Source organism: Sphaerodactylus townsendi, linkage group LG01, assembly GCF_021028975.2.
Source record: "Sphaerodactylus townsendi isolate TG3544 linkage group LG01, MPM_Stown_v2.3, whole genome shotgun sequence".
NCBI lineage: Eukaryota > Metazoa > Chordata > Lepidosauria > Squamata > Sphaerodactylidae > Sphaerodactylus > Sphaerodactylus townsendi.
The window spans coordinates 52266544-52338632 of record NC_059425.1 but is presented as its reverse complement, the minus strand read 5'-3'; the positions used below and the strand labels follow the sequence as shown (position 1 = coordinate 52338632).

At 43.1% G+C, this 72089-nt stretch overlaps 1 protein-coding gene across 2 annotated transcripts; it reads right to left on the bottom strand.

The window, feature by feature from the left end:
• Window positions 1-17673: 17673 nt before the first annotated feature.
• HAAO (3-hydroxyanthranilate 3,4-dioxygenase) lies at window positions 17674-54919 on the bottom strand. Of its 2 annotated transcripts, XM_048508143.1 has the most exons (10): window positions 54771-54919; window positions 51547-51625; window positions 43943-44026; window positions 37534-37640; window positions 33505-33594; window positions 32553-32596; window positions 27376-27521; window positions 26473-26541; window positions 23838-23920; window positions 17674-17881 (listed from the first exon to the last, which is right to left on the bottom strand). In XM_048508143.1, the coding sequence occupies exons 1-10, from the start codon at window positions 54842-54844 to the stop codon at window positions 17803-17805; spliced, it is 855 nt and encodes a 284-aa protein (XP_048364100.1). In that variant the 5' UTR covers window positions 54845-54919; the 3' UTR covers window positions 17674-17802. The 2 variants fall into 2 exon arrangements, with proteins under 2 accessions (XP_048364100.1, XP_048364110.1); XM_048508153.1 differs by lacking the exon at window positions 43943-44026.
• Window positions 54920-72089: the final 17170 nt, after the last annotated feature.

Genomic DNA, 72089 nt, shown 5'->3' with positions numbered 1-72089 from the left:
GGCGCGTCGCAGAGGCCAGGGGACATGCCCCCCTGGCTTGCGACTCCAGAGCCGCCGCTCCAGTCTGTGTGGGGGGTGTCCCCTGGCCTCTGCTATGTGCTGGAAGCCAGGAGGAGAAGTATGGCGTTCCGTGCGAAGGCTGTGCTGCTGCCTGCTGCCCTGCCTGGACCGTCTGTGCGAACGGTCTCGGGGGAGTGCGTCGGCATTGTTTATACCGACACTCCCCCGCACAGTGCCCGTGCAAAAAGGGCCAGCGTGTCCAACCAATCAGGTGACTTCTCTGTTCCTAAGGCCTTTATGCCGTACTCTGAAATGTAAACAACTATGGCTATTGACAGATCTGCACTTTTTAAACACACTTTTCCTTGCTTGAAAGTAACTGCCCTTATAGATGTTATGTTTCAGGAACCTAATGAAGCAAGCTCTGACTTGTATAGCTGACTTACAGCCCAATCTAAGGGGGTGGGGGAATAGAACAGCATCTAGGGATGACACTACCACACTGCCTCCAAACAGAAAATCAGCAGTATAGACATCAAGGGTGAAGAGAAAAACCTATACTCCCCCAGGAAAGCCTATAGCATAGTGTGACTTTCACCACACTTTTCAGTGGCATAAATCTGAACCACCGGGAGAGGGTGTTTACAACCTGAAAGTACACCGGGAAAGTATACCACCACTGGGAAGGCTCCCATAACACCTCCTATGATGCCGACATGGGCTTTTGTGGCAGAGGCAGTGGTGGGATTCAGCAGGTTCGCACCACTTCGGCAGAACCGGTTGTTAAAATAGTGCTTGTAAACAACCAGTTGTTAAATTATTTGAATCTCATCACCAGAACCGGTTGTTAAATTATTTGAATCCCACCACTGGGCAGAGGCCTGCTACTGAAGGGGCCAGCTTCTGGATTTCGCTTCCATGCAGCCATGTGGTGGCCCAATGCTAAGGTAAGTGGCTCGATGCCGGTATTCGTGCCACTTTGTATGGTGAAGTGGGCACAGATATTGGTATAGCCTCCTGCCACTTCCAGTGCAGCTTCAGCCCATTCCCCTCGTTTGGATTACACAATTATGCTGGAATAAATTATGTTTGTTAAATTATGTGAGTTTCCTCTAATGGCTTTTAGCCTTTGGTTTTTCAGTTTCAGTTTATTGTGGTCATTTACCAGATTCTATCAAATACATACACATTTAAAACCTCCAAATTTTCAGAAAACTAGAACACCAGTTTTAATTAAGAAAAGATCTTTTAAAAAATTATGTTAGTCTCTAAAGTGTCATTGGACTTCTATTTCGTTTTGCTTTTACAGAATAACATTGCTCCCCCTCTTGAATAATAAAATGAAGTTTCCTAATAGAAAACTGCAGAAACAAGCTCTCTCTCTCTCTCTCTCTCTCTCTCTCTCTCTCGTAGATCTTTTACATTTAAGATAACATTATTGACTTATATTTTTGAAATACTAGCTGTAAAGATAGCAGGAATACTAGCTTAATTGTTCTGTTATGTTTCCTATTGTATTTAATTGATTTTAAGGTTACTTTTATTAGCTGATTGTGCAGTTCTATTCAATTATTTCTTATGTTATATGTTACTATTGAGTTTCTCCTGGACTCCATTTCGTGGAAAAATTGCAAAGTGGCAGGCTATAAAAACAATTAATCAGTTAAAAGATGGATACAAGTTATTTTGTTATATCTTTAGACTTGAACACATTTTTAGTAAAATTACACCACCAAAAAATAAATAAGAAGTATTAAGATATAAGTGAACTGATACAATGCTCATAAAATGAGAACAAGAAAAAGTAATTGGTGTTCCCAATTTTAAATTATACTATTAAGCTAATTGCTTATACCGGTTAACAGACTATATTTTTTGAAATGGAGAAAGTGGGAATTAAAATGGAACAGGACTCCTACTCATTCAATTTACAAGCAATGGATGGAAAAGAGTACATTAAATACTAGGATTATATATAATGAATAAGCTATAAAAATCAGTTTAGAGAAATAAGACTTACAGCCCAGTCAAGGGGGGGACCAAGGACATAGGTAAGGGTTTTTTCCCGGGGTTCAACCCCCTATCACATGTCTGAAGCTCCGCCCCATTTGTGTTTTTTGTATTTTAATGTTTTTTCAGTTTTTGGCCTGCAGGGGGCGCAGTTTTTAGGCTACCAGCACCTAAATTTCAGGGATTTGTTGGGAGACTCTCCTGATGATATGACCCATGTTAGGTGAGGTTTGGTTCAGGGGGTCCAAAGTTATGGACTCCCAAAGGGTGTCCCCCGTCCCCCATTGTTTCCAATGGGAGCTAATAGAAGGTGGGGGCTGCACCTTTGAGGGTCCATTACTTTGGACCCCCTGAACCAAACTTCACCGAACTTGGGTGGTATCATCAGGAGAGTCTCCTAAAGCTACCCTGATAGTTTGGTGCTGGTAGATTGACAATTGCACCCTTGACAGCAGGCACTCCCCAAATTTCCCCAGATTCTCCTTTTAAATCCACCCCCTTCGGCATGGAATTAAAGGGAGAATGTGAAGTCCCCAGTTTAAACATTGAAAGTGATGCTGTTTCAGGGTGTGGGCGAATCCACCCCAAAACAGTATCACTTTCAATGTTGTTTTAACTGGGGACCCTGGACTCTCCCTTCTGAATTCCGAATCGTCTTCAAGGTATTGGTGTTAACTTTTAAGGCCTTACGCGGTCTGGGACCCTCAGACGGTAGAAATCGCCTGGCCCTATATGTCCCACCGCCGTCTCAAGGCTCGGCAGGAGAGGCCAATTTACTGGAGATCCCTCGGCCCCTCTAAGATGCGATGGGTTACTTCACTTAGGGCCAGGGCTTCTACGGCCTCCTGGCCCCACCTGGTGGAATGCTCTTCCTCCAGTTGTCCACCCAAGTGGGACCTACATGAGTCTGGCAGAGGGCCTGTAAGACTGAGTCACTCCGCCGGGCTTTTGGGGGGGAGGCCGGCCGGCTGATAGGTGCCCATTAACAACTGGAGATCCCATGTTCCTCTCTCAGAGGAACTAGAGGAGTTATGGGTTGACCGGCATCTGTTTAAATGATTATGGTCTGGAGCGCTGCCTTTTAACTGTTATTAGGTTTTAGTATTTTTAAGTTATTTATCCACTTGTTGTATTTATGTTGTAAACCGCCCTGAGCCCTCCGGGGGAGGGCGGTATAAAAGTGGAACCAATAAATAAATAATAAATAAATAAATAAATAAATTAAGGTGGATTTAAAAGGAGAATCTGGGCTCCCTAGTTTAAACACCATTGAAAGTTTGGGAGTGGATTCCAGCATCACAGCAGCTGCCCATGCCCCCCCCACAAAACTCAGATTTTGCACTGGACTCCATTTTCCCTAGCTACACCTCTGCCCGGAGAGGAGGGCAGAAGGGATTGCTGGCTGCCAGCTGGGAGCCCAGCCAGTGAAGGTGGGGTGGGGTGGGGCAGGCAGGGCATGAGAACCTGCTGCCCCTGGCCTCAGAGAGCTGCTTTTATAAGCACTGAGACTGGGGGTGGGTATTGGGGAGGCGTGACCCCACCTCCAGGGGCGGGCAGGTGTGTGGCCCTGCCTCCTGAACCCACCCCATAAAAAATCTATACCTACATCACTGGGGGGCATCTCTGGAGCTGGCACAGCCCTGCACCTATGTAGATGTCCATCCTGCTGGCTCAAGGGGTGAATGCACTGGTGGAGGAGTGACTTACCCAAGTGGGTGCTGCACAGCTTTTCAGTACCTGGACCTGGAAGCCAACATCCTTCCCTAGGGGGCCACCGGTGCAGAAAGCTGCAACTAGCATAACTGGGGGTATCAATTTCTTAGGGGAGGTGGTGGAGTTCACCCTAGGCTTCCACTCCACTAACACCAAGCCCCTGCATGCCGACAGAGTTGGTTCTCAGAGATATGCCATTTTTATGGCATATCTCCATTATCGCATATGAGAGATTTTCGCCAGTGGTTTGGGGTTTTTTATGTTTTGTTTTTGGGCTTCCCAATGGCATGGAGCCCTTTGGCATGGGACTAATTGGAGCCCTTTGGAGAGAGGTGGAGCAGTGCCATCCCTACCCACATGCCCACCCAATCTGGATGTTATTCACCTAATTTCATTTATAGCACATCTTTTGCTGCATTGTCGAAGGCTTTCACAGCCAGATTCATGAGGGCTGTGTGGGTTTTCCAGGTTGTATGGTCGTGGTTCCAGTAGCATTTCCTCCTGATGTTTCGCTTGCATCTGTGGCTGGCATCTTCAGAGGACCTGATAGTAATAAAGCAAATGGAGTATACATATCTGTGGAATGTCCAGGTTGGGAGAAAGAACCATTTGCTTTGATTAAAAGTGTTAAGGGTGCAATTTGCAAGTGTAATTTGCATGTGTTAAGTGGAATCCACCCATTTTAGCATATGTATGTAATACTGAAGTTGGTAGCCAAATTTTGTTCATTTTCATATGGCTTCTCTGTGTAGTCTGACTTGTTCTCCTATTACTGATTTTTCTGGCTGAATAGCAGAACACGTGATAAACCAAGCTGGACACAGAATGTTATTTGAAAACACAGAAATTCTGGACCACTCTGATAGCCACTATGTCAGACTGCACAAAGAAGCCATTGAAATTCACAAGCATATGGACAATTTCAACAGAAAGGAAGAAACTATGAAAATGAACAAAATTTGGCTACCAGTACTGAAAAACACTAACATCAAGACAATGTGAAAACCACCCAGACACAGTGAAAACCGCCCAGACACAGGATGTCTCTCTGCAGGAAGCAATCAAATGGATTAAAATGCCAGGCAACTGCTTTGCAGATGCCCTCATTAATTAATTATGCAACTTCATAATTTTAACATACTAATTTATGTGGAATACAGCTTCCAGCAAGGGGGTGCAGTGAAAGCAATCTCAGCACTATAGTTGTTTGAGTTATTGTTGTTGTTGTTGCAGGTCACCATAGCTCGGTCCATGAATCTGCTCCATATTCTGCTCCTTGGTCAAAAATAATGTGCAGTGTCACAGTCTACCAGTGTGTTCCTCCATGTACCTCCATGTACCTCCTAAGGACAGAATGTTCTTCATGGTTTTGCTTTTGAATAATCAAAGTGATAAAAAGAAGCATTTTGTCTACCTCATTGAATGTGACAAAGGCAAATATTTTTCCCTCTGCCATTTGGGCTCTGCTGTGGCACACAGTCCTTCTCATTTCAAAATGCTTCCTGTAGTTCAGATCATTCTCCTTATCTTCTTCTGCTTGACACCAGAAGGTAAGTTCCTGGGAGCAACTTAGCTTGTGGTAATGCTGTCACTGGTTAAGATGCAGTAAAGACCAAGAGCTTGAAGATCAATATAGTATATGGTGGGTTTTTTTCTGCACTACCTTTATATACAATACAATCATGAAACATTGTGGCCAAAAGATTTAAAAGGACTGATGGTATGGAACTCTTTGGAATGAATAATTAACTTTTTCTTCATATGTAACAGTCATAAAAAGAAACATTCAATTAACTATTTACTTGCACAACTAATAATTTTTGACAAGTCAAAGGCAATGTACCATATCTATAATTGATGATTTAAAAAAAACTTTATCAGGTTTTGTTGATCAATGTAGAACCTCTGATGTCTACCTAGAAACTGAAGATCGTATACAATGCCATTCCAAGCTGAGTTACACTGTCAAAGTCCATGGAAGTCCATGGAAGTCATAGTGTCAGTAGTCAGACCCCTCCTCCAACAAGTGGTGCCATAAGGCATGCATGCCGAAAACTGGCATAAGAGCAGGACATTGTTCCATACAAAATGGATACCTCTCAGAAAGTTTGGGGATTCATCTTGTGTGCCAAGCCTGGGCAGGAAGGTGGTTGGCAGTTATGTTTTTCCCCTAGCCTAAAGGTGTGATTGGCTAGACAATGGGCTGGCTAATCTCCATCACTTCACCCTAAGCTAACTGAATCAATGCTCCAAGCAGATCACCTTATTCACCCTCATTTCCACCTATCCCAGTAAATAATCAGTATTTGGTAGAAGAGCACTGACATTCTCTTGCATCCTGATGACCCATCAATTCTTTGTCTCTGGCTGTCTTGCCCGCTAAGCCTCAAACTGTCTCAGGACCCATTTTGACCCCAAATATTGGTCCTATGGCCTTTCATAGTGTGAGTGTGTGTTTTGCATCGATGCACATGCACTGTCTTGCATGTGGCCACTTCCCTTTGCTCTGGGAAATGATGGCTGTCAGTTCTGCTTTTATTGGATGTTCCTTCAAGACTGGTATCTATCATTCATTTCTGAAACCCTATCCAACTTCCAATCTTTTCTTTCAGTCAGACTGTGGATGTTGTATGTGTGCATGTGTACGCTCATTGTCTAAAATGCATTCCTTGTTTTCAGTAATAATTATTAACAAAACACCACCTGTTAACTATGTAATTGCCCAGTCGTTTAAGAGTTTCTACCCGGATAATCCTGATACACGTAGGTTATTGATCCCAGTTTCCATACCCGCTCTGGATATCTACAACTAATTCCTCCAACTAAAAAGTGGAGAGTGCCTGCTTAAAGTAACAAAAGCATGTAATTATACATAGGATGGCACAGACAAAAATTATCAGGAGCTGATGGTAATTGCATTATGTTAGTGTCTAAAAAAGAAATGAGTCTGTTACCTAAGAAAGAAAAAGAAAATTAGAAGAATGGCATAGAACCGCTAGGTCTAGGGCAGAGGTGGGATCCAACCAGTTCTCACCAGAAGGGGTTACTAAAGCAACCTCCCTGCCCAATAGGGACTGGAGGTGCGTGTGTGCGGCAGCGCCACTGTTTGAATCCCACCACCATTGGAACCTGTTATTAAAATTTTTGGATCCCACCACTGGTCTAGGGTGGGGAGAACAAATGTGCAACTATTGAGAGTAGACTAGAAAACTATGAAAGGTAATGAAAGCCTTTTCACACCTCTGAGAAGGGGACTAAATATATGTTCAGTTAACTTTTTAATCAATTAAAAAATAGAAAGCAAAACAATAATAAACCAAATTTCATACTAGCATAGTAGATTGACCCATATTCAGATTTTTGGGAAAAGAACTCATAGAGCAAACAGACATCATCCTCAAACATATCCTTCCCGCACCAGATCTGAAAGAAACCTGTAGGGTTAAATTATTCCAGGCCATAACAGGCATCACATCATATCTGATGTTCCCTCTCTCTCTGTGGCAGTAGACAAAATAAGATCTGAGACAAAATTTTGAACTAGTAGAAACAATGATATAGGAAGGAGAAGGAGAAGAAGAGTTGGATTTATATCCCCCTTTCTCTCCTGTAAGGAGACTCAAAGAGGCTTACAAACGCCTTTCCCTTCCCCCCTCACAACAAACACCCTGTGAGGTAGGTGGGGCTGAGAGAGCTCAGAAGAACTGTGACTAGCCCAAGGTCACCCAGCTGGCATATGTTGGAGTGCACAAGATAATCTAGTTCACCAGATAAGCCTTCACAGCTCAAGTGGCAGAGTGGGGAGTCAAACCTGGTTCTCCAGATTAGAGTGCACTTCTTAACCACTACACCACACTGGCTCTCTAGCTTTAGAAGTAACAGCCAATGCTATGAATTTTGCCTACACCACCAGTCAGTGGAGTTCTTTTTAAAACCAACAAGATATACTCCATGAAATTCATGCTCATGAGCAGCCTTGCTACTGCATTCCAAACCCATTGAAGTATCTAAACAGGTTTCAGAGGCAACACAACATACAGTGTACTACAATATGTATAATTAGTGACTAGATAACTGTGGCCAGAATATGCTTTTGGTATTATTTCCAAAAAAAGAATTTATCTTTTGCAGCCAATTCTCTAAGATGTATCCGATGCATACCCAAGGACCAAACGGGATCATGTAAACTAGGAGTTTGTGAAATTGAGCCTGAAATAGGAACTTGTTATCTCCTAAAGATTAATACATGTAAGTAGCCTAAGGGGACCTTATACGCTCTTTAGCTTTCTAAACTCTTTGTTGTTTGTTTCTACTTCTTTGAATGTGACAATGGAATGATACAAAATGTACTGCAGAAAGGTCCTCTTGCATTATGCATCATTTTGGAGTTTATATGCTTTCTACAACAGATTTGATAAGCACAAAAGTAATGTTGGCAATGCAAATTTCACACTGAGAAATTGCCATGCTGATATGTTCCTCTCTTTTCATGATTTTTGTTTTATGGTAAAGAAAGGAAATTGTTTCAGCTGCACCAGTGAATTCAAATTCTTTCCCTCTGGAGATGACTCAATGAAGTGAATTTTGTTTATTTTCATTGTTTATATTCTGTCTTTCTCACTGAGACTCGGCAGATTATACGAAGTAAATCAGTGTAGAAAATAGGATGGGCTATCTAATCAGCAGTGCAATAGCATTGGGATACAGAAATGAATAACATGCAAACCTGGAACTATGCTGAACAAAGATAAATATTAGCTTGGTATATTGAAAGATGCGGCAATTAAATATTAGGAGAGTGTAAGGAATTCCATAGAAGCAGAAATAAAAGGCTTTTGGGTGTAAAAGACCGTTTATTCAGACATCCTAGAAAGCTCACGTACACGCCGTGGCAGGAATAACATTTCCCGCCAGAAGCACAGGTTATAACTCTGTCCATCCCATCCCCCTCCCGGCTTCCCATGGGAACGTAGGTTTCATCTCCTCAAGAGAGTTTATAAGGTCTCCGCCGCAGAAGCTGGCCCATCGCCCGGGTTGTGGAATGTAGTCAAGGCCAGGCAGCTGACCCGCTCATCAACACCACTGAATCCTTTACACTCTGCCTCCCTTAAAAAGACTTCTCCCCCAGGTTTCAGCGGAAAGCGGTGCGATATAAGCAGAAAATGAGGCGGGGGCGTCAATATTTTCTCGAATAAAACTCCATTGATTATACTCCAGAGGAATACTCCCACCCAAGAGACTCAAATATTGTAAGCCGCTATGTATTAAAGCGAGAGTCCAGGATGGCATGCCCAATTTCAGAATGTTTGTGGCCATCAATAATAGTCGGTGGGGGTCTCTCCGGCTGGTCGTGCCAGGCATCGGAAACGGGAGCCTCCTTTGAGTAAACTGGAATGGAAGACAGGATGGATATTACTTCAAGAGAATTAGGCAAGTCCAACGGGCAGTGACATCATCATTAATCACTCTTTAGTAATCTGAAAAGGTCCCACTTAATCTTTTGCCTAGTTTAGAAAATTTATGCACGCCTCTCTGAGATTTTTTTTGGTAGACAAATACACCCAGGCACCCGTACACGCAAAGGGAAATCTGAGCGGTGCTTGTATCCGCTTGAAGTTTTTTGGGAGTCTTTAGCCTGCTGTAAAGGCTGTCTGGACCATTTTCCACCCTCGGCACAGAGATGAAATCCACTGCTGAAACTCCGGTGGATCCAATGCTTCCGCATGAGGTAGTTGCGCAAACGGAGGGAAGGGGAGCGACTCATTCAGACACAATTCTGAAGGGGTCTTTTGTACCAAGCTATAGAACCGCATTATTATAAGTTTATTCTGCAAACGGAATTAGCCTCGCACCATACCAATTATCTTGGTGGTAATTGGTGTAACAACGTAAATACTGCTCCAGGGTTCTGTTCGCTTTCTTCTCTGACTCACCGCCACTTTGAACGTGGTACGGGGGGGCAACCGCCGGGGCGGCCCCCAACAAACCTATAGAAAGGCTTTCCAGAATCCTTTGAAAATGAATTGGGGCCCAAGCGGTCGGAGACCACCTTTAACGGGCGGAGTGTAGAGCGATAAATATGCTGAATGAACAGACGACAGCTTAATCCTTAGGAGCCGAGGGGATGGAAGCACGGACGAGAGAGAAATGGGCTTTGTTTAGAAAATAAGTCCACCACCACCCACAAGACCGTGTTGCCTTGACTTTCTGGCAAATCTGTAATAAAATCCATGGTGATGACTTCCCAGGGGCGGGAGGCCACCGGGAGAGGCTTCAACAGACCATGGGGTTTTCCCGAACGGGTCTTGGCTTCCGTGACAAACAGAGCAACCTTTAATATACGCCTCAATGTTCTATGCGCATCGCTGCCACCAAAATGTGACGGCAAGGGCCAAATGCAAGAGTTTTTAGGAAGCCAAAATGTCCAGCTGAGCGGGCATCGCCTGACAGGCCTCGAGAACCTGCTTTCTACGGAGGGGAGGCAATGACGTACCAACAATCCCCCCGCCGCCAAACGCCACCATCTCCTCCAAAGCGCCAATTGGGAGTCACCTTCCCTCCGCACCCGGTGGCTCGTGGCAGCCCCCCGCCTCCTCGAGGAATTCCCCCCGTGAGGAAAGCGAGAGACCAGGCTGGGAATGGGCGGATGAAGGAGGAGTGGACGCCTGAGATCGGGTGACAGCCAGCCCCAATTGGGAGGGGAGAGAACAGTGCGCAGAATGTCCCGCTGTAAGGCAGCTCCACCTCTCCCCCCCGGTAGGCTGCCAGAGAGCATCATCAGCCAGTTTATTGTGTTTTTTCCGGGGAAATGTACCGCGGAAAGAGAAACGAAAAGAAATCGCCCAACTTGAAGTTGCTTCAGCGGACATCTTGAGGGGTGGACAGGGCGGCCAAGTTCTTGTGATCCGACCAAATCTCTGAAAGGGGTGTTTAGCCCCTTCCCAGCCGAGTGGCGCCAAGTGGAGAGTGCTACTTTGATGGCTTCGTCAGTCTCTTTATCCCCTACAGTCCAGTTGAGCTCAGCACCGAGAATTTCTTTGATAAATAAGCACCATCGGAACCAGCCTCTATTATCTTTATTTCTCTGCAACAGGAAGCCGCCTTTGTCCGGGAGGCACATCCAATCCGTGGAACCACAAACGGGAGATCTGGGTCAGGGATTGCTTCAGGATAGGTTCGGTGGCGTAAAAGCAGATTTTAAAAGCTTCGAAAGGCTGTCTGACATTCTTGAATAGACCAGGAAAGGGGGGCCCCGGGCTTGGCAGTCAGTGGATCTTTACCCTTGAGTGCAGAATGGAAGGTCTGTGAGTGGGAGAGTCAGTTCAGCGAATTGGGGTATAAAGTCACACGATAGAAGTTAGCAAAAAACCTAGAAAAGATTGGAGCTCCTTTCGGTTGGTAGGGGGCAGGCCATTTGGAGGGGCCGGGCATCAATTTTAGCAGGATCCATTTTTAGGCCCTCGGGCGCAGATCCGTAACCCAAATAGTCAATAGAGGTTTGGTGGAAACAGCATTTCGAAAGTTTGGCAAAGAGGGAGTTGTGCTGAGCAAAGCGTTTCCAATACTTCCCAAACCAACGCTTCATGCTCCTCCATGGGTTTGGTTAATAAATTAAAAACGTCATCTAAGTACACCACTACTCCCTTGTACAATAAATCATGGAGAACTCGTTGATAAGGGCCATAAAAGCTCCGGGGGCCCCACTTAACCCGAATGGCATTATTAAGTATTCAAACTTCGTCCAAACTTCGTGTTAAATGCAGTCAAGTGTTCATAGCCTTCCGCAATTCTGTGTGACCCCTTGTAGTATAGCTTCTCTCTCAAGTCCAACTTAGTAAAGATGCGCCCCTTGCCCAATGCGTCTGGGTAAAGGTCCTTTGATTAATGGCAAAGGGTATTTATTGGACAGGAGACTGCATTGAGTCCCTCGGTAATCTGTGCAGAGCCGTAGTAAAGACCCATCTTTCTTTACAAACAATACAGGAGCAGCATGTGTGTGCTTATTGTAGCTTCAGCCGTGATGAACCCGCGAGCGAAATGGTGTTCTTGTCTAAGAAAGCACGAAGTTCCTTCTCCTCATTGGGACTCATGCGGTAGAATTCTACCTTTGGGCAGTTAAGCCATGCCCTGGCTGTATTACGATTTTGCAGTCAGTGTCTCTATGGGGTGGCAACCTTGAAATTCAGCATTCTTGCTCCTGAAATACTCTATGGCTAAATCTTGGTAAGCCGGATTGGAATGCCGGTAGAATGTGGCAGAAGGAGCAATTAAAAGCGTGCATCGCTGGGAAGTGGAAGCCAGGGGTGTGTCAGGAGGAGCCGGAAGTTTCCCCCAATTCATGTATGGTCACCGCAGAGGAGGAGGTCAGTGAATTTTAAGATCCTTTCTTTCCAAATCTTTAATTTTGGTTCATTGCAACAACAACCATGGCATGCCCAGAACTATGGAGTGTTTGGCCACTGGCGCCAGAATAAAACTAATTTTCTCCCAATGGTCGGCGCAGCGGAGAGAGAACCGGTATGCGTTTTGAACTGGGCCGGTCCATTACGCTCCCGAGAGGACTGCCGTCCATTTGGGTGAATGGTATGGAGCTTAGCTTTCAGTGGGGGGACTTGGTCTAGACTCCAGTTCCTCCTCGCCTACCTGGGGCCATTAAGCAATGGGAGCACCCAGAATCTACAAGGGCTGAGGCTATAATACGAAAGTATGCTGTAGCGGGGTTGGCCAGAAACAGCTTGGATTGTAATGGGAGTAGCTTGCCTTCACTCACCGATGCCTGGAGTCGAGACTCCATGTCCATGGGGGCTGAAGAAAGGCAAACAGCTGCTTCCCCTCCTCTGGGTCACTGCCGGTAACTGCCTTTAGACGAGCCTGTTGGGAAGTCTGACGGATTTAGCGTGGTGGCTTGGCAGATGGGGTGCTGGCGTGGCCGGAGCGGTTGGCTTCTGTTTTTTCGGGCAGTTGGTGACCGCGCCATATGACCTCGGTCCTCCGCGAGTAAAGACCACAATCCCAGTCGGCGACGGGCGCTCGGAGGTGGTCTCGGTAGGGGCGGCTGGAGAGCTTGGCTTGGTGGTCGCGAGCGGTGGTGCGTAAAGTGGCGGGTTTGGGCCATAGGCGGCCCCCGGCACGCAGCTGCACTCCAAGCGACGACGCCACTTGCAGGATCCCAATTCGATCCAATCAGCAATAGTGCGCGGGGATCCGAATTAAAACACCGTTTCACGCAGCTTGCCAGCTTCATTAGCATCCGAGAAGTGATTCGCGATTTCAATGCGCTCAGGCCACTCAGGAGGGAGTTCGCAGCAGCCGCGCGACGAAATGCACGGGCAAATTCTGCAAACGAAGCGAGTTGCCTTGCTGGATAGGTGATGTGATGGTGCGGATAGCTTCATTTTCAGCACCCGGATCTTTGGAAGCGAAGCCCTTAAGGCTTGGAGGAACGCGGGCACCGCGGCTGAAAGTATCTTCATCTTGCAGGTTCAAAAGAGTCACAAACCAGTCGGCTTGCCGCCCCATCCAGGACTGGAGCCGATGTCCCGTGATTTTTTCCGCTACCAGACCCAAATAATTCGCCATAGTCCTCCATGTGGGCATCGAGTTGCAGGATAGAAGTAGGGAAGTTTGGAAGCGGTCCCCATCCCGAAACGGGCAGGTATTGGAGGTTCTGTAATAATATCCCCTCTCCACGGCCCTTATAGCCCGCAGAGGGCGGCGGCAAGGCGCAGGGCGGGCCGGAATCAGTGGAAGTGGAGGTACTAACGCCCGGTGCACGCTGGCGTTCCGGGTGGGAGCCGGTCCTTGGAAGGTGGCAGGGACCTAGCAGCGTGTTCAGCCCCTCTGGCGCCCGGCTGTACCAGTGACAGCCGTGAGACTCCAACTTGGCTTGTCCTGTTCCTGCTGCTTCTTCAGTTCCCTCTCCAAGGCAGCCAGCTCTCTCTCCTTCGCGAGTCAATGCATCCTGGTGCGCGATTAGCGAAGCTGCTTTCTCTCGTTCCAATTTAGCCAGTTCGTCTGGTTGGAACAGCTGCAGTTAGTTCACTTCTAGGCGTACGCCAAGGCCTGAACGCAATCGCGTTGACGCTGTAAGTCCAGTTTGGAGTGTTCCAGGACTTTATCATGGACTGTTAGATTCTGCGCGATATTGCCGTTGCAGAAGCGTCTTTGGCACGGTCCAATTCGAAGTTGGATTTCTTTTGGCGCTTGCTTTTTCCGGGTCTCTTTGCAGGTTTTCACGCTCTTGCTGCAGCTGCTCTCGTTCCTCTTCCATAGCTGGCTGGTTCTCGGGCCCATAGCTTCTTGGGCATCTCGCGAAGTCGGCCCACTTCCTCATCCCAGCTCTCTTCGATGATGGGAGAGGGAATAGATCCGGATGGGAGTGCAGGCTTTCTCCGGACTCCTCTCTTCATCTGAACGAGCAGGACTTACGTTGCCCACCGGTGGCTCCACGGGGGCATCTCAGAGGTGCAGCCGCTGGTCAGGGATCTGGGGGTTCCGATCCGGAAGACGGCACGGATACCTCCCAACTCCCCGGTATAGTCCCAGTTTCAACGGGTGGTCTTGGCGGATGGGCCCCAGTGCTTTATGCGCCACGGCCCGGATCCTGGGAGCATCACCAAAATACGAGTCCAGGAATGTCGTTCAATGGAACTCCCTGTGTAGCCGCGATGAAAGGTGGTGCAGGCCCGCTCTCCCTCCCGTGACAGGTTCGCATCCTGAGGTTTGTAATCCATACTCTAAAAACGTGGTAGATATCCGGATCCACAGGCTTCGATCCATAGACAGCTTCCCCAAACTGACTCCTTCCCATGTAAGTCCCTCATGGTCATCTTCACCGTCCCTCGTTCCAACGGAGTAAAGGAAGGAACTTCGCGTTGATAATGTAGGACGGAAAGGAAGTCACCAGCGAGACCCGCTTACTCCCGCCCGGTTCCTCCAAATCCAGAAGGGAGAGTTCGGAGCCCTCTTTGGGGGCTACCGAACCTTCCACAGGAATATTCAACCTCTCCATGCCGAGACACCAGAGGTCCACTGCACTAGGAAGATAGATGAACGATTGATTCCTGCCACAATGTAAGGAATTCCATAGAAGCAGAAATAAAAGGCTTTTGGGTGTAAAAGACCGTTTATTCAGACATCCTAGAAAGCTCACGTACACGCCGTGGCAGGAATAACATTTCCCGCCAGAAGCACAGGTTATAACTCTGTCCATCCCATCCCCCTCCCGGCTTCCCATGGGAACGTAGGTTTCATCTCCCTCGCAGCGATAAGGTCTCCGCCGCAGAAGCTGGCCCATCGCCCGGGTTGTGGAATGTAGTCAAGGCCAGGCAGCTGACCCGCTCATCAACACCACTGAATCCTTTACAGAGAGCACATAAACAGATTTTGTGTGTGTGCGTGCGTGCGTGCGTGCGTGTATGTGTGTGCCATCAAGTCATAGCTAACTTACGGCAACTCCATAGGGTTTTCAAGGCAAGAAATGTTGGGAGGTGGCTTGCCATTGCATACCTCCATGTTATGACCCTGGTGTTCCTTGGAGGTTGCCCATCCAAATACTAACCAAGCTGATCCTGCGTAGATTCTGAATTCTGTTCTAGGTCACTTGAACATCAGTAGTAGGTAAAATTATTCTTTAGATGTAGAGTGTTCTTTCCTTGCCTTGTCTCTAGCACAAGAATCAAAGAAACCTCTTGCAAGAACAAGTGTTGCAAAGAAACAAAGTACATTGTAAAGCTGATTGGAATTTACTGCAGAGTCTTATACATAGCTGCAGGTTGGGAAATTCCTGGAGATTTTGGGAGGCTGGTGGCTTTGGAGGGCAGGGTTTGGGGGAGGTGAGGAACATCAGTTGTTTTCTGTAGGAGAACTGATCTCTGTTGTCTGAAGATCAGTTACAGTTCCTGGAGATTGCCAGGCCTCACCTGGGGGTTGGCAACCTTCCTTACAAACTATTGCTAAAATGTTTTTCCTCTCTTCCTCATTCCTCTCCTCCACTTCTAATTTCAGATGGAATGTCTAATGAGTTGCTACTTGAACAGGCAATTCTAGACTGCAAACATAAGAAAGATGTGAAGTGTGGTGTAAAAGGCAACGTGCCAGGCAAAAGTATGTATGTTGAGCATGCCTGTTGTGCAGAGCGTGACCTCTGCAACGGAAATTTGTAGACCAGACTGAAAACTGCCTGGACATCCTACAACCACACCCACATATGTATGTACTACCCTATTAGCTTGTCTATCATACTATCATAGAACTCTGACCTTAATGGTGTAGCTTCTTGAACAGAGTAAGCCTGAAAATTTGCTTTTAGTGTTCAAATTTGCAAACCTGTATACGTTCCTCACTGTTTCAGCATTTTTGTTACTGTTCCATCCTTGATAAACTGATAGATTATGAATAAATGGCTGCAAACTCAGACTAAATCTTACATTATGCAGAACACAACTTGAAACAAGTATTCCTGGGAAAATAACATTTAGTGCTCAGAGGAATCTTACATCAAAGGAAATGAATTACATGGTTCACATAGCTAAGCACATAAAAGCTAGCCATACCTATGTGTACTTCTTATTTCTGATCTAATTGACAGATGTTAGGGTCTTTTCTATCACTGTGATTCTTTTAAATTCAATCATATAAAGAGTGAATCAGATCACATTTAAATAAAAATCTTAAAAGATAACATGGAGTGGTCTTTGGCTGAGATGCAAGGTTTTCACTTGACAGTTGCAATAAATAAACATCTGACCTCTCTTCAGTCAGTGGGCTCATTGCCACCTGAGGGCGGGACTGACACTGCTCAGAGTTCCTACTCAAAATAATGACACTCTCTGGAAGCAGCGGAAGGAGTAGCAGCAGAAAAGAGGAGTACTAGGCCATGTGCTTGCTGAGAGGTGGGGCTTTGTTTTGGCCATGTGCTTGCTGAGAGGTGAGGTTTGCTATTAGCTCTATTGCTCACTCTCTGGAAGCAGCGGAAGAAGTAGCAGCAGAAAAGAGGAATACTAGGCCATGTGCTTGCTGAGAGGTGGGACTTTGTTTAGGCCGTGTGCTTGTTGACAGGTGGGGCTTTGTTTAGGGCATGTGCTTGTTGAGAGGTGAGGCTAATTGAGAGGTTTGGTAACACATCCAGCTCCCAGTCACAAGGGCCGGTGGTGATTGTAGTCAGCCTGGGAAAGTAATGGCCAATCAGAACGTGGGAAATGGAGGTTGTCCACGCATGCACAGATGGGATCATGGTACAAATGAAAAAGCCCTGGGCTCGTGCGGAAACAACCAGAGCAGCACAGGGGCAGAAGCGGGGAGCCATGCAGAGGCACAAACTGGAGCAAAATTGCCCTGGTACGTAAAATCCTGGTTCCACCTCAGTACAATTTTGCCATGCAAAAAAGGCCTTGATTTATAAAGATTGCTGGGAGGAAGGGCAATAAAAGAAACAACAAGGTTAAGGTAAAACCAAAGGCACATCCAGATTGGAAGACTTTCTCAAACCTAGGCACCCTGTGATGCCTAGCAGCCTGCTCCACTCTCCAGCACCAGTTGTCTCCAGCACTCAGGCAGGTTGGCTTCTTTCTCCCTGGCAGGATAAGCAGCACTCTGCAGAATGGCAAAGACACCCAGGGAAAGGGGATGCTGGCCAGAGCACCCCCACTCACCAATCAGAGCTTCTGCAAACTGCAAAAATAAAAAGAAGGGGCAATATCCAACCCCACATGCAAGTGGACAAGTGTTTATTTTAAAACAAGACAGAGTGTTAGGGGGGAAGGAGGGGAGGGGGAGAGAATATCAACTCTAAGAGAACTGGGAGGAGATGCAGTGTGATGCAGACTGTGATGCAGACTGTGGGCTGCCTCTTCACAGGTAAACATAAAAACTCGAGGAGAGCCCAGTGCAAGCCCACTATGCAAGGAATACTCCCAAGGTAAGCGTCCCATGCATAATCAGTCTATAACATTTTTTTCTTGGTGAACATCCCAGGTTTTTATTGATCACTGTGTTAACTGTCACTTTTGTAAAATGACAAAGTTGACATTTTTTTTATTAAGAAGCTGGTTTATCTATCTGGTCAGCAATGTATAGAATTCAGGCATAGGGTCTTTTCTGTTGTGGATCCTGAACAACATGAAGAGCAATGGAACCTTCTGCTCTTTTCCAATGAAACCTTAAAAATACATAACAGCACCACAAATTGTTAGAATATTCATAACTGAATCAAATACATAGCACAATACATTAAAATACAATATCAAATAAGACAAGATTGGTAAGACTATTTTAAAAACCTGCTCTGTTAATCATTTTAGTTTGTATGTCAATGATACTCATTCAGCTGCTCAGGAGCTGTGACTAATGTGACCACCATTTTCCAATGTAGCACTAACTTCATGTTCCGAGAATATCGGTAAGTTAACAGAGCTGGTCCACTAGGGGATTGTGGTTGTTAATGCGGGGACAAGAGAACAAGTAAGCTATAAGTCCCCCTGAGCTGTGCGCTAGTGATGATTATAAAGGTGCATCCTCTCCAACACATACCCCACCCCTTCCCCACAGTCTTTATACTCCTATCCTCACACATTGGAAGCTGTATGGAGGAAAGAAAACCAGGAGTAGAGACCAAAATCATCACTCAGGAACCACCTAGGAAAAGGTCAGGGTGGTAGTAATTTTACTCCCCTTTTCTCATAGGTATTCTTTGTTGATGAGAGAGCAGGGAGGTAATGAGGAAATCCACTTCCCCTCACTCTAGGTACACAAGGGGAGATTAAGGTGGAGAATAATGGTAAGGAAGCAAAACATGCTTAGAAGTGCTCGGTAGTTTAAAAGGTTATCATTATATATTTAATATTATTTGTTATATTAGACATAGGGGAAACTTGTGAGTATGGCCATGTCATCCCCACCTTAGATTCATCTTTTTCCCCATCTTGTCTCAGTCTTTCTCTCTTTCATTCTCCCACCCCAGAGGTGTAGCGGGTCAAAATGATGCCCGGGGTAAAATGGCGCCCCCCATGTGCCCCACATGCCATGGTACTAACACACTCCCATGCCCCTGTGCCCTATGGTAGCTACGCCCCCTGCCCCCCACACCACCAGCGTCCCATGGTAGCTACACCCCCTGTATCCACTTACCTGAGCTGACGCTGCGCAGCCCAGGCTGCAGCCAACGTACAGGTCAGGCTCCAGCTGGGGTGGGGGTGGGTGGGGCCTCACTGGTTGGCTGGCTGCTCCACGCAGTTGGGGCTCCAGCTGGGGGGCAGAGCCTGGCTGGGGCGGAGCCTGGCTGGCTCCCCAGGTGGCCTGGCCCCTGTCTCTCGGCCCCAAGAGAATGGAGCCCATTCAAATTAATTGGTATTTATTGCTCCCATTAATTTTACTGGGCCTTTAGGGAGTTCCCATGGTTTCCAATAGGCCTTCTTATTATAGTACATACCTTATTGTACATTACAGCTGAGACTACTTAAGGAGATTGAAATAAAGCATCACCATTAAATTACACCCAATTCCCTTTCTCCATTTCTAAGTCAGTGGATGCTTGGAGGTGCTAAAGAGTCTGGTAACAGTCAAGAAATTGGTGCTCAGTCCAGAGGAGGCTTGGAGATTTGGGTGCAACAAATACCAGATTCGGCCTGAATCTGGGCAAATTCAGGCAAAAAATTGTCTGAATATGCGCTGCCCGAATATGAACGAATCTGAATGCATGGTATTTGGGCTTTTTTGTTGTTGTTGTTTTTGGTGTTTTTTCACGTTTCAGCCTGTAGGGGGCACATTTTTAAAGCTAATGGCACCACAATTTCAGGGTATCATCTGGAGACTGTCCTGATGATACCACCCAAGTTTGGTGAAGTTTGATTTGGGGGGGCAAAGTTATGGACCCCCCCAAAGGGGGTGTTCCCATCCCCCATTGTTTCCAATGGGAGCTAACAGATGTTAGTAGTGAGCGTCATTGTTCTGTTCCCCAAGCAAAATTGTTTCAGGTCCCCTGTGCCTGGCCAGAACAGAGTGGGAGAGTCACAAGCAAGGTTTAACAGTTCATACAAAGATTTAATATTTAGAAGAATGGAGACCCTAACTCCTCCCGGAGTCTGTCTAAAATAAAGTACTTGCTTGACTGGACAGTAGAAGCTGTAGACTGTTGTTCTTTCTTTGACTGCTTCCAGGAAAGTCCACTTTTTAAGTTCCTTGAGTCTTCATATGGCTACTATTCCCTGTAAACCTCAACTTTATGCTGTCTTTACACCTTTTACGTGACAAAATACTACTGCCTCCTGACTCCCTGGGCACTTGTACGGAACTGAACTAACTGAACAGGGGGATTACTAGGTAATAAAAAAAGACTGCTTCTTGGGAAACTTCTTAAAAGGACAGGGGCTAACTAAAATTCCCTCCCTTTAGAGATTATAGAGGACTATACCCATGCTATCTATGGGAAACTGATAATTAATGAAAATAATAAAGGCTTCTGTGGGGGCAGGACAGTTATTAAGAAGCAGTCTTCTCACTCTGAGTGGATGATGCACTTGGTCAGGCAGTTTGTAACCTTTTGTCTGATAAATAGCATATATTTTTCTGCTCAGCATGTTCCAGGTCTGAACAATGAAATAGTGGACGCTGTGTCTCACTCCCAGGTGGAGAGGTTTCTAGCCTTGGCTCCCGAGGCCAAGGTCCACCCGGAGCCATTTCCATGCAAACTCTGGAACCTTGGCAGCTTCGGGTAGCTCTGGGGGTTTTAGAATCCCTAGCTTTTTCTACTCAGCATGCACACCACAGAGTGCTGCAGAGTTTCCTGGACTTGTAGAAGGTTTGCCTGAGCCAGTTCTTCACAGCTTTCCACGAGACAGCTATCCTGCATTACTTGGACCATCTTTAATGCACCGGCCATTCAGCTAAGACATCTCATTTGTTTCCAGCAGCTGTGTCATTCTTCTGCAAGGCTTCTGGCCGCCCAGACCCTTCCCACTCCTTTTTGGGCTGCCAAGCCATCAAGAGGTGGACATGGGCTGCAGCTAAAAAGCAGTATGGCCATCACCCTATCACATAGGACCTCTTAAAGCAATTGTTAGCTGTATTGTCGAAGGCTTTCACGGCCAGAATCACTTGGGTGCTGTGTGGTTTCCGGGCTGTATGGCCGTGTTCTAGCAGCATTCTCTCCTGACGTTTCGCCTGCATCTGTGGCTGGCATCTTCAGAGGATCTGATGTTGGGAAAGCAAGTGGAGTATATATCTGTTGGAGTGTCCAGGGTGGGTGGGGAAACCTTGTCTGTGAGTAACAAAGGTGGCAACCAGGTCAATAGTTTGAATATCGGATGGAGTTTGAATATCGTGGGCGGGCATCAGAGGGATGCTGCCACTTTTGAGGAGAAGACTGAGACAGCGGAGTCCTCCCCATGTCCTAGTCATCCACCTTGGGGAAAATGACTTGCCTAATACCAGACATATTGCCCTTCTGCAAGCAATGTTGGAGGACTTAGGGAGCATTAGGGACCTTTTGCCCAGAATGACCATCTTCTGGTCTATACTCCTGGAGGGGTGCTCATGGCATGGGGTCATTGCCCCTGAACTGGTGGACTTGGCCAGGCAGAAGACGGTATCTCACTGGATTCTAGTGCACAGGGGCAAATGCATATGACACAGGGACATTTCACACAGACTTGTGGCGTTATACCATGGGGATGGGGCACACTGTTGGACTGGGGCATGGCTCTTTGGCTACATAGCCTGTGGGCTGAGTTGTACTGTTGGCTTAGGGGTTGAAGTATTTGACGGGAGAATGGCTTCACCCAGTTCCTTTGGCAGGTTGCGCATGGGGAACAGATCCTTTGTGCGGGGTAAGTTGCATGCTAACCCATTTTGTGGAACCTCCTTACAAGGTTTGGGGTGGAGCAAGCCATGGGTCAAGACTTCCAGGTGTGGGCTGAGCTGGCTTGCACCCCCAGCAACGGGGAATCTTCAGGCAGTGACCCACCGCCCATCTGGAATTTCCCCTCTTTGCTGCAATGGTTTTTTTCCCGCAATGGTTTTTTTTCCGCAAACAGGCGGATTTGAGGAAAGCGGGTGCTGGGGGGACAGCTTTCGAGCTGTCCAGCACATGGATCAGACCCCCATGCTGTGCCTTATGCTTTTGTTCCTTATGCCAACAAAATTTTAATGGCTATGGCTAATTAATTTACCACAATAAAGTTGTACTGTGTTCTTTCAAGTTGTTTAAGCTTCCTTTCTGCAGATGCCGCAGTCTCTTCCCTCTGATAGCAATATTTGCATCTTCCTGGCTAGCATTTGTTCTAAGACTTCCCCATCCTTGCTAGGGGGAGGGGTTTAAAAATAGTTGCTCATTTAGCCTTTTCAGAAACTCTCTGGTCACTCACCTGGCTGCCTACCCTGTTCCCTGGTGGCAATTAATCTGCTCCTCTCCACCTGCTTTGCTTCTTTGGCAGCTCTGCTAGCTGTTTCCCCCACTACCAAGCTTTTTCACTCCCTTTTTGGCCCATCCAGTTGTATGTCTGGCTTCTTCAATGGCTATGGCTACTCCTTCCCCACCCATCTACAGATTTGTCATCTCAGCTGTACAGACATATATGAGCTGTGCATGCTCAAACAGTCCTATTGGTTTTGGGGGGAATGAAATTCTCCAATGTATTTCTTGTCAGATTTGGAGGGTGCCCGCCCCCGGCTTCACTTTGGAAAAAAATCTCAGTTCTATGTATGTGGGCTAAACTGGCAGATATAAGTATCCATGGGTAAACCTCCACATAGATATATAGATTGCATATGTGTGTTTGGTGGGGGTGATGCCCAGGAGAAACTGTGGTTCTTTTGATTGATGGTAATTGCAAATATGGCTCTTCATTTGCTGAGGATTGACTCACTGCATTCATTGCCAGATAATATTGTGTTTCCCCCTTCTTCATTCACTGATTGTTAATAATGTTACATGACATTTTAAGTATGCTGAATGCTTCTGTGCTGTTACCAAATACATCTCCCTCTCTCCTCTCCTGCTGCTTTCCTCCTGCTCAGAATATAATTACTAATAAATGTTACACTGGATACAATAAAACAGATTTACAGTGGACATTCTTGTTTAATTGAAGTATCAGTTATATAGAAATTTCCCAAAATCTGAGGAAGTGTTATGTTGCAGTCATTAGACCAGATTGCTATGACTGTGGATGAACATCCTGTCTGGGGTTTGAGTGGACCAATATATTGCAGGATTCAACACATCTTACACTAATCAAATTTTGAGGCATCAGTCCCTCTTTACTGAATTAGACTCAGCCAACCTCCAAATATACTGACAGATTAAATCTGAAACACAGGTGGTCAGTCTGCCAAAGGGAATTACATAAATGGGAAAAACCAAATAATTTTTTGTGGCATCTGGACAGGATGTGGAGAATCTGTGCATTTAGCTACTATGACATATAGTTAAGACCACACTGTTGCCTTCTTTCCTTGTGGTGTCGTTTCGTGCTTCCCTGCCCAGAAGACTAGAGGTGCAACTATTCCAAGGCAGCAGTGGTGGTTTTCCCATGGCATTATCCGTAGTGAATTGTAATAGTACAAATGCATGACATCATCTCATACCTGGGATTTAACTTGTACCATAAGTTAAAGATGTGGATTACTATAGATTTACAGAACATATCATTTAACCATTTAGTACTACCAGTACTAAATTGGCATTCCTCAAATGACCCTGTGAAATAAGTTAAAGCTGAAGACTCCAAAAGAAATATAAATCTCTTACCAGCCTCAACTCCTAGAACTGCCACTCACTATTCAAAACTGATCCCACAGTTTTGTTTTCCCATTTTGAAGCAGAAAATATGCATTTAAAAACACACAAACACACACACAAACACACACACACATTTCCTTTCCCTTTTGAAAGGCTGTTAACAAAACAGTGAGTCTGGTCTCCTCTGCTTGGGCCATGGGAGGTAATGACTGGCCTAAGGTGAGCATCATAACTGAACAGAGGGACCACTAGTTGCTATTTCTAATTATTATATCATCAAATAGCTGCTAGGACTATAATTCATCGGTACCTATGAGAGAAGAGAAGGACATATCAGCCTGTAGCCAACCACAAATAGATTATATGGTTTTATACTTACTTAGTTTTTACAGGGATGAGAAGACTGTCTCCAGTTGCTAAGGTCAAGGACTTTCTGTCTATAGTAACCACTGATGTGCCTTCCTGAAAGGCAGGAACAAATTATACACTTTTATTCTCCTCAGGGCATACTTCAATACTACAAAAAGGAGTATTCACAAAGGAGTAACTAGATTGTATATTATTTCACCTATCAATCTGATCATAGCATTCTAATGAAACTGCAACACAATTTGCAGAAAATGTTATGGAATAATACATGTTATAGTCCTGGATCCACCAATGCCTTCAAAGTTACTCTACCATTGTACAGCAACCACCCAAATGGGACTTAAGAAAAGGATAGTTGTCAAACATTTGGCCACATGTCTGGTGGACTGCATTTATCTCAGTTGACTACAAAATATGCAAGCCTCCCATTCAGTAAACACTGAATTCTATTTGGTAGATATGTTACAGGTTTTGGCACATTAAGGTACAGGCCTAGATTTGTATTCTATTAAAATCTGAAAATGTCTTTCAAGTTGATGGACGAGGTAGCATTGCATGATGTGTAAGCTCAGGGAATCTGGGCTAATGCTCCTTATTATGTCTCAGGTAATAAACTGCACACGGCTGGACAAAGACAAGGGAGCATCAGCCTGGTTACAATGATTCCCCCCAATATTTTTTATTTATTTACATATTTAAAACATTTTATTGCCACCTTTCCACCTGATCAGGGTCCTCATGGCAGTGAACACACACACACAAAATTAAAATTAAATAATTGAAATACTGTTAAAATATAAAATTCAATTAACAACACATAAACAGTAGAAAAAGTGCCAAAAACCATTGGGGGGGGGGGGTATGTCAGACAAAGCAAAAAAAGTCTTCACTAGTACAGAAAGACATCAATATAAAGAGACAGATGAATCTGCATGGGGAGGGAGTTCCAAAGTCTTGATGTCATGCTGGATGACACTATTTCTCAGCTTGCCACAAGTATGGCCTTAGATGGTAGGAGCAACCGAAGCAGGGCCTCTCAGGAAGACTGCAGTGATCGAACAGGTTTGTATGGAAGAAAGTAGGTATGTTAGTCCCAAGCTGTACAGGGTTTACATTGAAGCTAGTAGAGGGAACAAGATTTGGAGTTATATGGTCCCTAAAATCCATTCCAATCAATATTTCAGCCACTGCATTATGTACCAACTGTAGCTTATGGATAGTTTTCAAGGGCAGGCACAAATAGAATGCTCTGCAGTATTCCAATCTAGATGTTATTATGGCATGCAGTGCAGTGGAAAGACATTTTCTGTCCAAAAAGGGCAGCAGCTGGCTCGCAACCCAAAGGTGCTGAAAGACACCTTGATCACTGCTACAGCCTGCTTGCCAACAAGATCCAGAATCACCTCATAGTTACAAACATCTCCTTCGAGGGGAGTGCAGTCTCATCTGGAACAGGATATAACCCATTTCCTGGGTTAAACCTTTCCTCCATCTGTTGTACTTCAGTTTTGTCAGCATTAAGTTTCAGCTTGTTAGCCCTCATCTATTCTAAAATAACCTCCAGGCACCTGTTGACAGCTTCAACAGCCTTGCTAGGAACTGCTGGTAGCCGGAGTTCAACAGCTGTACATTGTGCAGATGCAAGGGTGACAAAAAAGTATTTCTTCCTTGCCATCATCATGTAGCCTTTCAAATGAGCTCTAGCTCATCCCGAATCTTTCTCCACCATCATCTCCCCTGTCTTTTCATCATCTACAGCCCCTCAGTGAACTCAGTGGCTTCCTGGGTTTGTTAACCCAGGATGCATAAGTACAACTGTCTAGGTCATTTCCCCATTCCAGTGGGCAACCAGAGCATTGACTAGAGAGCTGACCTTGTCAGCAGGAAAATTTGCCAATGAGGGTGGATTATGGTAATAGATTACCCCATTCCTGTGGAGTCTTGGTATCCCTGTAAGTCAAAACCACCAGAAAATATGTATTCCTGTCTTGCCCCCATTTGGGCACACTGTGATATTGTGTTTAGTTATTAAGTACCTCAAGCAAAGAGAGGTGGCATATAAATCTCTTAAATAAATAAAAAGAATTATTTTTAGGATTGCACTGTTGAACTTCCATGATCAAGAATGATGTATATGTTCAGTCATCACTCTCTGATAATGTTGTCTTCATGCCTACATTTTAAAATAATTTATTCTGCAACCATTAACTCAAAATGTCTTTGGAACTTTTGAAAATCACATTTTGTAATAAAATCTGAACTGGGCATGATATTGGGAGTTCCATGAATGAGTTCCCAAGTTTCGTTTTTGGTTGTTTTTTTAAATCATGCATTCAGATTGATACTGTGATGCAGAGAAGCAGAGGTTAAACCATTTTCCTATCATATATATTCCTGATACTATTTTCCTGACTTGCAACACAGCTGCTATATATGTCATTGGGACAGACATAAAGTCCTGTATCAGTACTGCAGTCATTTCCTTTGAGTTGGTTGCCCCCTTAAAACATTCTCTGACTTTGCTCCCTCTGAATGAATGAATCATAGCAGAAGGATTCTCTTTGTTGATATCAGTGGACTGCTTTTATTTCAGTATCATTAAAATACAAGACTGAGCATAATCAGTGAAAACAAAAATCACATACCATCTGCCATATCCATGTATCTGCATCCTTCCCATTCTCTTCAGTTTTTCCTGATCCAAAAATTATAACCTAGAAATGAATTAATAAAAGCCATACAATATTTATCCCAATGTTTTTCAGAGATATTCTAACATGAGGAATTGTTTGCTTTAACATAAAGGTGTTGTCAAATATGGATAAGAGAGCTGAACATGTTATATCTGTGCACCTCTAGGACTAATATTATTTAAAATACATTGTGAGGCTTAAATATTGCTCCAATATTGTTAAATAATAGTCATGAATGTTTCAAGCATTGACTCAGAACAAAAATATCTATAATTTAATAACAACTATTATATTAGGCCAGTTTTTAAAGGGCCCAGTTGGACAGCTGAAGTTTAAAGGGCACAGTTGAACATCTGAAGTTGCAGTCAAGTGTCCTCTGCATTCTACTTAGCTGCATATGGTATTTGTGTGGGGTTTGATCACTTGTTGCTTTTTATGCTGGTGGTTCTTTTAAGTTTCTGACCTTTTGTTTTAGTCTCTTTGGCTGGGGTGTAAGAAGATTCCATAAATAAAGACTGGCATTTTTCTATGAAGAGCCAAGAAGTTGCACAAGCCCTGGCTCTTTCCAGCTGGATGCCTCTCTTAGCTGCCTTGGTTTTCTCATCTTCTAATCCTGTTGGAAAGCTCTTTTATTTTGTTCTGTTTCTTGCTCAAATGGGGGGGAGGACAGAATAAGGAAGGCACTAGGACCTCCACAGAGCATTCTACAATAAAGAAGGTCCAGGAAGAAGTGGCGGATGAATTTACAATTGTACTTAGATCTTTGGGTGGAAAGGGTATAGTAACAGAATTTAACTGACAATATCTGACTAGTTAAATTGAATGGCATGCTAACTCTGAATGCAAAGTTTCTACCTCTGTTTCAAAGTTATCACCAAAAAGTCCCAAAGATTTATTCTGCTGGATATCAATATGATGATCATTCAACCAGTCTTTCAAGGCAAAGGGATCCATGACCTTGGCGTTATTTAGCGGGAATGGAATTTCTTTCAAAAGGTCATCTACAAACAGAGCAAAAAAAATTCAATAATGTTTTCCTTCTACAAGCCTTTTAAAATGATATTTATGATTGCTTATGATGTGAGTACAGTGGAACCTCAGTAATTGTTGCCTTCGGTTTTCACCGGTTTCAGTTTTCGCCAGTTGCCCTCAGCTGGTTTTTTTGCCTCAGTTTTCACCGGGCGCCTCCGTTTTCGTCTACACCATTTGCATAAATTTACGCTTTTTGCGTAAATTTGCTATGCTGTTTGCATAGCACATGTGTAAACAGCATAGCTTTGGTTTTCGCCGGTTTCGGTTTTCGCCGAGGGTTGCTGGACAGATTACCAGCGAAAACCAAGGTTCCACTGTACTAGTACCTGCTAATCAGGAAGCTGATCAGAGAAGACAGCATTTGGTATCATTGTTACATCAAAGCTTTGAATTTCTGAAAGATTGAACATAGTATGGACAATAGCAAAGACTAAATTTGCAGTTACCTACAAAACCATAAGCATGATATTAGTTTATCAAACCAAGTTCCATATAGTATAGTACAACTAAGAACAATTCAACAAAAGCTAGAGGAACAGAAGTGGTGACCTGCTCTGGAAAGAAGCATGTTCAAGTACTTGCTTAGGTATGAAAAGTGTTGCTGGCCTAAGCCACATTGTAAGGTTATTATAAGACTAAAATGGAATGACTTCCTGTATACTATTCCAGTCTCTTTGGAAGAAAGTTGAAATACGCACAGCAATGACTCCTTGAATTCAGTGGCAGAAAGTTAAGCATGCTTCTTGATGAAATGAGTAGGGCTTAAAGTAGTAATTGGTGAGTCCCATGCCTTATTTCAGAATGGCTTCTGAAAAATTTCAGCAAATTTTTGAAAAACTGCTCCCCTGATACTCCAAAGAGAGCTATGAAATCTTGCTTACTTGTGCTGTTCCCAAAATATGTCAAAATAACTGCTTCAAAGTGCTTCTGTGGCCTTTATCTCCATAGTGATCATTCATAATTCATAGACTACTGACTGAAGGTCAAGCTAGAAATGACAGTTACTGCACTTCTGCATTTTCAAAAGCGTTAACAGCTGCTGTGGTATGATTAGGATTGGGATCATGACAAGGGCACGCAGATTAATTCCCCTTCCATGCCATTTTCCTGAGGCATCTCTCTCTCTCTCTCTCTCTCTCTCTCTCTCTCTCTCTCACACACACACACACACACACACACACACACACACACACACACACACACACACACACACACACACACACACACACACCTCAGACCACTCTGTGCACTCTGGGGATAAGTATATAGGTATAATAAGGATACCTCTATGCTTCTATTCAAAAAGCAGGTTTGTTGAGAGAGCAATTTGCATTAAGAACATGACAGTAATAGGGAAAGGGTTAAAGACCTCTCTCCTCATACTACAGTCCTGATCTTAATCAATACCCCAATCACTTCTATTAACACTTCTGAAGAAGGACATCTCTATTAATAATGACATCATGGTTGAGATAAAATTTTAATTCCCAATTTATACCATGTCTACCACTTCATTCCACTAGGTACCTCAAGCCTGGCACCCATTTTAATGTTTTTAAATGTAGTCATATTGTTGTTAAATGTATTTATATTGTTTTAAAAGGTATTATACTGGTTATGTTATAAATGGTTTTGGTCATATATTATGGAAACGCTGTGAGCTCTCTTGAGTCCATTGGAGAAGGGCAGGATACAAGACCAATAAAATCCCCAGGAATTCTACAGATCCTGCTTTCATATAAAACTCAATTGAATTAATATAATATGTTGAGCTCCACTGTTGGTTTTCTCCTTGTGATATATTAAAAATATTATGGAGACTTCACTGAGTAACATGAAACATAAGACCAGGTAGTGCACTTCTAAATTTAATGAAGCTTTTTTGCTAAGGTTTTTAAAGATGACTAAAAGGCTGGCTGCCATTTCACATTTTGTTGCAAGGTCTTCAGGTCTGTGCCCCACACAATTAGCTCCCAGTCTTCAACTGACATTGAAGAGAATGTTTTTATTTTCCAGAAGTGACAAAATACTTCCACAGCATGCCTCTTGAGTGCTTTTTCAATAATGGCCAAAAATGAGAAGCAGAAGTAATGCATCTCAGTGGCATCCCTGCAATTAATCACATTAGCCACATTCCAAATGTGTGAGTTTATATTTTTATTATGAAATATAAAGGGCATAGGTAATTGTTTAACTTTTGAAAGAATTTCCCACAGCAGCAATGACATTTTTTTTAGATGGAGAGCCATAGAACCTCCCCTGGGCAAGAGACTTTGAGTCATGATTTCATGTAGGCAGAAAAAGAAGAGTTTGGATTTATACCCTGCTTTTCTCAACTGTAATGAGTCTCAAAGCAGCTTATAAACTCCTTCCCTACCTCTTCTCACAACATATACCTTTTTGAGGTAGGTGAGCTGAGAGAACTGTGACTAGCTCAAGGTCACCCAGCAGTCTTCATGTGGAGGAGTGGGGAAACAAACCCGGTTCTATACAGTTCACCTTTCTAAGCCACTACACCACACTGGCAGAGCACATAACTAAGAGCACATGACCAAATAACAACACTGTAATAGCAACGGAGTACCTTCATGGGGATTCCCTGTACTTGCCTGCCTCCATTCTCTCATGACCAGCCAACTCAGACCATTGGAGGACGTGGGAAGATTCCTGATTGGTAACTGATATATCACTGTACTATTGTAACACTAAAGTGATATATCAATTACAGATTTTTTTAAAAGTCCCCAAAAGCTCTCCCCAAAAGCACCTGTTTTGAGCACAAAACAGGTGCTGAGAATCTCCACCTTCCCCTTGTCTAAATCCTCGCACATGTGAGAGAATTGCCGCCTTCCCCATCTAAATCCTCATGCATGAGAAAATTGTCGCCCAATGGTGCCTGTGCACCCCACTTTTCTGTCTGAAAACCAAGCGCCTCTTGATTGGTGGGGTAGGCCAGAGTGGCAAGTTGGGAAAATGCCCCTGGTTCTGCTGCCGTGGAGTTTTTCATGGCAGCAGAAGTCATCAGAGCAACACAGGGGCATTTGAAAAGAACCTCCATTTTGGCGGTTTTTGAAATTCACGAAGCAAAGCCAATGCTCTGGGATAGCGCTGGGGCAACAGCATGGCAGACATGCTGTAGTACCGGGAGCCATGGGGAACTCTCAATCGCACTGGGTTTTTCCCTGTGCTAACGAGGGTGCAATTTCACTGTGGAAAAATGTCCTTAGATTAAGGCTGGAGGGCACATAAGGAAGCAACCTTGTTGGAGTTAAACTGGTCTGGGTTTAATGGGTATAGCTATATTGTTTGCCAAGTTTTTGTTTAATTAGCGTCTATGAGTCACTCTGTTTTTAAATATCCTGGTCCTTTTGTACTTAGGAGTAAACAAGACTAGTGGTTTCATTATTCCTCTTCTTTTTTTAGTGATACTCTTAGAAGAGAGACTGTCTAGAGAGGCATTGATGAAACAGTAATCTCTAAAAGCTTTCCTAATATTTTGCTATGAGACTGAACCACAAACAACCTTTTGCACATATTTCTGGAACAAGCAGTCATAGAAAGCACAAAATTGAGGAAGCAAAATTTCTTCTTTTTGTGTAACATTTTTTAAATGAGTAGTGGTAGTTCTGAAAAGCTCAAAAAGTATCTTCAGCATGATGTAAAACTGCCTTATTGAGTTTTATATTTGTGGCTATATGAATAAGGAAGATTTTTTTTCCCTGAAAAATAATTTGATTGTGCTAATATTCACCTTTTCTGTACTTTTAGCATTACCTTCATCCAGCACAATAATTGGCATGAGAAGAAGTAATAACAAGGAGTAATGATGACTATATGCACTCAATGAGATTCTGACAGAAATGATAAAATCAGAATTATTGCAGAAGAGCTGCCGCGACATACTGTGGCAGCCATTGCTGGTGGAGAAGGGACACCCTCCGTGAGGCTCCCCCCTTCCACTGTGCCTCGCAAGCTCTCAAGAGCTCGCGAGGCTTCAGGTTAGCCAGGCAACGTGGGCCTGGCAGGCTTCAGGGCGCCGAGCAGCGACGCTGGGCGCCCTGACGTCACCAAGGAAGGTGGGGCTGGGCCTACTTAGGTCAGGGCCTGGCCTTCCCACCTTTCCATTTGCCGCAAGGAACGCGTTTGGTGAGTAACCCCCATTTTTCAGTTTCAGCTTCAGCCAGTTGGGGGGTGGGGCTGGCAGGGCAGGCCGCGCGCCGGCCCAGACACAACAGCGGCATTTTTCCTGGCTTCGGCCAGTGGGGGGGGGGCGGGGGGCTGGCCTCGCGCCACCCGCTGGCCCAGCTGCTGCTTTGGCCGGTGGGGAGGGGTGGCGGGGCAGGCATTGGTTGGGCTTATATTGTTGGGCTTATATGGAATTATATGGGATTATTGGGCTTATATGGCTTGCGCCCCTGGCAGCAAAAGAGTCTTCAGGAAGTGGCAACCGCCCATCCGGAATCTCACAGCTGCTCCAATGTGTGTGTATAATTTTTCATCGGCAGGCATGCTGTGAAAAATTTAGGTGTCTAGGGGACAGCACTTGTGCTGCCCGGTACACAGATCAGAAGATCAGACCCCCATGCTGCGCCTTACGCTTTGTTTACCTTGAACCAATTTTTTGTTAATAAAATGTTTTACCACTCTAAAAATGGTTGCGATGCTCATAATTTCTCGAAAGGTTAGGAGGGCTATCAGCTACTTCCCTCAGGCAGCAATGAGGATTCTGGGACTCAGTTACAATGCTAAATGTGTTTTGGAAAAGCTGGGGGCCCTGCTATCTCTGCTAAATTCAGGTTGGAAAATAACATGTCATCCTGTTTCTTCATTCTAAGTCTGACACACCCTTAGATCTTGGGACACAGATGAAAAAGCTAATATTTCTCATGAAGCACCAACTTAGAGTAGCATTAAAATAGAGAAAGATGTCTAAATGCAATTAAAAACGTCATTATGGTTGGTTGGCTCCTTGTCCTGATTCTGAAATTAATTTATATTACCTGGATCGGGTTTTCCAGTTTGATACTGCCTTGAACTCAAAAACCTGCAATAACAAACAGTAAGCTAAGAATCATCAAAAAAGGGACTGCAAATCAGAGTTTAGAATACAAGCCTCTTGTGTGCCTTGGTACACAGATTTGTGAAGGTTAGTGCTGTCGTTTGTTGTTAGCCATGATAGCTAAATGGCACCTCAGAGGAAGAATGCTGCTTATTGTCAGATGCTGGAGAGCAGTTAGCAGGTTAGGACTGTGGGCACTACTTGTGAACTTCCCTGTGTCATCTATCTGACCACTGAAGGAAACAAGATGCTGAGCTAAATGGACCATTGGTCTGTTGCAGCATAGCTAATCTAGTACTCTGCATATTCCTAATGCCTCATGTCCCAGCTTTGCATTCTTGGAATACAGAAACCGAACCAAAAAAACTCTGAAGCCTGTTTAATAAAGTACAATTCTTGATAATGCAATAACACCTAGGCTGTATCTGGCAGTTATTTCCTCATTTCCATGTCCTCTGATTTTTACCAGCTGGTGATCAAAGTTAGATCCTGCATATTACCAGTTGTCACATAAGTACAACATGAGTAGCTCTGCTAGCTATACAACTGTCACATTTTTATCCCACCCTTCTTCCAGGGATCTCAGGGCAGCAGACAGAGTGCTTGCTTTCATCACTAACCTTTAAAATAACCTGTTGAAGGAGGTTAGGATGTGAGAGACCAACTAGCCTAAAATTATCCACTGAACTTCATGGCAAGGGGGGGGGGGGTTAATGCCAGGTCTCTTTAGTGCAACTACTCTGTGTTGGATCTCAATAGGTGTTGCCAGCTTCCTATTGCCTTTGCAGTTCTCTATATTTGATTAACAGCTTGTAGAGCACATTGCATATTAAAACTTAAGTATATTGTATAAAACTTAAGTTTTAATATGCTATGAAATGGAGAAGACTTACTCTTGGATTATTGGGATAAGTTGTGTACCAAGATCATCACAGTAAAACCATCTTTCAAAAAGAACATCAGTTGATTCTCCAACATAGTATCTGGCAAAAGGGAAAAAAATGCTTATTAAATAATTCCAGCTTAAAATACAAGGCTGCTAGTATGTTATTCCCCACAGATATTGTGCCTCAGTAAATTGCATAATAAAATTTTGAATTAGATTTCAACACTCGTGTTCCAAACACATCATAAAACTTACAACTATTGAGAAACTTTAAATCTGATTCTATAGCAGACTAAATTTAGTTTTTTGTATGTGTTGGCAGAAAATTCATGTTTTCAGTCACTGATGATATAATATTTGAGTTAGTGGAGGTTAGGACAAGCTAAGTTAGTTTCCAGGTAGCACAGGAAAGACTGTGGTATAAGAATAAATAGTGTGCCAAAAGACCCACTGTCATAGAAAATCCAAGATCAAGAATTTGCTGTGTTTTGTTACCATAATTGTACCTCACATCTAGACTCACTGTTTCATATAAACAGTGTCTTTTGTAGTGATATGGTACAAATATGCCTAGAAAGAGATGGTGCATAAAACAAGTGAAATATTTTATTTAACCCGAAGTTAAGGAATAAATAAACTGCATAAGCTAAAATGGGAGGGAAGGCAGCATAGTACAGTCTGACCGTGTCAGATGTCAAAAGGTAAGCAGGGTTGACACTTGGAAAGGAGACCAAACAAGGAAAACTCTGCAAAGAAAGACAATGCCAAACCACCGCCGCATCTCACTTGCCTTGAAAATCTCTTGCTGGGATCAGTATAAGTTGGCACAACTTGACAGCACGTTACACACACAGGCATACACATGTAAGGTATGCCAACATAATCTAAAAACATCTTAGGGCCCAACTAGGTGTTAGATCCAGCACAAGTCAGGTCAGTATCGCCAACTCTCAGGGGACCTGATTGATATTGTACAGACAAATGTGATGTCAAGTAACTAAAGTTTCCAAGTATGCTAATTCAGCTTGGAACTGAGCCAGATCAGCTTTGGGAGACCTATTTGCCTACAGATAGGCTATTTGGGTTTAGGAAAAGAGTGTCCTACAGTCCTGAGACAAACTTTTATTCCCTGACTGTTCAACTGACTGTTCAAATATGTAAGGTTGTCAATCTCCCGGTGGTGGCTGGCATTACAACTGATTTCAGGGAGACAGGGGTCAGTTCACCTGGAGAAAATGGCCACTTTGGAAGATGGCCTCTATGGCACTATACCCCATTGAAATATCTTTTTCCATACACCTCGGCATCCTCAGGATCCACCTCCTGCCCCCCGCCAAATCTCCCAGTATTTCCCAAGCCATAGCTGGCATCTCTAAATATCAGAGTCAGGCTTTGGTGCCGGATGTAACATCTAGTTGTGCCCATAGACTTCTGACATGTCAAACTAATTGGAAGGTGGCACAACTGTCAAGATCCAGCAAAGAATGCATAAAAAGCAATGCACTTGAATGAAGGTAGGAAAAGACTGAACTCAGAGCAAAGTTCTGTCACCCTGGTGAAGTGGTAGGCTTACACCAAATGAAGTGACCAGTAGGTTCATCTCTTGGTCTGATCAACCATTTCAAGTTCTACAGAGAACAATGGTAAGGATAATCACAATAATGTTACATTAATCTGATAAGGACTAAATATGCTATGAAAATATTTTGGAAGGCGTAATAAATAATAAAGTGTGATCTTGTTCTGTTCCAAATGCAACTAAATAAGATTCCATAGTAGTGAGAAGTCTCCTAGGATTTGCAGAAGGTGAAAAACAACAGCTTTCCTGTGAGAGAAAATAGGGTTGTAGGAAGCCTGACTTGCAACAGTTGCTGCCCAATAGCCACAAAGGATTGGGATGGTTTTTTGTGGAGAAGCAGCCACTTGAAAGAAGCACTGAATCCTTCAAACCATACTCTTTGCAAACCGAAGGCCATTTGCACTCAACTTTTCTCCCCAAAAGGGACCCAAAGCAGCTTACATAATTCTCCTTTCTTCCATTTTATCCTCACAACAACCCTGTGAGGTAAGATTGTTACTGTAAGCAGGCAGTCTCCAGTAAAGTTGGGGGAAATAGAAGAAGACAGAGGGAGAGTTGGTAACTGGGATCGATAACTTATGTATACCAGGATAGCCTGAATGAGACCTCTTAAATGAGCAGGTGGTTGCACAACTAAAATTGGTTTTATTAAAGAATAAAATAATTAAAACAAGAAATATATTTAAGCAATCAATATATGCACACAAGGCATACAAGAGCTGGATAAAAGTGAGGAAGCTGGATAGGGTTTCAGGGATGGGTGATTTACTAGTCATGAAAGCAGTGGCGGAGAGAGGGGGAACTGTGCCTGGGGCATGCGTGCACCCTGTGCCCCTACCACAGCAGCACCCACCCCTGACCCCAGAACGCCCTGGAATGCCCCCACCCCACCCTTGTTGCATTGCATGCCTGGGGCGTCATGCCCCCCGTCCCATTGACACTACGCCACTGCATGAAAGGATGTCCAGGGAAAGCAAACAAACAGCATTTCCAGCAGCAAAAGGAAGAGCCCAAACTCAAGTGATGGTTGGAGTATGGATCGGAACACTTGCACTATGAATGGTCAAAGGACCAAATGGGTCCTAAGGTGGTGTAAGGTAAGCTGGCAGGAAAGCCAGCGATAAAAGAGTGTATTGCTTTCCTAGGATTTAAACAAAAACTTAGGAGAGGCTTGATGAGTCATCAGGACCCAAGATAATGCCTGGACTATTCTCTTGAATACTCATTGATTGTTGGGATGGTGCAGATTGGGTAAGTCTGTTCAGAGCACTGATTAAATCATCTCAGGGTGACACAATGGGGATTAGCTTGATCCATTTTCCAGCCAGGCACACTTTCAGGTCAGAGGAAAATGCAGAGGCCAACTACCTTCCTGCCCATTCTTGACACTCAAGATGCATCTCAAACCTCTCTGAGAGAAATCCATTTTGTGGTCCCTGTGCCTTTGTGGCAGCCCTTAGAAAGAGGAGGGATCCGACTGCTTACATTAGTCTGAAGGAATGTGCCTGGCCCACAGTAGCCCAGAAAGCTTCCATGGTAAGAGTGGGGATTTAAACCTGGGCCTCCCATGTACCAGTCCAACAGTATACACCTGTATACCACACTGGTTCTCAATCTTCAATTTCAACATCAGCTGAGATTCTGGAGGTGGGGAGAATGCCATCACATATCTACTTGAAATTGCCTGTTTACCCTGTTTTATTATTGTTTGGTGTTCAAGCACAAATCTTTCACCAAACATATTGTTCTATCTTACCTAAGCTGACAAAATAAATATATTATGTACTGCTAATTGATTTAAATAAATGGGGCTACTCTGGAGTAAATGTCTTGTAAATTGCATTAGTAAAGAATCTGTCTAAATGAGTATTGAATTCCTGTGTGCATTGTTACAGATGTAAGCAAAAGTACAATTACAATGGCAAGGTGTACAATTACAGCTACATTAAAATTAGTTACCCTGCCAGCAAGAGTGATTGGTATGCTTAAGCACCTCCACAAGCCCTTAAATGTTTAACAGGGCATTTCAGAACTGGTTGGAGGTGTCTTTTGGTGCAAAAAAGTGATACACATCCACATTGACAGCCATGAATTTTGTGCAGTGAGGACTATTGGAATTCTACACAGTCACAATTACTGAAAAAAACAGGAGGTTTAACATCAATGAATTGCTCACAATAAAAATATGGATATATATTTAAGAATACATGGATTTTATTGAAGTAGCTAACCAGTTCTACCAGTTCAAAGTTATTTGGAAATTTGGGACCATGGACTACATGGGACCATGGGACCACAAGAAGTCCATCTTCATTAAAACAAACAGATGTTTTTCTGTGGATGTTAACTGGAGTTTTACTGTACCCTAGTTTACTGATTCCAAATTATATGAGGTGTCATGCAATAGTTTAACTCAATATCATTTTGTGCATTCCTGGAATGTTCTCAATATTTCACCTGAGTCCATCAGTTTCTGTCTTTAGCCTTTGCCTTTCAATCACCAATCCCACAGTGTTTTCATATCGCTGGGGAGAGTGTGGTATCCTGGCCGGTAAGAGAAACATCTGTCCAAAAATAAATTTGAGATAACTTTGAGATAACAGGTTTTAGAGGTATGCTCCAAGAAAAAAATCATTATAATTTCAGATCTGGGATTTAGGAAAACGTTCTTTATTATTTATTCCCAATTTTTTGGGTACGACAGTATAAGTTTGAGATTCAAGTTCATGTTTGAAAAGGGCAATTTTTTCCAGAATGTCAAGACCATTATATTCAGTGCGGGAACAAAACTGAAGTTCTGGTGTGGTTGTTTTAAAAGATAATATCACCAAGTTTGTGTAACCCAAAGTCCATTAGGGGAGCTAAACAGCTCAAATTTTACCATATAAGGAAGAAAATGTTCAATTTCCTTCAGAGAGTTCTGATATTTCAGGGCTATCTTTGAATGCTTGACAATAAGGAGAGAGGGATCTGTAAGCCCTCTGACCAATCCTATAATATATATATATATATATTATTTCATAATATTTTCCTGTTAAACTACATAGGCAGAAGCCACCTCTCATATTTTTGTGTGGTTAGCAGAGTGTCCAAGCTGAAGGCAGACCACAGCCAAAAGGTCAAAACTACTTTAACAAAAGCTGAGTTAAGATAATGAGTTACTCCAGCATAACCTGGAGGTCTCATTTTGTTTGTGGCCATGATCTTGATTACCACACCTTGCAAAGATACTGTTAAAACAAAGAATATGGAAAGCCACTTTAGCATCAGTTGCTGAATTTCACCATCTCTTCTAGCAACAGATGGTTGTTTCCTTGCATTTCCCCAACCTCCAGATATGATCTCCCTAACAACAAGATCCCATCCTGAATCAATCAAGCCTCATTCAAATCTGAATACTGAAGGCAGAGACTGTAAGAGTTACTTTGCATAAAGCCATTCTGTGCTTCCTGATATAATCTAGGACCAATTGACTCCCATTGTCCCAAGGTTTAGATTTAGAACAATAGAAGAGCTTTTAGATAGGGCTCAGCCCAGCAAGACCAGCATGGGAAGTTCCAGAGAATTTAGAAAAATGAAACTTAAAACTCACTTGTTCCCGCCCCTACCTGGGCAAAAGGGTATAAAAGTTTAGTTCACCCTAACACATGTGCTCTTACTAGCCTGTACCTTCCTTGGTCTGGTCAGTTTGAGACACGATATCGTCCTTCACCTGGATTCAGATGCTGGTCATTTGAATCCTTGCCTTCTACAAAATCTTCTTCAGCTGAATTTAGGTAACGTATTACCCTGAAAACCCCCCTCCATTTCTATCATCCAATCTATCTTTTAAAACCTTTTTATATCTTAGGAACTTGAATGTATGTGCCCTTATGTCTTACCGTGTGTTTGTATTTTTGAACAAATTTATATAAAACATTTAAATTCAATTTGGACTCTTGCGTCTCTGTGGAATATTCATTGCCAGAATTCCTTCCCCGTATTATACAGTCTAAAAGATCTCCTCTTGGCCCCTCTCCTGATCTGCCAATGTGAGTTCATTCCCCTTTGCTACTTTTAAAAACTATGGCCGTTTCCGCACGGCCGCCATGCGCCCCCACGCAGCCAAGAGTTCTGCCGGCATGGGGGCGCAAGCCCGTTCGCACGCAAGCGTGCGAGCAGGCCAAGCAGAGGCCCCCGCAGGAGGTCGGAGGACAGTGTGGGCGGGGCTTCCACGGCCAGCAGGCGACGACGGAGACATCGTGAGTGGGGCGGAGAAGGGAGACAGTGTCTTCCCCCCCAACAACAACCTTTAAAGGGTTGTTGTTTAGGGCAGCCTGACGCCGCCCTGGGGGGGAGCGCAGTCAGGTCGGCGCTGCTGCGTTGCAGCAGCGCCGCCTGTGCGAACGGCGGCCTGGGGGTGGCGTTTTTACCGCCCCCAGGCCGTCGTTTTTTGGGCCGTGCGGAAACAGCCTCCATGTGTGCTGTTACACTTTTAGCAGCTGGTGGAGATTCCCTTCAATAAAACCCTTACCCCTGTTAAGGCCATAACAGCTCAGCAAAGGAAAGCAAAGCTGCAAGTCTATGGAAAAAGGTTACCCAGACCCCAAGTCCATCCACAGTGCTACAGTACACAGCTAGACAGAACTGTAAAGGACTGAGACCCTGCTAGTCTGTTTTGCACAACAGGCCAGAACTATTATATGTTGATTATTTTATTTGATTGCCACGTTTCACCATTGTACTGTCCATTATTATTTATGAAACAGAGAACAGGTTTTGAAGTTTTTGTTGAAAGTCTTGCAAATGTTTAGGGTCACAAGGCGGGATCACACTGTCAAAATACTTGAAATCCTTTTCCATTGATGATAAATATCCCTCTTAAAATAAAAGTTGGGTTACATTTGCACAAATCACAGACTTCCCTCTCATCAAAAGACCTTTTAAGTTTCAAGCAAAATGGCTGAAAGGGTTTGTTTTTACAGACTCCTGAAGTATGTGCTCCTTGGTACACTTCTCCCCACTGTTTCCTGGAGGAGGGAAGAATAGCAGCAGCCCAATCAACAGCACCAGTCACTTGTCTTCTTTTAAAAAACAAACAAAAACAAATCTATCTTGCTGCATCCAGTTTCTTTACATAATTTTACAGTGTCTGGTTAATGATTTTTTTTAACCTTACCACTGAAACTTTGCATTTGCCATCCTTCCTTGTTGTGATCCATCTCTTCTCACAAAGTAAGGAAGACTTGTATTCTTTAAGGCTTTCACGCCTGAAATCAACTGGGTGTTATGAGTTTTCTGGATTGTGTGGCCATGGTCTAGTAGTTTATGCTCCTAATGTTTTGTCTATGGTTACATCTTCAGAGGCATGTCATGGTAAGATGTGCTTCAATCTGTGACCCAGAAAACCCACAACAGCTAAGCAAGATTTCTTTTTGCAGGAAAACAAGCACCTACTTACCCACCATCACTGCAATCTTGGAAAATAATTGCTGTGTATGTATGTATGTATGTATGTATGTATGTATGTATGTATGTATGTATGCCTTTCTCACTGGGACTCAAGGTGGATTACATAGCATGAGTCAATACAATCAACAAGATGGGGCATCCAATAAATGATGAAATAGAAGTTGGGTTGTAAGACCAACCAGAGGTGTTTTTTTTAAAAACTGAACTGAAGTTAAGTGAAATTGTTACTATGACACATTAAATGGTGAGAAATTACACAACGGGAGCCAACTCAAAGCAAACTATACGCACTAATACGGGCTATGGTTCCTAATAATGTGTCCAAGTAACTTTGCAAATCATTTTGTAGGGCTACCCTATTGCCTGTATAGAAAATTTCAGTTTTAAAAAATTCAGTTTATATTGTATTGTCGAAGGCTTTCACGGCCGGAATCACTGGGGTGCTGTGTGGTTTCCAGGCTGTATGGCCGCGTTCTAGCAGCATTCTCTCCTGACATTTCGCCTGCATCTGTGGCTGGCATCCTCTGAAGATGCTAGAACACAACCATACAGCCCGGAAACCACACAGCACCTCAGTTTATATTGTTTGTGTAAACTTGTGCCAGAAGAATGGAAGCCTTCTTGATCTCTTCAGGCAGACCATTCCACAAGCTGTGGGCCACAACAGAAAAGTCATGGGTTCAGGGGGCTGTTGATTTTGCACAACTGCAGGTTGGCATCTGCAGAAGGTCCTACTCAGATGTGCAAAGCTACTGTGGCTAAGCATGTGAGAAAGACGATCTTGTAGATCTGAGGGCCCAAGTCATGAAAGGCTTTGTTCATGATAACCAGTATTTTAAACTGACCCCAGAAACTGACGAGTAGCCTGTGGGGTGACCGTAGGATGGAAGTAATATGCATGCTTAATCTAGCTCCAAATAATAGCCAAGCTGTGGCATTCTGCCCCAACTGGAGTTTTTGAATTGATTTTGAGGGGAAACATTAATTAAATTAAGAAGAAGAAGAAGAAGAAGAAGAAGAAGAAGAAGAAGAAGAAGAAGAAGAAGAAGAAGAAGAAGAAGAAGAAGAAGAAGAAGAAGAAGAAGAAGAAGAAGAGGAGGAGGAGGAGGAGTTTGGATTTATATCCCCCTTTTCTCTCCTGCAGGAGACTCAAAGGGGCTTACAATCTCCTTGCCCTTCCCCGCTCACAACAAACACCCTGTGAGGTAGGTGGGGCTGAGAGAGGTCTGAGAAGCTGTGACTAGCCCAAGGTCACCCAGCTGGCATGTGTGGGAGTGTACAGGCTAATCTGAATTCCCCAGATAAGCCTCCACAGCTCAGGCGGCAGAGCTGGGAATCAAACCCGGTTCCTCCAGATTAGATACATGAGCTCTTAACCTCCTACGCCACTACAGAGCACATGTACGTATGACTGGTAGTGATAAACTAATTCTACCAATGCTATGAGACATATGTCTTGACTCTGGGTATCCACTTTAGGGTTATCTTAATTATTGCTGCTGTAAGGAGTGACTGATGCATGGGGTGTCTCCTTCCTCTACAAATGTCTTCTGATTCAGAGCAGCAGCCACAAACCTTGGCAGCAGCAACTGCAAAGAAGAGCAGTTACAACTGCCCGAACACAACCTTGAACAGGGTTTATAATGCACCCTAACCCAGATTTTTTTCAGTGGGGAGGGGGGTGTTTCTCATAATGCCAAAAAATTCTGGATTTGTGCTCATCATTATAGAAATCATGGTAATAACTTCATATTTCCAGTTCAAGAATTTCAGAATGCACATCCTTACTAGGTTTCATTTTCTTCATCTCTCTCTTTCAAAGGCCTCTCACTTTTCATTTCCGCCCAGCAGCTGTAGGCATTCAGATACTCTTTGGCAAATGGAACCATAAGAATATTTACTTCAAAATAGACATGGTGGCTCCTTTTCCTCCTGAGCTGTTAATATAACAGCTTATGTGTAGATGTACAAGCATTCCCTAATTAAAAATATAACTGCTAGACACAATTAAAATGAAAAACCAACTGCACTCTCCATGGAACATGTTATACATTAGCATAATTTGGGTTCCAGTAATATAAATTACAGATAAACTTGCTGCTTGCTTAAGAGTATTTCCTTCATAATTATCCATTTGTATTGCTCCATCATTGCAAAGGCTAGTTATAAGTCTGTGGGGGATATGGTTTTCTTCTAATTTATTTTATTTATACAAATGGTGGGATGTTGATATCAGCAAGAGGCATAAAACTGTGTGCAGGAAGATATGCTAATTGTGTGTAAACTGGAAGGAAGAAAAAAACACTTCACAAGCAACTAACTGCTAATGAATTCTAAAGTTGTGATAAAAAGTTTGTGATCAAGCACTGGCAAATGGTGTCCTGACATTCATAGCAACTAATTTACATTGCTCTTTTCACTCCATCAGAAGATACAAAGTTGATAAAATTAAATCTTGCAAAGGGCTGTTTGATGTGGGTGACCAATCTTCAAGACAGACATCAAAACTGGCACCAGTTTGTTGACATAACATCTGAAATACCTTCATTCATTCATTCATTCATTCATTCATTCATTCATTCATTCATTCATTCATTCATTCATTCATTCATTCATTCATTCATTCATTCATTTTTTCACATTTCTAGCCTGCCCTATCCCAAATGGCTCAAAAGGATATCTACTTGATATCTTAGTACTTCACCACATCCTTTGTCCTAGTTCTGTAGACATGAGGCAAAATCACCTCAAGGCATGGTGTTTGTAGCCCCTTTCAGCCATTATGGTTTTGATACTCCTACCTCATATATCAGGACAGTGCTGTAGGTGCAATACTGCTACTATGGTTCACTATCTTCTGTGAAGATGGCAAAAAGTATATTTTCTTTCTTCATTATGCCTGAACTTGTATCCTCAAGAATTTGAGTTTGTAGCCTTGATGACTGCATTACCCTAGTCTCACAAAATGACAACCTTGTAGAACAAGACAATCACTTATAATGCTCTCTTCAGGTAACTCACTTGCCCCAAAGTCAACCACTGCTGGTATATCAGAATATAACATTTTAGGCTCCATTAAAACAGAATATTGGATTAATAACATTTCCTTTATGTCTGTTTTATAATGTTTGTACAATCTGTTCAACTGCTTTTTGTACCATGTATTACTGAAGTGAAATGCTACTGAATTGCAAAGTGTAATTCATTATCAGTTAGCGCCAGCATCCAACCAGCATAATAAGGAACTATTTATGTAGTCAATGTTTGCTTGCAATGCTAAAGAGTTAAGCCACCAGTCAATTTAGGTGGCTTGTCTTATCAAAGAATACTGCAATAAAACAGCAAACAAAACCAAGACTGTATAAACGGTTTCCTCCCAAAGACACATAACATACTTTTACAAATCTATGTTTACCTCTCCTTCTTTAATGTACACATCTTTGTGTTTTCCATTTTCTATTATCTTCAGACACATATCTCCTTCTATCTGGTAGAACAACTGCAGTATAGAACAAAATAGATTACAAATCAATATGCCTCATACAGCATGACCTGGGTTCAAGTCTTTATTCTCACACAATCCCCAAGGGGAATACCCAGCACTTCTAGAAATTTTGTTGGGGATGTAGAAAATTCTCAGTCAGCATTTCCCTCAGGTCCTACATTTTCCACCTTCCAAAGGTGCTTCACCCCCTGGCCAGAAAAGGAAAAGATATGACTGCAGATATCTTTTCTTTAGTAGGGCAAAAAGTAGCTCAGAGAAAGTGAAATGGATGAGAGTTGGGCTCAGGAAAGTGATAAACCTTCTCTTCATGGAAAGGATCCTGGATGCATCTTTCCACAACTTTCTAGGGTATGGGGAGTATGGAAAACATTCTCATAGCTAACCATCAGATGTAACTTGACTTTAAGGCCGTTTCCGCATTGGCCAACTATCTCTGCAGCAGCTGCAGCGCAGAAGTGCCATGCTTTCCCCACAACAAAGAGGGGAAATGCTGCTTTCTTGAGTCACTCAATGAGTGGCGTCTTCCCGCCAGTGCCGTGTGAAGCGCACTGGTATGTGGGCACCACTTTTAGGCACTTACAGTTTGTTTTGTTTACCTACCTTTTCTCCCTGTGAAGCTCTGGAGGACAGAAGGGACACACCCACGCTGCCCTCTGACTTCCGGACATGTCCTTTCTTCTGTCCAGAGCTTCGCAGGGAGAAAAGGTAGGCAAACAAAACAAACCAAAGATGGCTCCGTACAGAGCTGCCTTTGCAGCCCATGGCGGCTTCGGGACTGCTTGCGTGGGACCGTGTGAGTGGGCCCAAGGCTCCACCGGCATAAATTATGATGGTGGCCAGCCGCTTCTTCTGCCCATGCAGAAACAGCCAAACACAGAAATACATCCTACAGGAGAGGACCAACATGTTCATGATAAAACTAATTCCATCAAGCACTTCCTTCTGTGGCTTTCAAAGCCATTATTACAAATAAACGTATTTTCACATCTATTGTAAAGTTGACGTTGATTTAATATGCAGTGTAATATTTATGTTCAGTGAAAATTGTTATTTAACAATTTATTTCAGGCAATTATTAGTCAACAAGTTTCATAATTCCTGGAGTGAGTAAAGGGATAATAAAATCAAGTTAAATGAGCCTCCCAATCTAAAGGTATGCTGGTGGAGTGTTCAGAACTGAGGACATGGAGTCTTTTCAACAAGTCTTAATATACCACTTCTGTTTAATGAGGGAGAAGGGAACACTCAGTCCAGCTTCATTCCTAAACAGTGGAATTTTAAGCTTTGAGCCTGTGGCTCCATCTGTTGGATAACAGATAGGAACTTCATGTACAACTTTGGTTTGTGTGCACAGTTCATGTACAAGCATGCTTTGGTGAACATTAGTGCCCTAGACAGATTAGGGCAGAGACTGGGCTTTGCCTGAAATTCAGAATATTATTATTATACACATAACAACACAGCACAAGTGTCTGGAATTCATCTCTGAATATCGAGTCCTTCCCAAGGACCTAGGATATTAGAGGTATTTGCGTAGAATGTGTGCAGTTCCTAGAAGTGCTGCTTTCTGCAGCATGTGGACTGATGTTCTGTCCAAGTTTAGGCTTTCCAGATGTTTTTCAAGATTTCTTGGGATTCCTCCTAGAGCACCGACTACTAGTGGGATTACTGTTGTTCTTTTCTGCCACAATCGTTCAACTTCAATTTGTAGGTCCTTGTATTTTGTGATCTTTTCCAGCTCTTTGTCCTCTACCCTGCTGTCAACTGGCACAGCAACATCTATGATCCAAATTATTATTATTATTATTATTATTATTATTATTATTATTATTATTATTATTATTATTGATACAAGACAGTTACACACAGCAAGCAAGATCAATATGCTGGATTTTGTATTACATCACACGTCGGACACTTCCCAAGCATCTAGGACTGTGTGATGTATCGACGAATAATGCGTGCAGAGCCGAGTAGGGTGGCCTTTGCAGCTGACATATGGTGATTTTGTCAGCGCCAATTGTTTTTAAGTGCCGTTCAAGATCTTTAGGCACTGCACCCAGTGTGCCGATCACCACTGGGACCACCTTTACTGGTTTGTGCCAGAGTCTTTGTAGTTCAATCCTTAAATCCTCGTATCGTGTAAGTTTTTCCAGTTGCTTCTCATCAATCCTGCTGTCACCAGGAATTGCAACATCAACTATCCACACTTTCTTTTTTTTTCCACAATCGTGAGGTCAGGAGTATTGTGTTCCAAAACTTTGTCAGTCTGAATTCGGAAGTCCCAGAGTAGTTTTACGTGTTCATTTTCAGTTACCTTTTCAGGTTTGTGATTCCACCAGTTCTTTGTCACAGGCAGATGGTAGTTGTGGCACAAGTTCCAGTGAATCATCTGAGCAACAGTATTATGCCTCTGCTTGTAGTCCGTCTGCGCGATCTTCTTGCAGCAGCTAAGTATGTGATCTATTGTTTCGTCTGCTTCCTTGCAGAGTCTGCACTTGGGATCTGTAGTTGACTTTTCAATTCTGGCTTTGATGGCGTTTGTTCGAATTGCTTGTTCTTGGGCTGCAAGAATCAAGCTCTCAGTCTCCTTTTTCAAAGTTCCATTTGTGAGCCACAATTAGTTTTTTTTTCCTTGTCAATTTTGTCCTCAATTTTTTCTAGGAACTGTCCATGGAGAGCCTTCTTTTGCCAGTTTTCTCTTCTGCTTTGCAGTGTATTTTTACGGTATTCACTCTTTGTCTTTTGCACTTTGAGCAGTTTTCTGCTGTTGACTTCCATCAATGTGGTTCTTCACTGTTTTTCACATAATCTGCCAGTGAATGTTTCTCTTCTTCCACCGTTTGTTTCACTTGCAGAAGCCCTCTACCTCCTGATTTTCTGGGTAGGTAAAGTCTGTCAACATCACTACGCTGGGAAGAGAAGAAGAAGAAGAAGAAGAAGAAGAAGAGTTTGGATTTATATCCCCCCTTTCTCTCCTGTAGGAGACTCAAAGGGGCTGACAATCTCCTTGCCCTTCCCCGCTCACAACAAACACCCTGTGAGGTGGGTGGGGCTGAGAGAGCTCTGAGAAGCTGTGACTAGCCCAAGGTCACCCAGCTGGCATGTGTGGGAGTGTACAGGCTAATCTGAATTCCCCAGATAAGCCTCCACAGCTCAGGCGGCAGAGCTGGGAATCAAACCCGGTTCCTCCAGATTAGATACACGAGCTCTTAACCTCCTACGCCACTGCTGCTCCTTAATGATAATCATCATCATCATCATCATCATCATCATCATCATCATCATCATCATCATCATCATCATCATCATCATCATCATCATCATCATCATTATTATTATTATTATTCTAGGAACTGCACATATTCTACGCAAATACCTCTAATATCCTAGGTCCTTGGGAAGGACTCGATATTCAGAGATGAATTCCAGACTCTTCTGCTGTGTTGTTATGTGTATAATAATAATAATAATAATAATAATAATAATAATAATAATAATAATAATAATAATAATAATAATAATAATAATAATAATAGTTGTTGTTGTTGTTGTTGTTGTTGTTGTTGTTGTTGTTGTTATTTGGGTTTATAGACCGCCCTCCCCCGAAGGGCTCGTCTCCAGTTCAATCTACAACATCTCCAGTTGAAGGAATCAAGTAGTAAGTGATGTGAAAGTGTTCCCCCAGAGACCCCGTTGAGCTGCTGCCAGTCAGAGTAAACAATATTGACTTGTAGAGATGAATATCCTAACTTAGTAGAAGGTAGCTCCATGTCTTCATGTGTCCTGCTATGAGGTAATTTGAGGCAATAGCCCAAAGCAATGGATTCTGATGGCCTTCAGTCTACATACCTGCTATTACCCAAGCCTCTCCTCTAGGATTGGTAAATACCCTAAAAATTTGGTAAAATATGGATTTATTTGGGCATAAAATTATCTGTTTGCCCAAATAAGACACATAACATATTCATTGCATCTGAATCACCAAGCCTACTCTCCTCATTCCCTGGAACTGGAAACTAACCCTAAAGCTAACAATGATTGGCCGTTTCCGCACGGCCCCCCAGGCGCCCCCACACCGGCAAGAATTCTGCCGGCGTGGGGGCGGAGGCCGTTCGCACGCAAGCGTGCGTGCGGCCTCAGGAAAGGCCGGCGGACGACAGGCGGCTCCGGGAAGACGCTGTTCCCTCAAAAACAACCCTTTAAAGGGAGGGGAGGGGAAGGGCAGCCAGGTCGGCGCTGCTGCGTTTCAGCAGCGCCGCCTGTGCGAACGGCGGCCTGGGGGCGGCATTTTTACCACCCCCAGGCCGCCGTTTTTGGCCCATGCGGAAACGGCCATTGATTTTGTATTGTCAAAGGCTTTCCCGCCAGAATCAACAGGCTGCTCTCAGTTTTACAGGCTGTGTGGTTGTGGCCTGGTAGTTTTTGCTTCTAATGTTTATCCTGCATATATGATGGGCATCTATAGAGGTATATTTTATATACCTTGTCCACCTGTATATTTCCCAATTGCATTTTTAATACAAGGAAATACATTGACATCTACTGGATATTTGGTAAAACTACAGTTTATTCATATATCAGAAATCTCAGATGCCTGTAATGTTTGTTGGTGTTTAAAAATAGCTTCATGTGTGGTTAGCAAGATAACATATGAAACTGGAAACGATCAATTGGGTAGAATACTCTGAAGTATTTGCATGAAAACTGTACAAATCTTAATAGATTAAGCATGTACAATTGGTGAACATTGAAAGTTATATTGATATGACTTTACTTTTTTCTTTAAGGCAGTAATGCACTTTTATTTGTTAATTTGAAAAGAATATTTCATATATTCATTTTTCTTTTTATTGTTTTTGTTCTATTTTGTGTTTGTCCATGTAACATTTTTAAAGAGTTTGATGCTTCTTTGGTCTGATTGCCAAAAAAGCTCAAGAAAATCAATTCAGTTCCAACTTCCAAGGCTCACACCTAAGCATATAAAATCATGGCAATATCGTTTGGAATGTTCTTCCCTTTGCATGCTCATGGTATGTACAAAGATATACCCAGTTGCTTGAGTAACAAATCAGTGTCTTCATCCTCTTCAAAAGGAACAGGGAAATGCCTTTTACCTTATTGATCTCTTTTTAGTGCCTCCCCTCATCCTGCTGTCCCCTCCATTTTTGGACCTCCCAACAAAGTTAGACATAAAAGCAATGTTGTCATAGTGGTTTCAGTGCGCCATAAACACAACAAACCTTGTACATGGGTTGGGAAACACCTGGAGATTTGGGAGTGTGGAGTGGGTAGGGGAGGGTTTAGGGAAGGGAAGAACATCAGCATGTTGTAATGCCATACAGTCTTCCCTCCAAAGCTGCAGTTTTCTCCAGGGGAACTGATCTATGTTGTCTAGGCATCCATTCTGATTCTGGGAGACTCCACCTGGAGGCTGGCAACCCTAACAGCTCAATACAATACAAAACCTTCTTTTTACTTATGTTTCTGTATAATTCTATACACATTAATGATACTTTATATAATCATTGTTTACTCTACTTAGTGGTCAATTAGGCATGTTCTACTAATCAGAGTACTAGTATAACCAGGTCATCCACGAACAAGGTAAGGATATCTACATAATGGGATTCTCTCAGACATGTAGAAAAGTATGACTTAGTTAAGTAACTAAATGAAAAGGTGTGACACAAATGTGTCCCAAAGTGACTGATCATTCTCTAGAAGGCAGAGAATATTGAGAGCCACTGCAATTCTGTTAAAGGAGAAGGAGACAGAGGCCCTTTTTGCATGGTCAAAATATCCTGGAGTGAGCATGGAAAATATCCCTGTGCAGCTGGGAATTCTGCAAGGTTCCTGAAGCTGCACAGGATCTGCCCTGGGGTTGCCCTACTATTTTTCCTTTGCCCCACAACTTTTAAAAATTGCCAAATTGGTGGTTCTTTTAAAATGTCTCTGTTTGATCTCGCTGCTGCGCAAACACCACAGGAGCAGACCTGTTATTTTTCCCATTCTTTTTCCTTTGCAGCCAGCAATACGTGGGGGGGGGGGGGCATTCCCTCTTGCCTTTGGAGCCGCAATGCATGGATTGCGCAGGGGAAAGCGGGGGGGGGGGGCATTCCCTCTTGCACCAGGAGTCGGCAATGCATGGATCGTGCAGGGAAAAGTGGGGTGGAGAAAAAAACTGTTCCCTCTTGCACTTGGAGCCTGTGATGTGTGGCTCATGCAGGGGAAAGTGGGGGGGGGAGCCATTCCCTCTTGCACTTGGAGCTGGTGGTGCATGGCTCGTGCAGGGGAAAGCAAGGTGGGAGAGGAAGCTGTTCTCTCTTGCACAAGGATCTGGCAATGCATTGCTCATGCAGGGGAAAGCAGGGGGGAAGCCATTTCCTCTTGCACTTGGAGCCGATGATGCATGGATCGTGCAGGGGGAAGCGGGTGGGGGGGGGGAAGCAGTTTCCTTCTGTCTTTTTGTCTACTGGGTAAATACAAAAAACCTGGGCTGTACAGAACAAACTGGAGTATTACTTCCCAGAACTGCCTCGGCCTTGAAAAGATGCAAGGAGCTGTGCCCCAGTATATATGATGCTGGGTCTACCCCCCATCTACTTGTGCTCTGCAGAAATGGACAGAGTGAGATAGGAAAGCTGATTTCTTCAAGCCCCTGAAAATTTATAGAATTCTGGTGAGAAAGGCTTGGGTACATGTAGGGAAATTTCCAAATTATTTATATTCTTCAGATATCACTGGCAGTCAGGAGACTAGAGATTATTCTCTTCAACTATAAAAGCCATTTGTTATTGGGTCATTTGTTTAAATAGGCAATGTCTGGTGTGTAATTAAAAAACCCTTCAAGGGGCAGAAAGAGGACAAAAAGGATTGAGGGGTCAATACCTTATCTCCTGTTAAGTGTCGTTCCTTGTCAGTCTCCAGATTGCTACTCTTAGGGAAATATCCTGTTTCTTCTTGGAAGATCCACAGTCATTCTCACAACTAGAGATGTAGTTAGGAAACCTATCTCTGTTTTTTCTATTAAGTACATTAGTTCCTGAATAAAGCTTTAGCAAACTTAGATCAATTTGTGCAGCTCTTTTAACTACTCTGCCAACAATTTGCCTGTCATAGAAGGTGCCAAACCAGAGACAAAGATGGTATTTCTACATATTTTGGAACTCCCTTGATCTGCAGAAAAATATAATTTCATACATTTAAAAAGAAGACTAACCCAACATGGACTGATGAAGTCTAAAAATGCTCATTGGCCTTGGAGTGTTGACAGCAGCAACAAGATGGCCTCCTCAAAATCCCAATGCCTCATAAAATACTGGAGGGAGAATTCAGGTCAGGAGGAAAACTTCCCCAATTATTTATTTCCCTTCCCCCATGACTCCTTCTAGGTCCCCAGCTTTAATTGTAATATCAGGGGGTCTGAGGAAGAGCATCAACAGCAGCAACCTTCAGTATTTTAAAAAAAGATAAAACCACTTCATAAGACAAATAACTTCACTACGTCTTACCTCTTCTCCTTCTTCAATATGATAATCTTTCCTTTGGTTTGGTCCACCGACAAACATTACATTTAGTTGCTGCTTGTGCCTTTAGAAGAACAAAAAAAGTTATAACTTTTTACACTGCTTTTTAAATTTCAAAAATACACAAAATGGTATATTACACCTCAGTTATTTAAAAAGTTAATGATGAAATGACTGAAACACGTAACAGTAAAATCAGAATATTCTTCTTTTGCTGTCTTAACCATTAGCTAAAATTTTACCTTGCTTCTCACCACTTTCCCAATATAAGTGGCATGAACAAGCTAAGCCTATTCTACTTTAACGGATAGTATGTTAGTTCATATTTAATCTTTGCAGTTCCAAATAAAGATCTAGTGTGGAAATAGAGCAAAAAGGTTAAAAGATATTTCAATATATCTTCTCACATTATTTCATTTCTCTAAGCTTCTTCTTATGAGAAGCATACATAATGGTTTTCCTTCTAATACAAGCTTTGCAAGCACCCCTTCAATAGCAGAAGTGTGAAAAAAATTATCCCCCCCCCCCGAAAACCCAGATTTTTTCTGAATCTCCATATCAGGAATACCTAGTTTTCAAGAAAACAAATCGGTCCCTTAACCTGAATCCAAATTTTACCCCATGACCCCCCTTCTCCACATTTACCTTGAGTGCAGCTGTGATGGCGGAGTTCTACACCAGCCTGGCTAGCAATCAAATAAGTGAGGGAAAAGAGAGAGGAGAAGAGGTGGGAGAGGGGATTTTCCCCAATCTTTTTTTAATAGTGGCAGGGCCAACATGAGCCAACTCATGCCAAAGAAATTTGGCTCCCTTAAAACTGCCACCATTTTTAATAGGACCCCACTACCCCTGGAAAAATGACCAAAGACATTTTTCTGTTTGACTTTGCCAAATACAATAGAACAAATACTAGTTGTTCATTGATTCATATTAAAATATTCTGATAACTCAGCCATCATCTGTTTTTTTTTGGATCATCATTAAGAAGAGAAACATTGAAACACCATAACTCAGGTGGTCTAATCCTATCTGGAAATCAATGATAAGGGTGTGTGATCAGAAATGACAATGACAATGACATCTTTCTTAAAAGGGCAATGCTCCAAAGATTGCTTAAACCCAAGCGGCAGCTTCCCTGAAGCCAAGACTCAGAGCCTCTGGGGGACAGGAAAAGATGAGTGAGTGAGTGAGTGAGTGAGTGAGTGAGTGAGTGAGTGAGTGAGTGAGTGAGTGAGTGAGTGAGTGAGTGAGTGAGTGAGTGAGGGTGATGACGGGCGGTGGTGGTGGGTGGCCCACGTATAAGTTGAGGAGGGCTTTTTCGGCACAAAAAATGTGCTGAAAAAGTCGATTTATACGAGAGCATATGTGGTAATAATAATTTGACATCAATTCCCATTTTTGTTCATTTAAGCCGTAGCAGCTCTCTTACACCGAGTGAAAGGCACTTTTAGGTCCAAAATGGCAGCAAAGATCTTAGATCGCCCCTTTTTTATATTTTAGTAATAGAAAAAGAGTTTGTATTCATATCCCCCCTTTCACTCCTGTAAAGAGTCTCAAAAGGGTTTACAATCTTCTTTCCCTTCCCCCACAATAAACACCCTGTGAGGTGGGTGGGGCTGAGAGAGCTCTGAAGAACTGTGATTAGTCCAAGGTCACCCAGTTGGCATGTGCTTTTTCATCAGTTTCCCTATTTGATCTGTGATTCCCTTGATGTATGGTAGATTTATTATTGATTATACCTATATGCTGGGTATAATCATAATTAGTAAGCACAATTCCTCCACAATTTATCAAAGCATGTGGAAAGTGTTGTCAAGATTTATGGCAACCTGAGGAAGGGGTTTTTAAGGCAAGTGAGAAGTGGAGATAGTTTGCCATTGTCTTCCTCTGCAGAATCTTCCTTGGTGATCTCCCTTCCAAGTATTGGCCCTGCCTAATCTCTGAGATCTAACAAGATCAAGCAATATCATGCCACCTTTCCTCTCCAGCTTACCAACACGTCAATTGAAATTAAATGGACTACACAAAAATATATTTGAGAAATTCTGAGGTTCATAAATAAATTTGTCTTAACATTTCAACGTTTTTCTTATTTATCCAATTATAACCCACATCACTCTCCTCGTATTCCTTGGAGGCTTCCCATTCAAATATTTGCCAGGGTCAAGGCTGAGAGTATGTGACTGGCCCAAGGTCACCAAGCAAATTTCTGTGGCAGAGTGAGCTTTGAACCTGGGTTTTCCAGATCCTAGTCTGACACTTTAACAACTACACCACATAGAGTTCTGAGTTTAGAGGACAACACAGTGAACAACACAGAGGACAATACATACCATCAACAATGTAATAAATCCATCTAATCTTGCAAGTGTTGCCAAAATAAACTTTCCCCCAGTCATTTTTGAGAATAAGATATATGCCTTACAGAACGGAACTAATTGGCTTGTAATAGTGAATGCTGGTTGTACAAAAGGCAAAAGCCTTCAAGGTTCAAGGAGGTAGGTATTACAATGTTCTTGCTAGGCAACATTATTGACAGGAGTATCTGTGTTTATAAAATTTGGAAGACATGGCAGCTGATAAATTCAAACTTCTCACCAAAACACAGTAAACAATTTCCAGGTGCCCTTATTGCTGGTTGGATTTCCATTTCTCTGACATTTCTCTAACATCTATGGCTCTAGAGATTACATCCTCTTCCTTATAAATGCCTGACAAGAAACTAAATAGATAAAAATAACCTTAATTATGAGAATCTTGTCATAACTCTTGTCAATCCTCATTTAAATTGCATTTTCTAGTTGTTTTTATCCCATAGATTCTGTGCAGTGCTGAGATTTTTCTTTTCTGAGATTTGATTTCTACCACTTGGTGATCAGAAACATTGCTAGAATGTTATGGCCTGATGGTTGTAAACTTTGAGATGATGGAGCAAGGAATAATGAGTATTCATCGTTTGATGGTGCTATTCACTAGAACTTGCTCTTGGGATCAAAGTCTACTTATGATTTATTACTATTTTCAATAGTAAAAATTACAATAATGGTCAGGAATTTTCATTAAGGTTTAGAATTACCACATGACCAACTTTGCTTCTAACAGTTGGGTAGTACTGTAAAAGATCTCTATAGATCTTTGAGTCATATGTACTTTACTCAGTATCATTTGTGCACAAAAGTTCATTTTAATAATAGGGTTTAACTACTTACATAAGCTTATTGCACACAGGAGGCAAGAAAGCAGTTCTGTTTTCTTCAATCCATTTCTTTACATTCACAAGCATTTCCACAATTACACTTTTAACCAAAGAATACTAAAGAAAAGGAAAGGATTTGCAAAACACGAACAAAGTATTCTGAAAAAGCGAATGAGTTTACACAACAGTCGATACAAGGCTATAAGTTACTCCTTCCAAGAGATGTGATTGGCTGGTAACAGTGTGCCAAAAGAATCCTGCTGTGTTTGACCTTCCAAAGGTTGCATTGTGCAAGTTAGTCCAGTGTATCAGTAGGTTATATAGTGACTGATTTACTTCTTTAAAAGTACATACACCTTAGGCTTCCTTCTGTGGACCTCAGATTCTCCCTTTAAATCCATGCCGAAGGGGGTGGATTTAGAAGGAAATTTGGGGGGGTGCCTGCTGTCAGGGGTGCAATTGTTAAGCTACCAGCACCAAACTTTTAGGGTATCTTTAGGAGACTCTCCTAATGATACCACCCAGTTTTGGTGAAGTTTGGTTCAGGGGGGTCCAAAGTTATGGACCCTCAAAGGTGTAGCCCCATCTCCTATTACCTCCCATTGGAAACAATGGGGGATGGGGCACCCCCCTTTGGAAGTCTATAGCTTTGGACCCCCTGGACCAAACTTCACAAAACCTGGGTGGTATTGGTAAGAGACTCTCCTGATGTTACCTCCCAGGTTTGGTGAAATTTAGTTCAGGGTGTCCAAAGTTATGGACCCTCAAAGATGTAGCCCCCGTCTTCTATTAGCTCCCATTGGAAACAATGGAGGATGGGGCACCCCCTTTGGGAGTCCATAACTTTGGACCCCCTGAACTAAACCTCACCAAACCTGGGTAGTATCATCAGGAGAGTCCACCAAACAATCCCTGAAAGTTTGGTGCTGCTAGCCCAAACAATGCGCCCCCTACAGGCCAAAAACCGAAAAACACTAAAAATGTTTTTAAAACCCACAAAAGGGGTGGGCGGAGCTTTGGACATGAATGGGGGGTTCAAACCTGTGAACCCCCCCTTACCTACGTGCTTGCCCAGGTTGCTGTAACACAAAAGATTCTAGAGAACTCCCTGATACCAGATTCTGTATTTCCTCTACCTGTAGATACAATCTCCTTGACAATAGTACCCTTCCTAATGACAAACACCTCCGCCAAATTTGAATACCTAGGCAGAGTCTTTCAGAAGACACTCTGCTCAAAGCCATTCAAGGCTTTCCTGATACAGTCAAGAAACAATTGGCTCTATTATCCCGGTACTTAGAAAACAGTAGATGAGCTATTAATTTGCTCAAACCAGCAATCCCAGCATGGAAATCCCAAAAGATCCAGGAAAACAAAACTGAAACTTACTAGCTCCCGCCCCACACTGCGCAAAGGGGTATAAAAATACTGTGCACCCTAGACTCAGCGCTGTTTACTGGCTAAACCTCTCTTGGTATAGTTGGTTTGCGACATGATTTCGTCCTTCGCTTGGATTCCCATGCTGGCATAGGAATCCTTGCCTTCTTCAAGACTTCTTCAGCAGAACCTAGGTAACGTATAAGTCCCCCACTCCCCCTCCTAATCTATCATCCAAATCTATCTTTTCTTCCCTGCTCATATCCATTAGGAACTGTGTGTATGCTTCTCCATGTCTTACTGTATGATTGTTTGCAACTAAAATTTATATAAAAATATTAAAAACTACAATTTGGTCTCTTTTACATTCTCTGTAGAACGTTTCAAAAACCAATTCTGGTATAGCTGTCTAAAAGATCCCACCTAGCCTGCCTCTCGCACTGCCAAGCTGAGTTATTCCCCATTGCTACTTCAAAAATATATTCTAACTGTTAAGCTAGGTAACAACATTGGCATGGTGAATTCTTTGCTTCATTCTTTGATCACTAATTTGAGTGTAGCTTCTGTACAGAAAAATGATTTTAAATTTTCATAATATGACAATAGAAATGTACATTATATAATATTGGATTGTTGGACTTATTGGGATTTACTGCACAGAGAAGCAGCTAACACACTGATTCAAAGGGTAAAAGGTAAATGTTTTTATGAACTACATTTAGGATAGATCAGAAGGAAAGATAGCATACTGCTATCTTGCTAGCTAGGAAGAATCTGTAACTAACTTTTGAGAAGAAGTAGGACAGTAGACCTGAGAGTATCAGGAGGGGTCACTAACTTTATAGCCCTCTCTAGACCACTTGTCCACCTCCTGCTGGATCTTCATCGCAGTTCCTTTGCACATTAGACATTGCTACACCCAACAGGTCTAGAATCATTATTCCTTGCTCCATCATCCTTACTCTGCCATAGATTCTCGCTGGGTCACCTTGTGCCACATACACACAGCCTTAGCGTAATCTACTTCATGGAGTTGTTATGAGGATAAAATGGAGGAGGGGAGAATGATATAAATCATTTTGGTTCCCCATCGGGGAGATAAGTTAATTATAAATGAAATAAATGAGTAAACTGTAGTATATGTAATTGGGGCTCTGAATAATCAAATACCCGAGTTTAAGATTTACACAGAAATCTCTGGTTAAGGGTCATGTTTTTTTTTTCTGGAAAGCTATCAGGAATCTGGGATTCTTAGTGAAAGGAAATGACCTGCCTTGAAGAAATCTATATTGTTGTTGAGTTTGGGTGCTGCTAACTGGCTACTTGTATTCTTCCCTGATACTACTGATTGCTTGAACAATGGCATTTCTCCATTCTAGTTGGATCCTTGCATGGCAGGAGCACTGAGCACTGGTACGTGTGTGTGTGTGTGCGTGCGTGCGTGCGTGCGTGCGTGCGTGCGTGCGTGTGTGTGTGTGTGAAGTGAACCCTTTGTTCTTCTGTGGTTGAGTAAATACAGAGCTGGGATAGATTGTCCTAAAAGGAATGAGGGATGCCTGAGGGCCCATTGGATATAATAGGACTCAGGAATGCCAATTGACTTTCATGAGATCCATTGAAGTACATTACACTAAACAAAAGCTGCAACAAAAATGCGGAACAGATTTAGAGAGACCTGGCCTGGGCCTGGAATAACAGTCCCTATAGTAGAATGACAGCCCCTGGAAATAGTGGAAATATTATGTCATCCAAGTTCCAGAACACTTCTGCTACTTCCTGGGGCAGTTATTCCAGTCTCAAATTATTGATTCCAGTCCCAGTTCCAGGGGCAGTCATTCTACTCTGGGGGCTATCATTCCAGTCCAGGTGGAGGGGAGGGCTGTCATTCCAGGCCTAGGGCAGGCTTTTAAAAATTCATTCCACATTTTCATTCCAACTCTTGTGTGCTGTAATATATTCCAATGAAGCCCATGGAGGTCAATTGACATTTCTGCCCCCCATTAGATCCAATGGAACCCCAAGCCTCTCTTATTGTTCCCAATAAACATTCTTGTCATTTGTTTTAGAACTAGTGTGTTCAAGTAAACCCGAACCAAAAATAAACCTAAAAAGGACATTTTAGGTATTCTTGAGTTTATTTTTGGCCAACAAACAAGCAAACCATGATGACAATGGAACTGAGTTGAATAAGGAAATCCTGAAAAATGATATTTTGGGGCATTTTTCAGGCCTGCTTCTGCCCACTGCCATTAAAACCCCTCCCTTTCTTCCTTGCAGAATAGGGGAGACTAGCAGGGAGAGCATTCACTTCTTTCCCCCACCTCACCATTTCTGAAGTCCACGAAGACTTGGGAAGTGGCAGTGGGGACAGCTGTATGCTTGGCTTGGCATTTAGTTCTCCCCCAGCCACTGTCACTTCTCAAGTGGGAAGCAATGGCACAGAGAACTGACATTTTTCATGCTTGGATTTAAAACCCAAAACGTTTCAGAAACATCAAATAAAGTTAATACAAGTTATCCATTTTTTCTGGCTTTTTCAAAAAGTTCCAGTTATTTTAAATCTGAACCTGAAAAATAACAAAAAGAAAATTGCACCCCCTCCCCTTATTTAGTGCATCCACATAATGGCATATCCTCAGAACTAATGAGGGAAGTATGTACTGGAAGCCATATAGGCCATATTAAGGAAGGATGGCAAATGTGGAATTTTCAGTGAAAAGGTAAGAAATGTTTACTGCCAGTCATTGTAAGAACAGAAAAATGCAGACAATATTTTTTATACTGTGGTTGGCCAAAGTTTTAGGCTACTTTGCCATTTTAGAAACTAGTGGAAACAATTGAGTCTATGTTGACAGGTACCGTGTTTCCCCGAATATAAGACAGTGTCTTATATTAATTTTTGCTCCCAAAGATGTGCTATGTCTTATTTTCAGGGGATGTCTTATTTTTCTGTGTTCTGTTCGTTGGGCATGCTTCCAAACAAAAACTTTGCTACGTCTTACTTTCAGGGGATGCCTTATATTTTGCACTTCAGCAAAACCTCTACTACGTCTTATTTTTAGGGGATGTCTTATATTCGGGGAAACAGGGTATGTAATTCAGTGATCTTTGAATCTGACCAAATCTTTTGAAACTTGGAGGTGGGGGTATTTAAGAGAATAATAGATTTTCTGAAAATTTGGTGGCATTACCTGCTTCAGACCCTCATCTACATTCCCAACTGAAAATGATGATCCTAAATATGGATTTGAATCATGAACTGGTGATGACTTACCCAAAAAGAAGTAATCACAATAAAAATTCCTCCCCCCTCGAAACCTAGGCCCTTTCCGCACATGTGCAGAGACGCACCTCCGCCGGCATGAAGTATGCCGGTGGAGGCTCAGGGACTGTTCGCACGCTACCGTGCGCGCAGTCCTGACGTCTCCTGCAGCCAGAGAGGCGGCTCTGTGCGGAGGTCCCCCTCCACTCACCTTCTTGTGCAGCGTCCCGCTGGAGGACTGCAGAAGTCTCAGGGCAGCATGGGTGGCTGCACACGACGGTGAGTGGAGCCAACAGGGAAAACAGTGGCTTCCCGGTGGTGCGGCTTGAACCTCACTGTGGAAAAAACGCTGTTTTTCGAAACCTCGCTTATTGAACGAGGTTTTCAGGGGTAGCTTCATGCCGCCCAGGGAAAGCCAGGACAGTGCTGCTGCGCAGCAGCAACGCATCCTGTGCGAACGGTCTCCCAGGGACAGCATTTTTGCCATCCCTGGGACACTGTATTTGGCCCATGCGGAAAGGGCTTTTGATTTGAAGTTATAACAAAAAAAAATCTTGGTGCACACCACTATATCTAAAGCAAATATCTAATGCAAATATGTGTCCTTGGTACTGATTCATAAATGTCACTGTTCATTTGGATTCCATAAATAGTATAATTTTGTGATCCTTTGTTGTGAGACACATATTGCAGGTTCACACAGGGAAGGGGTTTTGAAATTGCTTGTGCCCATGAATCACTTGTCTTTCAAAGTTCAGACAACAGATGGCACTGTGGCTACATGAATCTGTGGAAAGCGCAGCCTCAGCACACAAGGAGAGAGATGTTCCAGACTTTCTAAAAATAACAGCGGCTTCTTGCCAAGCACTCACAATGTTTGTTCCTCGGTGCTGGGAACAATAGGGCTACATTCCAGTGGTCAGCAAGAAGACCAGAGTAATAAATGCAGGGGTAGTGTGGGTTTTGTGTGTGTGATATCTCCTGAAACCAAGCTTTTAAAAGCGAACTGATCATTTGGTACTATGCAAAGTGACAGAGACAGATGGAATCTATGTAATTGTGTATTCATTTCTATGGGAATGTAGTGTTTTTTTGGCTGGCACGCATGGCTCAGCCTTGGAAACGAAATCCTTCCCTCCACAATCCAGGCTTCAAACAGCTGGACATATACTGAAACTTTCCTGTGTTTTATAATCAAAAAGACCTGCTGATGTTGCCTGTATTCTTTGGCTTCAGTCAAAAAAAAGGTTTTCAAAAGAAGATGGTGTAATTTTCAAAGCCATGATTGACCAGGAAAAGAAAGTGTGCCTATACTGTATAAACAGTTTGCCTTTTCAGTTTGGGCTCATATCCAGTATGGCTTCTTTTCCATGAAGCATGCTTTACTTTTACACTTTATACAGGAAATATCCACATGTAAAAAATGTGTCCCTAGCTGATTAAATTGCAAAATACTGGGGTGTGGGAAGAAACTACAAGTACTTTCCAAAGCAGAATTATACTATCTATTTCCATTGGAAGGATGTGGAATGGTATGGTATAGCCCAGGGGTCATGCTGGCAGGGGCTGATTGGATTTGTAGTCCATGAACATCTGGAGAGCCACAGGTTACAGACCCCTGGTATAGCCCAATCTCATCAGATCTCAGAAGTCAATTGGTGTCAGTCAGTGGTGGGATTCAAATAATTTAACAACTAATTGCATTCAGGCACCATTTTAATAACCAGTTCTGCCAAAATGGTGCGAACCTGCTGAATCCCACCACTGTGTCAGTACTTGGATGGGAGACCACCGAGGAAAACTGTGGAAGAAAAGGCAATGGCAAAACCACCTCTGCTTGCCTTGAAAGCCCTTTACTGGGCTTGCCATGAGTTCATTGAGACCTGTTACCAGACTGACCCATAGTGAGTGGGGAGGCCTGTTTTCTACACACCATGCCAATGCAGTGTAGAATGTAGGGTGCTTGCAAGCAGTGCCAAGCTGGGAAGCCCATTCCTGAATGGTCTGCATTACCCCACAAGGACAAAATACCTTGCCTGGTCTTCCCTTCCCCAGCTACTGTCATGCAGATAGCCTGCCTCTCCCCCATAAAGAGATTAACAGGTAAACAATGCTTGCAGCCAAAAAAAGAGCTGCGTCTATCTCCAGCTCTGGACTACCTGCCCTACAAAGACAAAAGGCTTGCTAAGGTATTTGCCTAAATGTCTTCCTCTGATTAACTTATCTCTAAAGACCACCTTATTTACATTGTCATTGTATTACAGATGTAATTTGATCAGCCATCTTCCCCCTTTTTGGGCACTCCCAGCTTAGACACTTAAACCAACTGCTCAGTGTCCCCAGTGGAGCTGAGAGAGTTCTGAAGAACTGTGACTAGCCCAAAATCACCCAGCAGAAATGTAGGAATGCAGAAACCATCTGGTTCACCAGATAAGCCTCTGCCACTCAGGTGGAGGAGTGGGGAGTCAAACCTGGTTCTCCAGACTAAAATCCACCTGCTCTTAACCACTACACCATGCTAGCTCTGAAGGTCCTCCTTATTCTCCCATATATGATACACTGAGGTCACCATCAGAGGTCTACCTTCTGAAATATGGTGGACAGACACAAAAGAGAAGAACTTTTCAATACTGATCCTAAGGCTCTCTTTGAACAGAAGTCCACTTTGCACCATTTTTGCCGTGTTTTTGCTAAGATTAAAATGATTTTGTTTAGGTATTTGGAGTTTAAATTTTTGGTTCTACCATATTCAGTGCTGACTCTCATTTTATTTGATATGATGTCTGCTTTTCTATTCCACTAATCTGTGTCATTGCTGCTTTAAATATCGTGATATTTCTTTATAAATATGATTGCAGTCCAGTCTTACAGGATGGAAGGGTAAGGTAGAAATGTTTTAATAAAGGAAAGGGAAACAAAACATAAAGAAAGAAAAGGGTAAAAAATAAGGTACTGTGTGAGGTCTTCTGGATTCATCTTTTTCTTTGAAGAATGTTCCTTCTTTGTCTGTGGTTAATCACTAAAACAGTTGGGAATTAGGCTTGTTGTAAAGAACCACACCCTGTGATAAAACTTAAGCTTCACATAGGTTTAATGTAGCTAAACACCCCAATGCCCCCAATGGCTTTTTAATACTAAGGCTGAGTTGTACACAGTGCAAAGCAATAATGAAAAGTGGTTCTTCTGAGCATGGGCAAGAGGGCTCTCCCATCACCAAAGAACAACCATAATCATCAGCTACAAGTTTGGGATTAGAGCAAGTGGTTCTCAAATTGTTCTTTAGACACAGAAACAGTGATCTTGGAGCAGTTAAAAGTGCCCAAAGGTGATCTCTGGTTGAAAGTCACCTACCTTTATGCTGAACATAGTTTCAAGTGAGCACTTGAAGGTAGTGTCATATTCTGACATGCTTCTTGAGATATCTTTTTGTATCGAATAAAAGTGTAAGAAAAAGCCTGCTGGATCAAACCCTTATACCAGCATCCCATTTCAAACATCTGTTAATCAGATGCCTCTGAGAAGCATTGAAATCCTCCAGAAATCTTACAACAGTTCTATAGCATAGGCTACAATTATTCACATATGGCACTGGGGGTGGGGGAGCGGGTAGACAAAAGAATGGTGCATTACCTAAAGTCATCTGTGGTGCAATGCTTTGCAGATTTGTGCCAGTCTAACGCTGGACATCAGTCTAGACTGGGGTAACTTTGCATAAGATTACACTCTGATTGAGTTTGAGACAGCAATGAGACTTCAACTGAGGACTTCTTTTTCTACTCTTCCCCCAGCTCTCAAGTTGGCACACTTTCTTGGCTCAGTAAACACAAAAGAGCAACCTGCACGGTCTTGGGCAGTTCCTTGTGTTTTTTCCCCAGAAAATCTGGCCAGTTCTGATGAGGCATTCACACCACCTTGATGATCTTGGAACAGGTCCTTTTCTTTCACTGTTTATATAAAAATGCTGATGCAGCCCCCCCCCCCCCCCCCCCCCCGCTTTTCTGAAGATAGATAAATACAGAATACTGATTGCAGGTCGTAACATCAACTTAGTGTCTGAGGGAAAGAAATAACTCGTTTGGCTCTAAGACAGCTCAGTCCCCCCTCCCATAGCTTCCAAACTCTGCTTTTTCACTTGCATCCAAGTGATTTATATTTTCACTTATCTTTTTAAAAATAGTAATCATTGATTTCCACATTAACTGCAGCAGTAAAGTAGGTCTTTTAAAAATAAGATCCTTCCTTGTCTTCCCATGTTGAAATGAAACATGCTTCCCTGATCCTTTGTATGTGTACTCTAAAAGACACCTCACTATAGGGATGCCAGGCTCCTGGTGAAATCCCCCAGAATTGCAGCTCATCCCCACACTACAGAGATCAGTATCCCTGAAAAACATGGATGTGTTGGAAGGTAGGTGCTGTACCCAACTGAGGTCCCTGTTCTCCTCAGGTTCCATCCCCAAATCTCCAGGCATTTCCTAACCTGGATCTGGAAACCCTCCCCCTTCCCCCCTCATCCCTTACCAGGGATGGGGCGGGGAGGGACAGGATCTGGCAATCCTACCTCACTGTGCATATGTATTTGTGGAGAGTAAGTCCATCAGGACACAGAGGTGCAGTAGAGATGCACAGCATCAGTCTGTAGGTTTGCTAGCTTCACCATGCTAGTAATCAAAATAATTAAGGAGTGTACCCAGTGGGGGGATTCAAATAATTTAACAACTGTTTGTTTACAAGCACCATTTTAACAGCCGGTTCTGCCGAAGTGTTGCGAATCTGCTGAATCCCACCACTGGGTGTACCCGCCCAAAAAAATCATTGTAATTTTGTATCAGGTTTGGAGGGAGTGGTTTTTTTTTTCTGTCATTGCTGATTTTCAGGTAGGACATTACCTGTTTTGGATTCAAATTTTTGAGGTTTTTCAGGTTCCAGAATGTTGGACCCTGTATACAAGTGTCTGGGGCACCCGTTTATGAAGATAATGGCACCATATTTGAATAGAACATAGTCCTCCCTTGAATCTAAAGTCCCCTAAGTTTCAAGCAGATTGAACAAAGAGCTTCAATTTTGCAAACTCACAGAGTAGGCGATTCTCTGTGCGGCTGCATTTCTCTCTACCAGTTCCTAAATTGTCATCAAGCGGCAGTCTAGCAGGACAGCTCTGGCTATTTTTTTTTAAATGAATCTGTCTGCTTTCATTTCATTTCCTTTCTCTTTCAGTGACTAGCAATAAAAAAATTCCACTGAAAACTCTACATTTGACATCCTTCCTTGCCGTGGACTGTTTCCTTTCACAAAGTGAAAGAAGTTTTCTTTGCAATTCCCCCCATCCCTTTCAATTGGTTTTCCATTATTCTCTGTGGGGTCTTTTTGAGAAAGTTATGTGTGGCTTGAGCAGAGGCATATCTAGAGAAAATATAACCTGGGGCAAAATCTGAGTTTTTTACCCTGTCCCCCATATGGGCGGCCGCTCTCCCCCACCATGACCAAACCACGATTTTCTGCACCAGGTCATCTCAAAGTCACCTTCACATTATAGAACATGCCCCTACTCACAAATTTGAACACAGCAATGGTCCATACCACACAGTAGAAATAATTTTTTTGACAAATTTTCAAAATGCTTTCAAAATGTTTAACAACTGTTAGAACACTTTAAAGTGTTTTAAGTGTCATATGACTTAAAATGCTTTCAAAATGTTTTATTACTGCTGTGAAAACATTTTATGGTGTTATATCCAGCACCCCCAATTCCCCCCCCCCCCCAAGCATTGGAAACACATCCTTATGCTACTTCCAATTATTCCCAATGGGCATTCTTGTCATTCCTTTTCATACATCCTAAGAGCAGCCTGAATCCAGACAAGGTGGTGGTCCCACTTTGTTTTACATGGAAAGCATATAGTGAAGCAGTGTGTTGTAGTGGTTAAGTGTCCCACTGGATGACCTTGGGCCAGTTACACACTCTCAGCCTGACCTACCTCACAGGGTTGTTGTGATGATAAAATAGAAGAGAAGAGAACAATGAAAGCAGTTTTGGGGAGAAAGTCTGGGTGCACATGAATGAAATATTTGGGGGCAGCTTGCTCCTTAAATGACTGGGAGGGGGCTTTTAGATTTGGCTGCCCAAGAGCCATGTGTGGGGCCCAAATCGCGTTTGGTGGATCTGCCAGCACTGCTCCTTCCTGGAGGGATGGTATCCAGCCATGGGAGCCTCCAGGCTGGACCTCTGCAAAAATTGCTCTCTGGAGCTCTCTGCACCTCAAGATGGGTGCACCGTCTATCGCCTCCTCCACCCCACTATTAAAACAGTCACTCGGTCTCAATCCCATTTGGGTCTCCACCCCTTGGATTGCCTTTGCCTCCATCCCCCCACATTATTTTCCACCTTCCATTACAAATTCCTTTCATCCACAAGCATTTGCAACTCACCAGATTTGGGGTGGGGGTGATTGGGGCTGCTGCTACTTCGCATGGGAAAATACCAGTCTAATTGCAAAAGACTGGAGGGGGTGTGTAATAGGATACTCCTACCTCACTTTTTCTTCCCTGCTCTTCTAGGAATGCAGTCTCTGTGATTTGCCTCCTTCCTCTAGCCCTCCTTGCGAGAGAGAGAGAGAGAGAGAGAGAGAGAGAGAGAGAGAGGCTGCAGGTGAGAGATTTTTTGTGGGGGGAGGGGACGCCCAGCCTGGGGCTTGATTTGGTGCAGCTGCAAGTTTTGTGCATTCACGGATTCCCCACAAATCCTAATGAAGAGATGCAGAAAGTTAAATACTACAAAGACAGTCAAGCCCCTAAACAGGAATCAGTATTTCCCCCACCCCCGAGTCCAGGAGGGAGGAATCTTGCACGGGGGCACATGCACCTGCTCGCAGCTAGAACCTGGAGGGTGCCATAGAGGGCTCACAGGGCAGCAGCACGGATGGGTGCTGCACCTTGCGGACTGCTGGGGCTGTAGTGGACTGCCTGGGGTGCCTTGTGCGTGGCCATGCAGCAGCCTCCAGCCACAGCCATGTTGTTTCCTGCTCCTTGGCCTCCGCTACCTTAGCAGTGTGCCCCCTCCAACTTGGGCAAAAGCACACCATGCCCATCAGGTTGGCCTGTGCACTGTGCCATCAAGCCTGGCCGTTGGTGCCAGGTCCTGGCGGCACGGCGCAAAGAAGGCCAGCGGGGTGGGCTGTGCCCAGCCTGCCTGCAGCAAGCCCTCCGCTGGCAGGAAAACCAAGGTAGGAGGCTGAGGCAGCACAGCCCAGGCTAGTGTGGGGGGCAATTTTCCACATCCCATGTGACCAAATTGTGGCCACCCGGGGACATATGACCCCACATGTCCCCATGTGCGGTACGCCCCTGGTCTCGAGAGGCTGTTTTTCTATCAGCAGAGTGAGTTCTGACTGTCCACTAAAAGACCCTCAAGTTTCAAATGAATTGAACCAAGGATTAGTATCCCTTTCCACAATCTCAGAATAACTTTCAGCTCAATCCAGTTTCATACTATACCAATGGTTTTGCTAGCTGGACATTACTCCCTAACACTGTGGGCTTCTCATCTATGCATTTGTGAAACTAAAGCTCCACAGGATGTATTGTAATATATTTTATTCTGGCTTATTTAAACAGAGCCCAGAACTAAATTTTGTTGTGCTTTTAAGTGACTTAAATCTCTTTTCAGATTCAGAGAAGTTGCTCTTTCTTTTCTCAAATATTGATCTATTGCCTTACCAGTCAACAGAATTTAGGCTAAAGTTGTATTATGGCATTTAATGTATTTAATGACTAGCATTTTTCATCAGACTGTTTTACTGCAATGATTTATGACTTGGTTTTATATGACAGATCATAATGGCCTTTGGCTGCAAACAATAAACTTCATAGTATTGTGTCGACTAAGGGTTAAATTCTACAGGCCCTTGAATAAGTTGTCCCCAGCTCTTTATTTTCCCAGCCCTAATATTGCAAAGAACAAAAGACTTCTGCCCCCACAAAGAAGGGAAGGAAAGAGAACTGTAGCTTTCTGCAGCTTGTCACCACATGCTGGAGGAGCTCTATGCGCTTCCCTTGTGAAGATCTGATTGGAAGAAATGCCATTGCTGGGAAAATCAGTAAAATCAAAGAAAAACAACAGAGCATGCTGTAGCCAGCCAGCAGCACCTGACGGTATTGAGGTGAATTGTTGTTGTTTGGTAATGCCTAACAATCCCAGTTGTGTGTTACCATTCTGGAAACTCACAGTAATAACCTGAATTCAATTCTGGAATTTTGTAATGCACACAAAGAATACAGCTAATATCGAAGACAGAAATAGTCACACAAATCCAATATAATTTACCTTGTCCCTTCCATGCATCCCAGCAGTGTACTTTTAGATTCTCCAGCAGTAATTTTAAACTGCTCCTGGTAACATACATAACATAGATATATTTTCCAGACCCTCACCTGGAGACAAATCTTGCACCTCAAATGTTCCAAGGAACAGATGAAATTCTTGCTTCTCTGTCTTCTTGCTTGCTTGCTTTCTCACAGATAGTTCCCCACATGATGAGAGGGGAAGCCATTTCCATCTTATTCATAGTAGATGGGAATGAAATGAATGTGGGGTAAATTTCATGGGTTCAGTTCAAGAACTTTTCATCTGCTCTTAATCAAGAAAGTGGAGGAACGCATCTGTCCCTTCATCTCTGTGTCAGGAACACCAACCATCCCTTTTGCGAAGAACATTCCCTTTACTGAAAAATTCTTCCCCATACTGGAATTTCTCCTCATGGTTAAAGACAGTATTACAGAGGTCCTGACTGAGTGGGTGAAAGAGAAGTTTAACTTTTAATGAACTTGTTCTTCCCTGTGTTTGTGGTCCATTTCATCAGTGATCAAGAAACTGATGCCAAATCCCTTCAATCACTTCCAAATCTCCCTAGTTAATAAATTTGTTTCTCCCTGTGTAGCTGGCCCTTTCTCCTGCAAATGTGAGTGGAATTACCCCATGTGGGAGGAATATACTGAAGACATAGCATGTTATTATGTAATTGCAGCATTCTGTGATATCCACACACCACCATCCAAAACTATAACATTAAAAATATATGGCAAAATATGCATGAAGGATCAATGAAAAACACACTCATGGATGCCCACAGACAGGTTCACTACACATGACCACTCAGCAAAGTGTGATTTCTTATTGCTGTAACATGGTCACAGTGCTACAACTAATCTCCCCAATATAAATGTTATTGGTGTCAGCAATGACACTATGAAAATAAAAATGCAGAATAAGGGAGTATGTCCTTTCATTCAAACACTAGCGGCAAAGTCCATTGCTGGGGAGATGCAGTGGGCCCTTGCAAAGGGCTAAAGAGGAAGCATCTCCCCCTGCAATGGGTTTTAGTGGGGGCAATAGCTTTGTTCCCTATGTGTCCTGCACAGCAATTGGCTAAGGGTTCATTGTTGGATGTTCAAACCCTTAGCTAGTTATGTATAGTAGCTAGTTATGTATAGTAAGATAAAGCATACTTTCCCTTCTAAACTCATAGCAAAGATGGTTTTAGCAACACCATGTGTCACACTTGAAACAACACCAAAAATCCTCCTCACCCAATGTTTTTGGCTGTTCCTGACTTGTAAAAGAATGGAGGGTGGTATTGGGTAGAAATAAAACAATATGGTTAATGGCTACAGCTGAGGAGATGGAGTGATGGCCTAAGTGAGAAACAGGGCAACTGGTATAATGGTTGCATCCTGTCTTAAAGTTACATAGACATTATCTTTACCTGAATGCCTGGCAGTTACACAGAAAGAGGTACATGTGTTCAAAGTTTAGTTCACATGGGATTTCTAGGTCACTCATCCAGTAACTGACTAGACCCAGACCTGTGCAGCTTCACACAGAGAACAGTACTAAGCTGGTCTACTCAGAAGCAAGATCTATGTTATTCAGTGTGGCCTATTCCCAAGGAAAAGTCCCTAGGATTCTAGTCAAAAATTTCTATACCTTGTGCCTCCCAACAAACCCTGAGTACCCTTGACCATTAGGGGGCGGGGAAGTATTCGCAGATTACCTCTGAATCAGTCCCCACCACTGCTCTGCTCAGAGTGCTTTGGAGCACAAACTGGGTAGAAATGCATTGTTCAGCCATCAAATAAAGCAATAAATAGTGTTCTTTGACCTAGAAACTGTGAAACAAACAACTCCCTCAAAAGGGGGAAAAAACCTCTTCCTAAGAGCGTTTAAACAGCCTAATCTAGAAATCTTTAATAGTTTATTTTCCACTTTTGGCAGCCCTGACCTCTGCAAGAAGCCAAGTGCAGTACCAAAGCTGGCCTGGAATGTGCACAGACCAGACTTAAAGCTCATTCAGTATAGATGATCTAACTGTGCTGTACCTCCAGCATTTACGATTTCCTAAAATGCAGGCAGCAGGGAATACACATAAAAAGAGGTCTGTGTTGCTAATGGTGAAATGCTAAGCTAGGGCCGAAGGGAGTTATGAATGCATGCCTCTATTTTTCAATGACATGAGAAATAACAGTGCCAAAAGATGCCCCAGAATACATGTGGAGTGCGCAGCAAGAGAGAACGGTTGGTCATAAGTCCTCTCAGCAGAGTAGGTAGAGTATTCAGCTGTAGCAATGAATTTCAGTGGCTATGAACGTCAACTGCACGGCATTGCTGGATTGTGAAACTGGTGAGACATGGGCCCCTTCCGCACACGCAAAATAATGCGTTTTCAAACCACTTTCACAACTGTTTGCAAGTGGATTTTGCCATTCCACACAGCTTCAAAGAGCATTGAAAGCAGTTTGAAAGTGCATTATTCTGCATGTGCGGAATGAGCCATGGATTGGAATTTGATAATTAAAACATAAGTAGTAAATGTATTGTCGAAGGCTTTTACGGCCGGATTCAACTGGTTGTTGTGGGCTTTCCAGGCTGTGTGGCCGTGGTCTGGTAGATCTTGGTCTGGACACAGTGTGTAGCACACTTCCCTCTGTGATACACCTCTGAAGATGCCAGCCACAGATGCAGGCAAAACATTAGGAACAAGATCTACCAGACCACGGCCACACAGCCCGGAAAGCCCACAAAAACCAGGTAAGTAGTAAAGTCATAATGGATCAATGTGGACTGCCCAGATAAGCCTGGTGAGGATAATTCTGGCCAACCTTGAAGCAAAGCTTCCTACCTGCTACCCACTGAAGCCCATTGTCTGTGAAATGACTGTGAAATGCCTTGAATATTGAAGGACAGTGTGATGAGATGGCACTAAATATCACACATGCAGCCCTGCAACAGGGAAACCCCTCCTCCCTCCTGGGTCACTTTGGCTTGGGAAAATGGCAGCTGCAGGGAAGTGATTTGAATCGTCATAAAAGTGCACTGCATAGTTTGGCCCGAACCTACAGGAGTGTTGCGAACACTGAGTTCCTTACTAGCAGGGTGAGATAAAAAATCAAATACCCAAAAATTTTCTCCTGCTAAAATCTAATAACAAAACAACTGATCTAAGTGGGTTGCTCAGTATTGGCAACTGTTAGTCACTATTTCCCAAGTAACGTCTAGTAAAACTAAAAAGAAGTATGCCACTGTATGCTGTCCTGTGGTCATTGCATTTCCTAGCTGTGGGATTGTGCCCTATGCTCCCAACCAAGACATTATCGGGGAGATGAATATGGACACTGTGGATCAGCATCAGACACATTTCCCATACCATCTAATTAGGCCAAATCCACACGTCCTGCATAAAGTTCTTTACAGTCTTCTCCCGAGTTCAGTGTGCACGTGTGAAAAAAACAGAGAAGCAGTGCTAAATGTACTGGGTTAATGCAGGAAGGCTGACTTAAAACTGCATTTCATACTTCATGCACTTTACAAGACATTTGTGATTTGGGTCTTCGATCCTAACCTAAAAAAACAAAATCTGGAAAATCAATTGTGATGAGGAAAAGGTAGCAGCTCACCAGTAGATGGCAGTATTGCACTCTTGTATTCTCTGAGGTTTCTCCCTCTTACCTTTTCCAGTATTTTACTGGCAATAGCAACAGGCAGTCAAAAAATAATACTCAAAACACTGTTGGAAAATGTTCTCTAAAACAGATTTTTAACAAATTATGCTAATTATGTCTCTTTGGGGAGTCATGGCATCCATGTTGGAGATTCACAGTTTGGGGCATTAAAAATGTCTTCCAGTCAAAGCCATGCAACAAAATTGAAAACAAAATTATGTGCATGAGATTTCTGGGGAAAAACACTCTGAGTACGGGAAACTATAGTAGATAGCTGATTTAGATACATGCCTCTCATCTGCAAAATGTTAAGTTCCTGCCCCCCCCCCCCCCAATGTGACTTTGCAAAACCAAGATCATATGTGAAATACTGCAAGTCACTTCATGCATTTTGCTTTCTTTGGGTTCTCAGTGAAAATAAGAGCTAATTCAACTTTCTATTCACTCCAAAGTATCCTATGAAACATAGTTGAAATAAGGATGGTCATGGCAACTCAAAGATGCTTAGACCTGGTGCCTGCACATTTGATTTTTTCTCCCATAGAAGACATTCCCTGCATATAGAAAGATAGTATGTCAACAAAAAAGCTTGAGTGATGTCTTGTTCTTACCACATTTTTTTCCTACATGAAGTTGGGCGTTGTCCTTCACTCTATGATTCCAGCATATGTGTGCGAGGGAAGTACAGTTTTCAAATCT

Bases quoted from the DNA above. Each gene is read 5' to 3' on its own strand.
- HAAO (XM_048508143.1), bottom strand. From the start codon at position 54,844: ATGCTTGTGAATGTAAAGAAATGGATTGAAGAAAACAGAACTGCTTTC. The intron at 37,641-43,942 runs GTAAACATAGAT...ATTTTTGGACAG, and splicing joins TGTACATTAAAGAAGGAGAG to ATGTTTCTCTTACCGGCCAG. The intron at 23,921-26,472 runs GTATGTGATTTT...CCTGCCTTTCAG, and splicing joins ATACATGGATATGGCAGATG to GAAGGCACATCAGTGGTTAC.